Raw genomic sequence first — 60,948 nt, 5'->3', positions numbered from 1 at the left:
TTCCTCTAGTCCTGTCACTTGCCACCAAGAAGAGACTGCCCCCTCCTCACTCCAACCTCCCTGCTGGTAGTTGTAGATAGCAGTGAGGTCTCCCCTCAGCCTCCTCCTCCTCTTCTCCTTAGGGGAAACAAAGCTGTCCTTAGTTCTCCATTTCCATATGCATGGAATTAATATGGTGACTGATGTTCAAAATGAGAATCCATGAGCTGAAGTTCACTGGGCTGTGTTCATGGAAATTAAGAGTAACTCATTAGATATCAAACTACCACATAGCCAATGGTAGCAGACAACAGAATATTGTTTAAAAAAGAATACAGTTTCTGATACAGTCCTTTTTGTCTAAGGACACAAAGGAATCTTTATGCTACACCTGAAGGATCAATTGCCTTATTTGTGCTACTAGCAAACAAAGTAGTAAGGCTATCAAAATCTACTAAATATTTTATCTTGAAGTTTACTTTAGTTATTAAATTTCCTCTGGACTATTTTAAGTCTCAGTGAACTATCACCTTTCCTAATGTGTGCATGGTTTTGCATATTCTGATGCATAAAAGACTGTTTAATAGTGATACAATCCTGTCCTGAATTCAGGATATCTCCAAATTAATCTTGGAGTACTGCTTCTCCTGTAAACCTCAACATCAAGTGAGGTTTGAATATTGCTGACAGTTCTCAGATGTATTTTCTTTTAAACAACTTGCATTAAATACATCAGAAGTGTATACAGGCATTAATCATTTTCTCATCCACCTTCCTCTTGGCCCTTGGATTTAATCTCCAGTGCTTTTTCAGCTTTTACATTCTTGAAAACAGGAGTCACATGGAAAGATTTTAACACTCTAAACAGTCCTCCAGGCTCAGATAAGTACTAAAGATGTGAAAAGAATTTATACTTACAAGATAAAAATAGGTAACTAATTTATTGGTTTTCTTATTCAAGAGGCACTTAAGAAATCCTGAAATTCTACCCACCCAAAGAGTTCAAGTATCAATTGGTAGGGTGACCTTTTCCAATCTGTTTCTTTATTAAGAGGATCATCAATGTTAATTGGATGATATTCAGCAAGGCCAAATGCCAGGTCCTGCACTTGAGTCACAACAACCCCAAGCAATGCTTCAAGCCTGGGGCAATGTGGCTGTTAAGCTGCCTAGCTGAAAGACACCTGGGGATTCTAGTCGACAAGTGGCTGTATATGAGCAAGCAGTGTGCCCAGGTGGCAAAGACAGCCAATGGCAGCCTGGCTGGGATTAGAAAAGCCACGTCCAGCAGGAGTAGGGAGGTGACTGTCCTCTTGTACTTGGCTCTGGTGAGGCCACACCTCGAATACTGTGTTCAGTTTTGGGCACCTCGATGCAAGAAATGTGCAGGTGCTGGAGTAAATGCAGAGGAGGGCAATAAAGCTGGGGAAAGGCCTGGAGAAGAAATCTGATGAGCAGTGACTGAAGGAGCTGGGGCTGTTTAGTCTGAAAAAGAGAAGGCTGAGGGGAGACTTCATCACTGTCTACAGCCACCTGAAAAGATGTTGGTGGAGAGGTTGGTGGGGGTCTCTTCTCACAAGTAATTAGTGATAGAACAAGAGGGAATGGCCTCAAGCTGCAACTGGGTAAGTTTAGACTGAGCATTAGAAAACATTTTTTCCCAGCAAGAGTGGTCAGGCATTGGAATGTGCTGCCCAGGGAGGTGGCTGATTCACCAGCCTTGGACGTGTTTAAAGGTCTTTTGGATGTGGTGCTTAAGGATATGGTTTAAGGTTGAACCTTACAGGGTAGGGACATGGGTTGGACTTGGTGAACCTTGGTGATCCTGAGGGTCTTTTCTAACCTGCACAATTCTGTGGTCAAGTCATGATTTGTGAGCTGATGAGTACTGTGGGAACCAAGGAAGGGAGTCAGCCAAATGTGATCATAGAATAGAATCAGTCAGGGTTGGAAGGGACCACAAGGATCTAGTTCCAACCCCACTGCCATGGGCAGGGACACCCTATCGTAGATCAGGCTGGCCAGAGCCTCATCCAGCTTGGCCTTAAACACTTCCAGCGATGGGGCCTTAACCACTTCCTCCCTGGGCAACCCATTCCAGGCTCTCATCATTCTCATGGTGAACAACTTCCTCCCCATGTCCAGTCTGAACCTACCCATCTCCAACTTCACTCCATTCCCCCCTGTCCTGTCACTCCCTGATAGCCTAAAAAGTCCCTCTTCAGCTTTTTTGTAGGCCCCCTTGAGATGCTGAAAGGCCACAATAAGGTCGCCTCAGATCCTCCTCCAGACTGAACAGCTCCAACTCTTTCAGTCTGTCCTCATGGGAGAGGTGCTGCACATCTTCGTGGCCCTATTAAATGGCCTGCTAAATGATGTACCTCTGGAGCACATGCCCGTGTACTCCTGACACAGTAAGACTGAGGTTACAAACACAGTAAATTTGTATACCTGCATTTGTGTAAGGCTCATATAGAAGTACAGTAAACTGTTATGCTCGCCTTCTTTAACATTTGTACAGAAGCAGAGTAAATTTAGAACAAAGAACTGAAAGTAGTCTGTGCCAAGATAGCAAACAGCCCACTGTTATCCAGTAAGAATGTTAAACACAGCATTTTCCAGTTCTGGGCCCCTCAATTCAAGAAGGATGTTGAGGTGCTGGAACATGTCCAGAGAAGGGCAACAAAGCTGGTGAGGGGCCTGGAGCACAAATCCTATGAGGAGAGGTTGAAGGAGCTGGGCCTGTTTAGCCTGGAGAAGAGGAGGCTCAGGGGTGATCTTATTACTGTCTCTTCTCCCAGGTAACCAGCAATAGAACAAGGGGACACAGTCTCAAGTTGTGCCGGGGTAGGTATAGGTTGGATGTTAGGAGGAAGTTCTTCACAGAGAGAGTGATTTCCCATTGGAATGGGCTGCCCAGGGAGGTGGTGGAGGCACTGTCCCTGGGGGTCTTCAAGAAAAGCCTGGATGAGGCACTTAGTGCCATGGTCTGGTTGACTGGCTAGGGCTGGGTGCTAGGTTGGACTGGATGATCTTGGAGGTCTCTTCCAACCTGGTTGATTCTATGATTTTACCCAATCGCTGTATTCCATAACTGGTAGAGTTACCACCATTTGTAGAATGGCATATAAAAAGACTGCTGCTATAGTAATAAATGGCTTCAATTATTATAATGTTCACATATTCCTGTGTTGCTCTTATTTTGTCCATCACTAACTAATATATACGGTGACAGAGTAGTAAAAAACTGCATGGATTTCTTGTAATTGCATAAGCAAGGATGAGGAGAAGATTTTGGAGCCACTGTCACTTTTGATGCACGGCCTGGCTTTTAGAGTATCACTACAGACTGATCCCAGAAGGGCTGATTCTACAAACTAGTGTGAGTCTAAATCCTCTCTCTCTCTCTCGTTCATCAACAAAGATAAAGATTGCATCGTCTCTCCTTAATCAACACAGACAAAGATTGCCTTTGTTAACTTCCGGGACTCAGACTCGGGGCTTGGCCTAAAGCTCAGGGATGCAAATCAACAGACAACACCTTGGAAACTCCTGGACCTCAGCCTGGCTGCAATGCCCAGGAGGCCTACATCTTATCTCAGCTGCCCTCAAGGGAAAAGGTTTATGTGTATTCAGGGTATGGACAGGTAGAGCCAGGGAGGGGGCGGAAGCCCTCTCCCCGGTGGCGCCGGACCCCTGCAGATGCTTCAGAACACACAGGAAGAGTCCTTGGGGAGCTGCAGCTGGACACTGAGCAGAAAACTGTATAAAAAGGCAGGAGAAATGCCTGCCAAAGTGGCACTCTCACCGGACCACCAGTGGCACTTCCACCGGACCACCAGTGGCACTTCCACCAGACCACCAGTGGCACTCCCACCAGACTACCAGTGGCACCTCTACCGGACCACCGAGGGCAGACCACCATCAGACCACCAGAGCTGCACACCACCCGAAGAAACTCTGACAGACTCCACAGATCACCCCTGGGCCATGCACCCGTCTCTCTCTCTCCCCTCCATCTGCGACTGAGTGCAACAGCTTTTTTCCTTCCCTGCTCCTTCTTCTCTTCTCCATCGTTCTCTTTATCTCTCTCTCTCCCCCTTCTCCCCTCTCTCCCTCTGTTTTGCCCAAACTTATCCTTTAATAAATAGTTTTGTGGTGATATATGGTCCCATTTGCACCTTAATTTCACAACAGGGAAATCCCTAAGAACAGATCTTGCTCCTCTGGACAGAGACACTGCTCATCTCTGTTCTCCGGATCTTGACAACTAGTTAATTCTGTGGACTCAGAAAGCCAAACCCCACCCCCCCCGACACAAAGTCCTGCAATGCAATGTAAACTCTACGTCATCCTTTCAGACACATTTTCATCAGGTCAGCTTTTAATTTGTTTTTAATGATTCATCAAAACCATTGTGTGGAATTCAAGCATACGCAAACATTACACTCTCAAGCTGCTGGAAATTTGCAGTCCTAACATGCCTTATGGTAGCAATTTTCTTGGAAGCAACACTTTGTTACAGCACAGTTGGAACGGCATTTGAAACACTTTTGTCTCTCCCACTGTCAGTCTTTATGAGCATGCCAAAACAAGCTTAATCTTGTTCAACTGCCATTAATTTCTCCCTTCCCAGGAGGAATAATTCCTGGAAATAATTTAAGACTCCATGGCATTGGAAGCTGCTTCTGAGTTTGCCCAGCTCTTAGAGGTTATTACTAACATATGAGGTTTGCCAAGAAGAAACAGGATTTTGTTTCTGTGGTTTTGTGTTTTGGTAAAAGCAGTAAGCTGAGAGAAAAATTACTGATTCCAGCACACAGTGATCCCAATTCATACTTGGTAACTGCAGTGACAAAGGCTTCTGCAAAACTCTTCACTGTATCACTGCTTGTCTAAGTTTAGGTCATTGAAAGACAGTATCTGAAAGTACCAGAAAACCTAACTACAGGAAAAGACTGTCACACTTAAATGTCCAAGAATGTCCAGCAACCAGCAGACAGATCCTTCGCAAGCCACTCCTTTCTCTACAGGATTATCAACAGTTAGACAGGCTGGTTATGTTTCTTTGGAAATATGTGGCTCTCTAGAAGCTGATCTTTTAAACAGTTTACACTGCAGGTTCATAGCCACTCCTAGTAGCTTTAGAATTGTGTAGGAGAGATGGAGTTATACTAAATTGTGAGATGCTAGAACAGCAAGGCAATCTAGCTCAGTAAGTGAAATCTTCATCAGCAGGAGATACCTCTGAAAAGGAGACTAAGAGTTTTACACTCTGCATACAAACCCAAGAGAGATGCAAAATACTGCATTATTATCACTGCGTAACATTCAGTGTTAGAGTTGGTGTTCCTGACTGAAGGCAGGCTCAGTTCTGTGCAGAACCCCCTCTGCAGTGCAGACAGCATGTGTGGTCATAAGAGGCCTCGGGTCCTTGTTTTCACAGAATCACTGACGTCGGAAAAGACCTCTGAGATCATCAAGTCCAGCCTACAACCTAACACCTCAACATCAGCTAAACCATGCCACCAAGTGCCACACTCAATCTTTCCTTAAAGACCTCCAGGGACGGTGACTACACCATATGCCTGGGCTGTCCATTCCAGTGCTTCATCACCCCTTCTGTGAGGCAATGTTTCCTAATATCCAACCAAAACCTTCCCTGGCACAGCTTTAGACCATGCTCTCTTGTCTTGTCCCAAGTTGCCCTGGAGAAGAGCCTGACTCCCACCTGACTACAACTTCCTTTCAGGTAGTTGTAGAGAGGTTCCCTCTAAGTCTCCTCCAGGCTAAACAAGCCCAGCTCCCTCAGCCTTTCTTCACCAGACTTTCCCTCCAACCCTCTCACCAGTCTCACTGCTCTCCTGTGGACCCACTCCAGCATCTCAGTATCTCTCCCGCAGTGAGTGGCCCAGAGCTGCACACAGTACTCAAAGTGAGGCAGCACCAGCACGGGCAGAATCACATCCCTACTCCTGCTGGCCACACTATTCCTGATACAGGCCAAGATGCCATTGGCCTTCTGTGCCACGTGGGCACAGTGCTGGCTCATGCTCAGCTGGCTGTCACCCAGCACTCTCAGATCCCTCTTAACTGGACTGCTCTTCAGCCACTCTTTCCCCAGTCTGTAGTGATGCATGGGGTTATTGTGGCCAAAGCATAGGACCCTGCACTTGGTCCTGCTGAATATCATACCACTGGCATCAGCCCATTAAAACCCAGCCTCTCCAGGTCACTCTGCAGCATCTTCCTATCCTCCAGGAGATCCATACTCCCTCCCAACTTGGTGTCACCCACAAATTCACTATAGGTAGACTTGATCCCCTCATCCAGGTCATCAGTAAAGATGTTGAATAGAAGTGGGCCCAGTACTGATCCCTGGGGCACACCAACCAGATGTCACAGCATTCACAACCACTCTCTATATCTGGTCATCCAGATGGTTTTTAACCCAGCAAAGGGTGCCCCTGTCAAGCCATTGGCTGCCAGCTTTGCTAGGAGGATACCATGGGATAGCCTTCCCCCTCATCCACCAGGCAGGTCACCCTTTCCTAAACCTATGCTGGTTGGGCCTGAATCCCTGGTTTTCTTGTACATGCACATTTTTTGTGCTCTGGAAAGCTCTTCACCAGCCCAGCCTTGAACCAGAAGTCGATCTGCAAAAGCAGAGCATGAATTCTCCTCTCAGTATTGAACAACTGAACTAGTATTTCATCTTCCGACAGCAGACACTATCTCCTCCCCCAGCTGGATGCATCATGCAGAGGATAAATTTCCTTTGCCACCAGTGGCTTAACTGCTTCCCTTCTCTTAAACCAGCTTCTCTACCACTGATTAGAGTTTCTTTCTGCTGCCTTACACACCTCACACTGTTTTTCTTCCCTCGGCCTCACCCTTTTTTTTTTAAACAAGATCCCTTTTGTTCTTCTGAGCATCTCTGGATCCAAATAGGGCACAGAGTTGCCTTTTTTTCCAAATGAGAAAAGATTAGGAAGTAAATTCACAACTACAATCACACCCACAAGTTAGACAGTGGAGTAAAGGAATGATTAAAATACTAGCAACATGCCTAATGTGTTAGGAACCTTCTCTTGGCTTCATGAGGTTTTTCTTTCTTTCATGAGAAATAGAATACAAGAAAAAACTTCTAGCACTAATTGCTGTTGCATTGATGCAGGTGAATTCAAAGTATCAAGTTAGTTACAGATAAAATGTGACTTACTTCCTTTTGAACTTCAAGAGCAGGCAAGCAGCTGCCACCTGACATTCTGATAAAATTTTGGCACCTGTCTTGGCCTTCCTTTAGAACTGCCACGTGAGTCTGCCAATAACCTCACATGTTTACTTAGAAATGAACACGCAAATAGCCACCTGGTCCTCCTACTGATGACCAAGCAACACATCCTTTTTCAAATTTCAACTTGCATACTATTCAAATTTGTTTGGAGGTGTAGGCCCTCTTATAAGTATCAAGGCTGACATTCATAAAGACTTCTCTCCCTTAGCTGTTCTTTGCTGTCCTGCAGAAGTACCAAGGGATGTACAGGTTGAAAACCACTGTTGTATGTAAGGTCTTTGCTCTGTAGTTTGGCAGCCTGTGTATACAGACATACTCTACTACAGCAATCACAGCAGTGATAAACACTACTGCAGATACTCATGCTTCCTCTAAGCACTATGCACTCCTGTGAAGATAGCTACTGTAGATCCTCAGCAAGGAAAGCTACTGTAAATTTGGTCTAACAAGGTCCACCTCAAAGCAGGGCTCGTCAGTTTGGTGTTGTGATAGTTGTACTTCCAGACTCAGCTGAATGGAGAACGTTCGCATTGTATTGCAACTGCACAATGTTTCAGATAAAACAGGCAGATGACAGCCAGAACACTCATGTTAGACACACAATTCAGGGAATTTGGATTGTTTTCTGAAGGCATCTTCTAAGCATACAGAATGCAAGCTTCTGAAAATCCAAGTGTTCTTAAAGATACCTTATTGCAGATCTACAGCAGCTGCTGTGAACATCATCCACTGTCAGCAAACTAAAACCTGCTTTGAATTTGTTTTGGGTTATTTTTGGTTGGTTGTTGTTGTTACAGAAGATCACAGAATCACCTCATTGGGAAAAAAACTAAAGATCATTAAGTCCAGCCATAACCTAACAGCTCCCTTTAGACAACTGTCAGACCATGTCCTTAAGCACCTCATGCAAATGTCTTTTAAACATCTCCAGGGACAGTGACTCCACCATTTCTTTGGACATTCTGCTCCAGTGCCTAATAATACTTTTGGTGCAGAATTTTTTCCTACAGTCCAATCTAAACTCTCCCTGGTGGAAACTGAGTACATCTCCTCTTGTCCTATCAGTTGTCACCTGGGAAAAGATGCCAGCCCTCATCTCACTACAATCCCCTTTAAGGTAGTTAGAGCAATGAGGTCTCCCTCAGCCTCCTCTTCTCCAGGCTGAACAACCCCAACTCCGTCAGCCACTCCTCATACCACTTGTGTTCCAGACCCCTCCACAGCCTTGCTGCCCTTTTCTGGACACACTCCAGCAACTCAATGTCCTTCTTGTAGTGAGGGACCTAAAACTGAAAGCAGTATTTGAGGTAGCAGCACCAAGTACAGATGTACAATCACTTCCCTGGTTTGGTTTAGTTTTTCACATAGAAAGGATGCAGAACTGAAAATAACCTACGGAAGTGCTCTTGTGAAATACAAATTCCATAACCAGACAGTATCACTGCACAAATGAGTAGCAGCACAGTTGCACTGGCTTGTGATTCCTCCAAGAGAATGAACCCACATGACATGCTGATGCTCAAAAACAGAAACTCCAGCTGTGAAGCAACACTGCTCAGCCAAACACAGCAAAGGTAACATTGCCAATGCACAAGAAGAGTAACAGAGCCTCTTGGCTACATTTAATGAAAACCATCAAAACTGTTTGTTGTACATGCAGTGTTAACAAACACACACTACATTCTGCCATCCTTTGGAGGTGATAGACTTCAGCAGATTTTGAGAAATCAGATAAGCTGCAAGCAGACTCATGTTTAAGGTCTGGTGTTCAGAATGTACAGCTATAGCTGGAGGTAACAAACACTTCCACAGCAGAACTTCAGAAATGTTTGTCCAAGACTAAGTGTAACAGGAGAAAAGAAATTTTGGTATCTGAGAGTAAAGGGGAAATGCACTGCTACGTGTGCTGGTGTGAGGCTAACTGGAATATTTTACTGAGAACAATTAAATCCTTAGCTGTGAGAAGAAAAAAAACAAAACAGTACCCTATATCACTCATTCTTCCTCTGAGAAACACAACTAGTCAAAATAAAGGTAAGACACTTACTTCTCACACATTTCTCAGCCAGCTCTCACTTCTGTTCCTTCTCTCTGGTGGTCTGGGTGTGTGGCTGTATCTGCCTTAACTCTTTAATCCGACCTAACCCTTTCTTTCCTCTAACCTCCTCGTCGTCTTTTTTGACATCTCACCTCAGATCTCTCCAGATTTATCACATGAGATATACGGGGACTGAGCTGGTTATTCCTGAAGGGAGAGAAAGAGAGGGAAGGGGGGAGGAGGTTTGGGTCAGGAGCCTCCTGGCATTTTGATTTCTGGGAGGGGTATTGTGATTCTGTATTCTTTTAACTTGTATATAACTGTAAATATTTGTGTATGTTGTAAATATCTACTTGTATAATTGTGCTAAGCTGTAAATACAGCTTCATTCCTTAACTTCCAAATGGCTGAGTCTAATCTGGGTGATTTCTTAAGTGTAGGGGGGTGGGTAACATCCAAACCATCACACTATGAAATAACCCTTAAGAAAGAGCCCTCAGTTTTTACCCTGAAATACAGACCTTTATTCCACAGGTTTTAGTTAGCTTTATGACCACTTCCATAGACATGAAATATCACTCAAGTTAAAGAGTTCACATTTTCAGAACAAGCACTTACCAGGATATATCTTAACCAATGTGCTAAACCTGGTGACTTTGCTCTAAGCATACTTCTTTTTTTCATCCATATAATAAATTACTCTGTATCTTGCAGCTTTCATTATTCTCTTTCCCTCAAATAACTGTGGCACTCATGCTGGATTTTAACAAGTTCACATGCTCAACTCTATCTGATTTTCAAAAAGGATAATTTATCCTTTATCACTGGACAAAAATGAACTTTCCAAAGTATTAATGAATTTTTGTCTCATCGATGCTTTGAAGTTTTGATACCATTCTATAAGCTTTTTTCTCCTTTCAATCTTGTCCTGTAAACTCTTTTTTTTTTCCTTCTCGAGAAGAGCAGGAAGCTCTTTCCAGTTGTTAATAAAGATAAATGGAGCCCCCATGGTTTTTAGTAATTGTAAGGGAGCGCTGTGGAACACTGATGAATTTCCGCAATCTCCCGGTGTCATTACATCTTCCACAACAGGCAGGGATCCATATGAACAAGCTTCATAAATTCTGTAGCATTCTGTATTTATTCCCACTGGGCACAACGTCAAATCACTCTGCAGCAAGGCATCTTGATAGCTTTTGAAACTTTCATTTGTTTCTTGAGGCTGCCACCTAGGAAAGTAAAGGAGTTGAAAGTGAACATTTTTTCCCCACAGGCAGTACAATACTAAAAAGAACAAACAAAAACAAACCAGAAAAGTTTTGATTTCAATTATTTATAAAAATGAAAATGCTGCCAGCCTGAGAATTTTATATTACACACGCAATCAATAGGCTTTTATTTTTTGTCACAACTATTCTTCAAGGGTCTTCTAAAGACTTACTGAAAATGCCACTGTTTAAAAAATAGATTATGACATTTTTTAGATACATTTCTTTTAGGGAATTATTAATACTGAGAAGTGCTAAGAAGCAAACTGAAACACCATTTTAAAGATCCTGCATGACTTGGATGATCCATGTGTCAATTTACTCCGCAGCACAGATCAGAAATAGATGCAAAGGGAGAAACTATGGATTTAAAAAAAAAATCTTTTGGCCTCAAATACTTCAAATCAGTAGATGTTGAGGTGCTGGAACATGTCCAGAGAAGGGCAACAAAGCTGGTGAGGGGCCTGGAGCACAAATCCTATGAGGAGAGGTTGAAGGAGCTGGGCCTGTTTAGCCTGGAGAAGAGGAGGCTCAGGGGTGATCTTATTACTGTCTACAACTACCTGAAGGGGCATTGTAGCCAGGTGGGGGGTGGCCTCTTCTCCCAAGCAACCAGCAACAGAACAAGGGGACACAGTCTCAAGTTGTGCCGGGGTAGGTTTAGGCTGGATGTTAGGAGGAAGTTGTTGGCAGAGAGAGTGATTTGCCATTGGAATGGGCTGCCCAGGGAGGTGGTGGAGGCACCGTCCCTGGGGGTCTTCAAGAAAAGACTGGATGAGGCACTTAGTGCCATGGTCTAGTTGACTGGCTAGGGCTGGGTGATAGGTTGGACTCGATGATCTTGGAGGTCTCTTCCAACCTGGTTGATTCTATGATTCTATGATTCTATGTTTGCTTTTCAAAAGATAGGACGCAAAGAAATCCATTACGCTGAACACATCTGCCTCAAGTGCCTCAAAATGTCCATGAGATAAGAGTGTATGTCATAGACACAATCCATCTCCTAAGATTCTTCACTTGGGCAGCTTAAATCCAGTCTCTGAAATGGAATGCCATGGTATACAGCTGTCTGTTTCTTCTACTTGGACATTAATACACACAAGGTGCAAGACAAATATTTTTAAACCCACCATGATCAAATTTACCTTAAAAGGACAGTCATACAGTCTGTATGTTGTATATGAGATTTTTCTATGCATTAAAAAGTATTCTTTATGTAAAACAGAAGCAAAAGAAAGGCCATGACATTATGCAGACCTACACAAAGAATCTCAGCAATGCTCTCTGCTTTAATCACAACTGGTGATCTTTATTTGTCCTATTTTCCAACACTCAAGAACAGATCGGTAATAATGAACTAGGCAAAAGAAGTGCAAATCAAAATCTTACTGTTCTCTGGCTGCAATCCAGCAAAGTTTGTTAAATCCATCGTGCTTCAGAACTTCCATTAGAGTTTCCCTAGAAGAGTTCATGTAGACTGTTCCTAAGAAATTACACAGATAGGGTCTTGGATCATGCAGCATTGACCAGTTGGGTTCTACAACTGGAAAATTTCTGTAGCTGTAAAAATAATGTATACATTAGACTGTATGTTTTATGTCAAAGAAAAAAAAACAACACCAAAATTTCTACCATTTGATCTTTACTGCAGCAGACTAAAACCATTTATTTGTGGGCAATCCACACCTATAAACACAGGAAGACCCACAGGCAAAGCAGCACAAGTTCCGTCCTAAAAGTTGGTCTTTGGACCAGAGCAATCCTTGCTATCAATACAGACTGGGGGATGAGGTGATAGAAAGCAGCCCTGTGTGAAAGGACTTGGGGTGCTAGTGGACAAGAAGCTGGACATGATCAGACAGTGTGAGCTTGCAGCCTAGAAGACCAACGGCATCCTGGGCTGCATCAAAAGATGTGTGGCCAGCAGGTCCAGTAAGGTGATTCTGCTACTTTGCTCTGCACCTGGAGTACTGCATCCAGCTGTGGAGCCCTCAATATAGGAATGACATGGTTCTGATACAGTGGGTCCAGAGGAGGGCCACAAAAATTATCAGGGGGTTGAAGCACCTCTGCTACCAAGACAGGCTGAGGGAGCTGGAATTGTTCAGCCTGGACGAGGTTCCAGGGAGACCTAAAGGGAACCTTCCAGTACCTAAAAGGGGCCTATGAGAAGGATGGAGAGAGACTGTTTACAAAGGCCTGCAGTGACAGGATGAGGGGCAATGGCTTCAAACTAGAGTAGAGCAGACTGGGATTGGATGTTAGGAACAGGTTCTTTACCTTACCATGAGGGTGGTGGAACACTGGAACAGGTTGCCCAGAGACGTGGTTGGGGCCCCATCACTGAAGATATTCAAGGTGAGGCTCAACAGGGCTCTGGGCAACCTGATCTAGTTGAGGATGTTTCTGCTGACTGCATGGGTTGGACTAAATGACCATTCTATGATTCTTTATTCCACTTGCCATCACCACTCTCCTCAGAGATGTTCCAGAATCATGCTGTCTTCCTCAGAGATAGTATGTGTGCATGTCAAAAAATGTCCTGACAAACATGGCTTTTAAAAAGCTGGACACAACTGCTAGTTTTGACCAAAATGGCCAAGTTAATGGTTAACTATGGAGTTTAAGTCTCAGATTACTTTCATCTCAAGCAATGCTTATCATTTGAAAATATCACTGGTAACTTATCAGAGGAAAATCTCACTCTGATCTGAGTGGACTTCACAAATCTCATCTTTTGGCTACTAAACAGCTGGTTGTACAAGCTACTTAACTTGTCTCAAAAAAAAACCAATGCAAAGCCCTTGGATCCAGTGTAAACTCTATGCCATCCTTTTAGAGCTGTTTTCACTATATTAGGCATTTTTTTCATTTTGACTGATTGCTCAAATCTTATTATCACTTATTGTGGTCAACATGACAGGCAGTGAAACACTACTTCAGATGAAGGGCTGGGACTAACCTTCTTATTACATAAAGCTGATTTTTTTGTGAAAACAGACAAACATGTAAAAAGTTTCTGTTTCTTTGCATTCTCAAATTAAGACAGATATTCCTTCTTATGTTCTTATATTTGATGGGTCACTGTTTTACTTCCCTGATGTTTAATTTTTTGTTACAAAAGCTACACCCTGATCACAACTCTTTCCTGGTTTCGAAGGTAGTCTCTACAGTAATTTCTTCATAGCCATTAATGGTTTTGAAGATGCACCTGACTTCTTCACCCACTCAGATCCAGATGGAACAATCTTTGTCTTGTTTTCCTCCTGATGAATGCTACACTCACTTTCATAAAAACATTTCTTACTCATACCAAGTTTTGTGCAGGTTTCTCCATCTTTGTTTTCCCTCTTCACTTGGAAAACCTGGCACATTGTCATACACTTAACCACAATTTTAACAAATGTTGGTGAACAAGGACTACAAAGTCCCATTCTGACATTATTGCTATAACTGCTGTTGCTTTTCTTCACATCATCCTCATTTTACAGCTTCTTTTCGCTCCTGACCTTCCAATGCCACGAGTCTCCAACACTATCAATAATCCAAATTTCATGTATTCTACTGATGGTAAACAAATTCAGGCTATGTGTATAAAAATTCCATGTAGTTTGTCAACTAGCTCAATACAGGATACTGAATTGAAGTTGAGCGCAAGCTATGGAAATAATCCTGTATACTTTTAATCTTATATAAGCAGATAAAACACTATTATCTGTTAGAGGAGAATAAAAATTCATCTAACTGAACTAAACCTTTACCTACTTCACACAAATAGTATTAAGTGTAATGAAAATGTTTCAGTGAGTAAGCAATTAAGCCATCTTATGTTACTGTCATACTGGAGCATACTAGTTCCAAATGGGAGGCATACAATTTCCTTTTGAGAGCCACAGCAGAGGTTTAACCAGTGCTATTCCCTCTCCTTCCCTAAACAAGCAGTAGTTGGAACTTAAATTACATAAATATCCTTTAAATCCCCATGTCATTGGTACATGTTACATCAGCAGTTATGATAAATCTCAAGAACAAATTTACTGAAGGAAAAATAAGCAAACATAAAACCCTACTAGGCACTGGTTCTCTTTTTTAAAAGCTACCATTCTTTTCTTGTTATCACTTTTACTGCTAAATGCAATTTTCAAGTTTCCAATGCTTGAGCTAGAAGAATCATTAATAGGATGATGTTCTAGAGTTTACTTACTATAACTGTTCTGGGTATCAGCAGTAGCATTCAGATGTACTTTCTGTACACCATGCATAACAATAAACTTTCAATTGTAATTTGTCTCTACAGCACTTACGTAGCTACTCCTAAAGGCCACTGGAAAATATCTTCTTCATTTACCAATGTATAGTCATACGTAACAAAGAGCAGATTTACAAATCCTCCGTTTCTCCTCAGGTATGGTTGAATCCATTGATTGCTGCATTGCTCATTTCCAAGCATCACAACCGCTACGCGACGTATTTTGCGAGTCTGAATTAACTTCTGCGCGTAATGCAACCACTGGGTGGCGAAAGCGATCTTCGCTGCTTCTCTTCCATTCAGAACCAGCACCACGTTTTCAGCTTCAACTGAGAAGTAGCCAGGAACCACCGCTGGACCAGTGATGAAGCTGTGAAAATCAAAACACACACTCTAAATACGCTTAAGACAAATTATTGACTTCAATCCTCTAAAATACCGTAATACTCAGTCAGTACTCTATATCTTTTTTTTTCTTTCAATAACTAAAATGCAATATGCTGCAAACTAACTGCAACCATTCCTTCTGTTAACATCCACAGCTTAAAACAGGAATAAAGTTACCTTTGTCTTTACTCGGGAAAAAGGAGATTCAGACTCAAATAAGGCATAAGTAATTAGTGACAGAACAAGGAATGTCCTCAAGCTGCAACTAGGTAGGTTTAGACTTGATCATAAGGAAAATGTTTTTCACAGGAGTGGTCAGGCATTGGAATGGGCTGCCCAAGGAAGCAGTGCTGTCACCAACCCTGGATGTGTTGAAAGGCTATTTGGAAGTGGTGTTTGAGGGTGAATCTTGTAGAGTAGGGTTATTGGTTGGAATTGGTGACTCCAAGGGTCTTTTCCAACCTGAACATTTCTGTGATTCTATGAAGGCATTTTGTCAATAAAATGTAACTACTACCACATTCAAGCATCAAACTGTGGGCAAATCAATCAATCAATCAATCAATCAACCAATCGACTTTAAAAAAAGGATGTACTTTGAGGCTCACCAAAGGTCAAACTTTTCAATTCCAGTAATAACCAACAAATACCATATTAGAATGAAAGAGAGGCACTTACAAAATCTGGCAGAGTAGATTTAGATTGGATGTTAGAAGGAAGTTCTTTCCCACAAGTGTAGTGGAACACTAGAAGAGGTTGCCCAGAGAGGTAGTTGAGGCCTCATCCCTGGAGATACTCAAGGTGAGGCACAACAGGGCTCTGGGCAACCTGATCTAGTTGAGCATGTCCCTGCTTATTACAGAGGGGGTTGGACCGGATGACCTTTGAAGGTCTCTTCCAGCTCAGACCATTTTATGATTCTATGATAAAATAGGTGTCTCGGCTCTAATTTAAACTTCCCAGAGACACAAATATAGTTAATAGAACCATTAACTATTTATAGGATGCCTTTCCCTCTCCTCCCCTTTTTCAAAGAAGAGGAATTAGATGTAGAGAGGAAAAGGTAAAACATGCTCAAATAAATAGCTTCGCTTTGATTTGGAAGTTAAAACTTCAACAAGAAATAAAAGGTATTTGAGGTAGGGGAGCTACAAAGAGGTACAGGGAAGGGGGAAAACAAGAAAACAAGATACAAATATATATATATTTGTCAGAAGGAGGTGGGGCCACAGTCAAGACCACTCCTCCAGGAGGGTTAACCCTTTACAATACGTATCGCTATGAGGGTCAGTTAACTGGCCTAACATACTACATTTCTCTGTAATTTTGGTTAAGGTTAGACCAAAAAATATTGTGTCATCTGATACCGAGTAGAATTAGTAACATAGAAGGTACCAATCTCTTATGTTGCTTGTGTGACTCAGGTCAAACTTGAAGCTCTTGATGTAAGCTAGTAAGCACAAATATTTCAGGCAGAAAATTACATTTACAGATCTTATAAGATTTCTTTAACAGAGGAATTTCAATTATGTAGCAAAATGATTAAATCACTAATCGAGCACAAGTATCTGATAACAGCCATTTGTAAAGCTCGGTGAAGCTGGTGTTTGCCAGCTCCTGCTCTATTAATTTCTCTGTTGACAGACTACTGATTGAACTCAGAGGATCAGTGACTGCATAGCTTTGGAAAGAGTGATGGGGAAAGCCACCTAGCAATTAAATTTTATTTGAAGAACCAGTTAAATGTTTGGTTTTTAGGTCTGCTGCATTACAGTTCTCCCAGCTACTAGCAAAACTGAATTTCAAACGAGCATGGGTTTTAAAATTCATGGTCAGTCTAATTTAGTTGACTCAGGAAGTGCTAAGACTAACAGCTAGTTTCAGTTCAAATGTGTTTAACGAAGAAAACACAATTCACAGCAAAAGCTGTAAAAACTGTGAAGCTCTCTGAAGCAAACTGGTTTCTTCTCACAGGTAAATAGTGATACAACAAGAGGGAATGGCCTCAAGCTGTGACTGGGTGGGTTTAAATTGGACATTAGGAAACATTTTTTCAGGGCAAGAGTGGTCAGGCATTGGAATGGGCTGCCCAGGGAGGTGGCTGAGTTACCAACCCTGAACATGTTTAAAAGTCGTTTGGATGTGGTGCTTGAGGATATGATTTAAGGATGAACTTTGTAGAGTAGGGATAATGGTTGGACTTGATGATCCTAGGGTTCTTTTCCAGTTGGAATGTTTCTGTGATTCTGTGACGCTAGCCATAGTCCAAACCTGTCTTAAGCTGACATGCTGCTGGCGCAGTGTGAGTTGTGTATTTCTGAGCTGTGATTCATGAGGCTATTTGGAACCAAGAGCAGCCGTGAGGAAAAGGACTTGGTGGATGAAAATCTCAACACGAGCAAGCAGTGTGCACGCACAGCCCAGACAACAACTGTGTCCTGGGCTAAATCAAGTGAAGTGTTTCCAGCAGGGCAAGGGAGGTGATTCTCCCTCTTTGCTCTCATCAGACCCCATCTGGAGGACTGTGTACAGTTCTGGAGCTCTCAACACAAGAAGGACATCAAACTGTTGGAGCAAGTCCAGAGGAGGGCCACAAAGATGATCAGAGGGATGGAGCACCTCTGCTCTGAGGAAAGGCTACAAGAGTTGGGGCTCTTGGGCCTGGAGAAGAGAAGGCTTTGAGAAGACCTTATAGTGGCCTTCCAGTATCTGAAGGGGGCCCACAGGAGGGCTGGGGAGGGACTATTTACAAGGTCTTATAATGACAGGATGAGGAGTAATGGGTTTAAACTGGAAGAGGGAAGATTCAAACTAAATGTTAGGAAGAAGTTCTTTATAGTGAGGGCGGTGAGACATATGAACAGGTTGCCCAGGAAGGTTGTGGATGCTTCCTTCCTGGAGGTGTTCAAGACTATGTTGACTGAGACCTCAAGTGACCTGTTCTAGTGGGAACTGTCCCTGCCTGTGGTGCGGGGTTGGAACTAGATGATTGTTGAGGTTGCTTCCAACCCAAACCATTCTATGTTCTATGGACACCACATGGTGAAGCTATCAGCTTCACAGGTGTAACAGCATGGACAGGTGGGTAAGCAACGATCTGTATGTAGAAAAACACAAAATTTAACAGCATAAAGTTACAGTAGGGGAGAAGAAAAAAGAAACCGTATGGAAATCTCAGACATTAATAACAGTGCTAAGGTTGTATTGTTGTAATATTAATTCCCAGTCAGAACACAAACAGGACTGGGAAACCTAAAGGAGACTGAGCAAGCTGAAGATGTAGACCCTTTCACTACTCACATGAAGCCTAGATCAAGGATGGCATAGAGATACTACATTTTTTGGAATCAATAAATTACTTGCTTCCTTTATGTCACTGCTTTCCCTTACTAGCCTTATGTCATGGAGGATAGCAGAAGCCATCAGCAGGCCTCCCTGTTGTGAAAGTTATAGTGTCTCACATTAATGCCAGGAGCCTCGCAAAACCAAAACAATCCTTCAGCCCCATGAGAAAGTCTCTCCCTAGTTGAGATAAAAGGTAAACAATGGCCACTGTTTTGGTTAGGGGGAACGGCAGTTCTCATGCCCGCTCCACACCTGGTGTGGGCCGAGCTTGGGGTGGTCTTAGAAATCGTTTTGGTAAGAATTCTCCAATTGTATGGATTGATTATAACTTTGTGCCAATCTGTAAGAATAACGTAAAATAGCCTGGACTGGAGGGTTACACCTCTTTTGAACATTATAAAATGGTGTGCCTGCCTGGATCGGGAGCTTGCTGGTACCTGCTCCTACCTGCTCGCTCGCTAGCCTGCCTGTCTGCCTCGCTCCTGTCCCGGTGACCTCTCGTTCCTGATAGGCCCTGCCCGACGAGGGGCCCGCAGAGGCCTGAAACCCGCTTGGGCCCGATCCTGACAAACAAAGGGACACCGCCCAAACTTCGAGTCCTGCTAATCTGAACCACTGAATCGTGAGTAAACCAAAGAAAGAACTCCTCACCTAAAGAGTGAGTAACTTTAAAGACTCAAAAGAACTCTAAAGAAATCACAGACGACTCTCCTTTATTTGCCTTTTTCTGAAATGTTATTCTACAACTTCAAACCCAAAAGAATTCACGTGGGGAATTTAGTTCGGGAGGGGGATCTCTGTGTTTGAGCAATAAATCACTTGAAATCCACAAGTGAGCTCCCCACAACCTCCCAAACTACCTTCCGTGACACCTTACAACCCACATGAAGAGATGCAATTCAGTACTGTGTTTTCCAGACATAATTCTAAAGGTGTTAGTCAAGCAACCATTCCACTAAACTGTATATATATATATATATACTGTATCTTTGCCTTAAAAATGATGTTAAATAGAACTTGAGAGAGAAGTTCTACATCATTCACTAAGGTAAAAATGGTATTAAATAGGACTTTAGAAAGAGGTTCTGTAACACTGTCGTGGAAGGCTAATAGGCCTGAAACATGTCCTGGCTTGTTCCACCCTTCTGCTGGTTGGGGGAGCAAGGGCGGAAGGCAAACAAAGACTTGGGCCATTACGTCCCTTCGCAAAGTGATAAACAGGTACTCACAAGTGTTTAGGTACTTGAAAGTGTCTTGCCCACGTAAGAGTAAGCAAGCCCTGGTTTCACCTAATATGGTCAGTTTTGCAAGTGCCATTCTGATTGGTGAATCTGTGGCCAAAGAAGCCATTACATTTGGGCAAATACAAATTGAGCTAAGTTGCAAGTAGCTGTGCTGTCTCTGCCTTGCTGCTCTGTGTTCTGTTCTGCTCAGACAGCGTGCTCCTGCCTCACTACTCTCAGCTTGGACAATATGTTCTGCTCTGCCTCATGCTTTAGATCAGTTTAGCCCTGATGTTTTGGGCTTGAACTACCTGGAAACTTAAGTGCCTCAAGGCTACCAGGAGAAGACATTAAGTGCCTCACACTGTGCCTCACTGACATCGTGCTGTCTGCAGATGTGCAGGAGATCCTGCCTGCACCTCTGCAAGCCTCCATGCCAAGAGGAACCAGGGCCAGGTCAGAGATTGTCTGCCTCTTTCTCAGCAGCCTTCTAGAGCCTGGGAAGATCTAGAAGCCTCTCAATGGCTATCAAGATGCTGAGGAGCACCAACACTGCTGCAAAGGAGTCAGGGACTATTCTGAAATTCCTATTTGACTGCTGTGAATAACACAGATGTTCCCTAGGGCTCCAAGCTGCCCTTTATTTGTAAGTGGGGCAACACCATTTTGAGGATAAACTTTTCAAATTTTCTGATTCTCCTAGATTAATAAATTGCCCATAAGCATCCTTGTAAAAATTTTCCCAACCAAATTAGAACCCAAATTTCAGTAGTTTGTATATAATTTGTGAGTGGGGCTCTTTGGAAATAAAATAACTACATATTTTATAATTCCTGCCTGGCCAATTGCAACAACTAAATCAATTTCTAAATAAAATGTTTGATGATAGGCTTAAAACGTGCACAGACACAGGCAAAAATCCATTTTAAAAGCAAGGAGCACTTCAAATATAATCTCCCTTTACATATAAAGCTTTGTTTTGCAAATTAAGTATTTAGTCAGATAGCAGGTCTCACAGACTGTTTTTGTTATAAACAGACACAAACTATGGGTTCCAGACAAGCTTATTTATGAATGAATGAGTTAATTCTTTTTTCCTGAACACAACAGGAATCAAAGTACAGGAGATATCTGACAAAATAATGCACCTGTGCATCTCACCATGCTCTTTAATTTTCCAGTGCATCATTTCTTAAAGGTAACACAACTCAGGGCAACATCATGCAGGTATTACCTGAAATATGTTCTTCCTGCCTTTTGGCTTCCTTCTCTCCACTGTGCAGTCACATCAGCTGGCTCGAGGTGCCCTTCAAAGACATGCTGCCAAAGGTAAAGACCTACATAAATCAAGATATGATGGAGAATATGAATGCACAGATCTTGTCAACTTCACATCCCTAGCAATCAGAAAGTATTTCTGTGAAATCAAAAAGTATAATGACTACAGAACTTGGGAAAGAAGTGTCAGAGCTTCTTACATAGTATCGATGTTGCTTCTCAAAATCCATACTATTTGGAATCAGTTACAATGATTTTTTCATGTATCAGGGCATCTAAAGATTCTTGGGTTGTCAAAATATTAGTAGATGGAAATTATACCACAGTAACACTTATGTTAGCATCTCACTCTGGTTCATATGCCGCTTAAAAGCAGCAAGTATGAATCTGCATTTTAAGCACACTCCTCTTAAGCTTTTGTGAAACACCTAATTTTTTTTTTTTTTTGTGATGTGTAACATACCAATGTGTTCTACAATGCTATGTTCCAGCTATCCATTTCCAGATTCTCAATTTCTTTGTGTCGGTTCTTTTCAAGGCTGTTTTTCACATCAGAGAAAGTAGATCAAATAGCAGAGAAAAGCACAGTTACTCTTTGAACTGCCTTACAATACAAGGACACTTACTTGGCTAAACCAGACTATTTGTCACACCTCGGGGTACTGGTAGATAGTAGGCTGAAGATGAGCCAACAGTGTGCCCAAGTGGCCAAGAGAGCCAATGGCATCCTGGCCTGCATCAGGAACAGTGTGGCCAGTAGGACAAGGGAGGTTATTCTTGCCTTGTACTCAGCACTGCTCAGGCCACACCTGGAGTACTGTGTCCAGTTCTGGGCCACTCAATTCAAGAGATGTTCAGGTGCTGGAACGTGTCCAGAGAAAAGCAACAAAGCTGGTGAAGGGCCTGGAACACAAACCCTCTGAGGAGAGGCTGAGGGAGCTGGGTTTGTTTAGCCTAGAGAAGAGGAGGCTCAGGGGTGACCTCATTGCTGTCTACAACTACCTGAAGGGAGGTTGTAGCCAGGTGGGGGGTGGCCTCTTCTCCCAGGCAACCAGCAATAGAACAAGGGGACACAGTCTCAAGTTGTGCTGGGGTAGGTCTAGGCTGGATGTTAGGAGGAAGTTGTTGCCAGAGAGAGTGATTTTCCATTGGAATGGGCTGCCCAGGGAGGTGGCAGAGTCACCGTCCCTTGAGGTCTTCAAGCAAAGCCTGGATGAGGCACTCGGTGCCATGGTCTAGTTGACTGGCTAGGGCTGGGTGCTCGGTTGGACTCGATGATCTTGGAGGTCTCTTCCAAACTGGTTGATTCTATGATTCTATGTATATTACAGGGAGAAATAAAGTGTCTTCTGTACTTCAGAAGTACCACCACTGAATTTTGAAGATCTGTTGTAGAACACAGTTTCCTCTCTACATATATAGGGCAGCCAAGGGCTTTTTAAGCTCATTAATATTGTTGGAAACATAGCATTGTTCTTACTTTACCTTGTTTTTTTACTCTTAGATCACATAATCGATCAGGTTGGGAGAGACCTCCAAGATCATCCAGTCCAATCTATCACCCAGCCCTATCCAAACAACTAGGCCATGGCACTAAGTGTGGAGTAGGAGCTATCACTTCCTCAGTGCTCCTCACCTGCAGCTATCCATGTTATTTAATAACGTACATAACGTATTTTAATTAAAAAGAGAAGTCTGGTAGCAGAAAGATGATGTGATTAATAGTAATTGATTACACCTGCTTACCAATTGCCGCTTTGCCCCAGATCTGTACTCTAAGACTGGTTTGCTCTAGGTGAGTTCTTGCATTTTTTATCATCTTAAGACTAGCTTCGTATCTCTGCTGAGAAGCAACCAGTTCGTTTTTCTCGTCCCCTTCCCACGGATTCCACTCTTCATTTCCCAACGCAACATTATCTAAGAAACCGAAAGCGTTAGTTTATATAAAAGCAACAGACTTACAAGCTCATGAAACCGAGGAAATTATCGGGAACCCTTTATTTCAAGCAGCACTTGACAGCTCTCCCGCTCCCCGTCCGGCACACCGCCCGCCCTGCAGAGCGGCGCCTCACGGACAAATGGCCGCCGCCCGGGAAGGCCTGGCGGCGGGGAGCTGCGGGCTTGGTCCTGGCTCGGCTCTCCCTCAGGGGCTGCTTCTGGGCCCCGCCCGCCGCGGTGCTGCCGAGCACGGACGCTGAGAGAGAACGTGCTGCTCCCGGTCTGGCCCGGGCTTCCCAGGCAGGGGGACGGGAACGGGGGAAGGCGGCGGCGGCGCCGCTCATACGCGCAGCGCGCAGCAAGGCCGCTCTGCAGCAAGCAGCTGACGAAACGCGCCGGCTGCACATCGAACCAGCAGCCCCCGGTCGCAGCCAGCCCAACCCGCCCACAGCAGGGCAGCTCGCAGCTGCTCCGCCGCCGCCGCCGCCGCTCTTACCTCGGGGGCCGCGCCGGTCGCGGTGAGACGGGCGAGGGGCGGACGGGCGGCGGGGCCGCAGGAAGACGGTGTAGGCCGCGTAGAGGGAGAAGAGGCCGTAAGCCACGATCAAGGCGGAGCAGAGCCGCTTGCGAGCGCCCCGCATGCCGCCCGGCGCGGGCGGAGGCCCCCGCGGGGGCTGCCGTGAGGCGGTGGCGGCGAGAGCCGCGCCCGCTAGGGCGGGAGGAGCCTCCTCCCGAGGGCCTGGGCTGCAGCCCCTGCTGAGGAGGCATGGAGCCCTCCGCACTATGTGCTGTGGTGCCGCAGCAGCCCGCCTTCAGCACAGTCATTGCGGGCTCTGGTACCCGGCGAGCGTACGCAGGCATTCGGCCGGCAGCGGCTCGGCGCATGGAGCTGAGTACTCGCGGCCTCGTCCTGCCCCGGCGATGCTGGCGCGGGGTGCCCAGGGGGTGCCGAGACCCCCCGGCAGCCGAGGTTTCCTCTCTGGAGGGCTTCCAGGGACTTCCGAATCGAGGCATGCGGAAGATGGGGTGGGGAGCGCCTGCAAACGCCTCTACTAGCTTGTTTTTAAACACCATGATCCTAACGGTAGCCAAAAGCACTGTGTCGCCGAAGGTGAGAGAGCCTAGAACTGCGCAGGCTGTAACGCAACACAGAACCCTGCAGCCTGCTCTGCATCTGGGTGTGTAGTTTTTTTGATAATATTTTCCCTACCTTTACGAACACTAAATTTTGCACTACTCCTGACCTAAATTTTATTTCACAGAATTAGTCAGGTTGGGAAAGATCTCTAGGATCATTGAGTCCAACCTATCACCTAACCCTTCTAATTAACTAGACCATGGCATTAAGTGCTGCATCCAGTCTCCTTTGAAACACCTCCACGGATGGTGACTCCACCACCTCCCTGGGCAGCCCATTCCAATGCCAATCACTCTGCAAAGAACTTCTAACATTCGGCGTAAACCTGCCCCACAGCAGCTTGAGACTGTCCTCTTATTCTGTCGCTGGGTGCCTGGGAGAAGAGACCAACCCCCACCTGGCTACAACCTCCTTTCAGGTAGTTGTAGAGAGCAGTAAGGGCTCCCCTGAGCTTCCTCTTCTCCAGGCTAACCAACCCCAGCTCCATCAGCTGCTCCTCACAGGGCTGTGCTCCGGCTCCCTCATCAGCCTTGGTGCCCCTCTCTGGCAACATTCAAGCACCTCAACATGTTTCTTAAATTGAGAGCCCCAAAACTGGACACAGTACTCAAGGTGTGGCCTGACCAGTGCTGAGTACAGAGGCAGAATGACTTCCTTGGTCACACTATTTCTGATACAGGCCATGATGTTAAGGCATTTGGGAACACAGCAGCTTCATTGCTTTAGATGATAAAGCTCTCTCTTCTCCCCACATAGATGTAGTTAATTTCTTACAAAAATGACAGAAGAAGCTTGAAAAATGATTCATCTAAAAAGGGTCTGGGTTATAGACCGTTTCACAAGGCATCTTAAAAGTCTGCATTTGAATGTATACATTTCAATATAAAATGCAGAAAGCAAATGTGATTTAAAACAGTAGTGATCATTGCTCAGTGGCTTTCACAAGAGTGGTGATAGTTGTCTTACAACAGAGGTGAATGGCTTTACCAACTGAAGTAGAGCAATACCACTCAAAATCTTAGAAGAACTATATTAGAAGGCAATGTCTGATCATTTGGGAAGAAATTTAAATGCAGAAGTGAAAACATGTGTGAGAAGGAAAGCACATACTCCCTGAGCATAATATCTTAATCTTACATTTCATACCTGTATTAATTAATTGTATGTTTTGTGAGTTGCATTGGCTCATTCCATAGTCAAAACAGGATGGAGCAAGCTATATATCATGTGAAAAAAAAAAGCATATTCATTTTATAGAAAGAGCTTTGGCTTGTGTTCAAAATATCCAGTCAGTCCGGGACAGACTCAGGTAAATGGTTTTCCTATAATGCAAACTCAAATTACATAGAAATCTGTGGTGTTTAAGAGTGTATTTAGTGTTAAGAATGTACTAAGGAGAGGTGGGAGGATGGACTTAATAGAATGTCTATGTTAAGATCCTAGAGTAGCACATTTGTCTAGGGACTGTAAAGGTGAAACTTGTAGGAATTTAAAGTGGGAAGTAGCCACCTTAACTTTGGAGGTCCCTGAATTTGTGTGAAGCCATGCAGCAGGTACCAAACTGAGGAAATGCCTGTACTTATTGAGGGAAGGGGCTACAAACCCCCTCCAAGTACTACTTCCTAGTACTCTGTAACAAGATATGTTGTAGAGTACCGAAGTGGGATATCACAAGAAGGGAGGAGAGCTCAAAAGCTTCACTGATGTAATTCTATGCCCTAGTTGACACTAAGAAGCAGATGTGTTTTACAATGTAGAAGAAGGTGAAAAGCCCAGCATCAGCAGCTAATGAGACTTGGAAAAATCCTGAACCTAGATCTGGTGCATCAGAAAACAGATTCTTTCCTAGTCCTCAGAGAGCTTGCTGCGTGATTTTGCAGCAACTTATCTTGTCTTATGGTGCTCTAACTCAGTCCTTGTGAAATGTTTGTAGCTGAACTGGGAATGTTATGAAACCTAGTTGATGTAAAATAGCTGAAGTTTTCCTTCAATGACAGGTACTCAATAAAGACAGGAAGACTTGTGACAGAAAAAGAATCTACTGCTGTGCTAGTTTGAAGCAGGCTGGAATGTTTTGGTGAGAAGAACTAGATCATAGGCTGTGGAAGGAAAACAATGGTGATGTCTACTTCGCTCACAGTCTTGCTGAGATGTGTAGGAACAAGAACTAAAAACATTAGATAACCACTCTCACACTTGCCTTCACTCTTGCTGGGGCTACTGGCTGAACTGCATCTCTCTAACTCCACCCTCCATTTTGGGCTAACCCACTTTGCTTCTTATCCTTTGGCTGAACCTCTGTTCTTCCTTGGGACTGGGGTAAGCTTGAGAGGGGTAGGGGGAAGGTGAAGGGGTGGTTGAGAGCCCCTCCTGGGGACTCAGGTTTCTGGGAGGGGAGTTGTGTTTCTCTATTACCTTTTACCTTGTATATTTCTGTCTATTTCTGTCTATAATTGTATATACTGTAAATATCTGCTTGTATATTGTGCTAAGCTCTAAATATAAGCTTCATTCATATTTCCAGAGCTGACTGAGTCTTGTCTGGGTGATTTCTAAAGGGGGGGGGGGGGCAGGGAACACCCAAACCATCACAACTGCTCAAAGTCCTTGTTATTAAATAGATTTTTCTCTAGTTAAATATTACAGGAAAACTTTCTCCAGTTAAATATAACAAGTTCTTTATGATGTGAGTGAGATACAGAGGAATGATGTATTATCAGGGTCAATAACTGTCTTTAGAGGGAGAAAAAAAGAACAAAGTGTCAAGTACATTCAGTAAAATGCTTATTCTGTTCAAGAGTTTATCATAAGAAATTAAAATTAACCTGGAGTTTCAAAACTAAGATTACAAGTGTAGCTGAAAGACTAAGTCACAATATATTCTGCTGTGCATCAGGTAATTTGAGGAAGGGGCTCTTAACCCAAGATTTTTGGGGTTTTTTTTCTGTGAAAAGTAATTTTTTTTCTGTACATAGGTGGTGGGTTTAGAGTTAGCACCAGCTTCATTCAAAAATTTAAATAAAGAATTGTATTGGATACAGAAGAATAATAACATATGAGTCTGTATCACTCCATTCATTTGATGTTCAGGATGAAAGTCTGCTGCATGAACAATTCCTTTCTCTTTGCTGTGGGAACCAAAGAAGGGAGTCAGCTAGAGCACATCCCTGTGCATCCTTGACACAGGAAGATTAAGGTTGGAAACACAGTAAATGTATATACCTGCATTTGTGTAACACTTGTATAGAAACATCAGAAACTGGTATGCTTGCCTTGTGTAGCATTTGTACAGAAGCAGAGTAAATTTAGAGCAAAGAACTGAAAGTAGTCTGTGTAAGAGAGCCAACACCTCACTGTTATCCAATAAGAACGTTAAAACCAGTATTTTATCCAATCAGTGTATTCCACAACTTTTAGAGGTACCACCATTTGTAGAGTGGTGTATAAAAAGACTGCTGCTACAGCAATAAACGGCTTTGGCTACTTTGCTCCACATAGCCTTGTGTTGCTGTTTCTGTCTGTCACTAATACAACAGTGACACTTTGCCTCTCTGCATCCTGCTTCTCGCTCTCACTCTTCGCTCCTCCACTCTGACTGACTTCTGCACTAACCATGGCTGAGCAGATAACAGTTGGAGCCTTTCTGGTTTTCCCTTGGGGTGGGAGAAGGTGGTGGTGGTTGTTGCCTTCTGAGCTTTGTCCGGGGGGGATTTCTGTGTTATTTCTCAATTGTAAATAATCATAAATATATGTAAATATATTTTGTACATACACATTGTATTATATTCATTTAGATCTTAGATTGTTGTAAATATATACCTTCAGCTGCTTCCAAGCCTTCTGAGCTAGGCTGGTGATTTTATCTGGGGGCAATTTTTTTTAACCCACCACAACATATTATCATTAAAGTGATACTTATTTTTACTATTCATGACTGCTGCAATAAATTATTCTTTGGTCTCTGATACAACTTCCAGCCAAAGCTGTTGTTAAATGCTGTAGCATTACTTGTCTTATCCTCTGCTTATTGACTGTTGGGTTAGAATTGGTTGACAAATGTCACCGAGGAGTTCTGAAAAACTGTATTGACCAACATGTGGCTTACACAGAGCTGAGCAAGGCTTTAGAGCACAGCTAGGAATGAAAGAAAGCGTTAGTCAGATATCTAATCAAAACATGGAATAAAGACAACTGGCGCCAGAATCCCTGCAGAAAGATTTTGAAGTCTAACTACAGCTCTGTTGCTCCTGTTTCCATCAATTAAGATGTAGAGGTTTCTACTGCCACCTCCAGAATGCAGCAGGTTAGACTTTTTCTTCTAAAAATCCCTTGAGTCCTATTAGGCTGCACCTTACTAGGCTGAAAAGTCTGCAGAAGGCAATTAAGACATGAAGCAAGAGAGAGCCTCTCTGCAGATCACAGCTGGACTTTTGCAGAGGTTCTCCTCTGGATGAGTCTTGTGACAAGGGAGGCAACAGCCCCTGGTGCTTGTTACTGCTCATTTAGTAGAGATACTTCATTCTGTTGGCTCTGGTTTGTGTGAGTGCACCGTGACATCATCCTTCAGGCTGAGTCAGTCTCAGGTCAATTTCGCTTTTGCCTGAAACTAATTACAATGGCTGAACTGTCATCTCAGTGGGGTGATTGCCTGAGACAGAGAAGTGATGGTAAGGAACTACTGATGGTGGTGAAAAATTAAAGGCAGGGACCTTTTTTTTGGATATACTTACATCAGTGAGAGGGTGTCCACCAGCTTCTTAACGTAAAGAAAAGCAGCCTTTTCCTGAGAAACTAATGCAGTGCAAGAGCATCCAAATAAAGTGGGTGTTTTTCAGCCTAACAAAATGACTAAAAACCAACTGTCACATTTAGTTGTTTCTCTCAGATACAAAACATACCTGTCTGAAGATGGGTTTAGATATTAAAAGGTTCTTCTCCTGTGCAGCTTGTATTACATTTAAAGTATCTCCAGGCTGTAGTCTGTAGAGAGATTTGATTTGATTCTAATTCTATCCTATCCTATTCCATTAAAGCATAAACCAATTCACAACACTGTGGCTTCTCCTGTAACACAAAGAAGGTACTTAGAGCTGCTGTTTCCTAGGCTATTTCAAGTCTTTCACATTTTTTGATACCTATGGTCTAGGTTAGACCTTTCCAACAACCCAAATGGCTATCTTCATGCCTATTTCCAACCATACTCCTTGGTTCCATAACTGTCATGCATCCAGTATTTTGTTAAGTTTATATATAACAAAGGAAGGTAGCAAAGTCAGTTCCCTGCTCCTTTAAGATTCTGTGGATGTTCCCACTCAGAAGTTTTATGGTGCATTTGTTCTTCCAATAGGTTGATTACATCCTCTTAAAAACTGTTGCTTTCACAACATTTTACAATCTTCAGTACAATATAAGACATATAAATGTGCTCTCTCTCTCTACATATATATATTTAAACTGAACAACTGTGGCTTTGTGGTTAGATGGGATCACGGAAGGGAATGGGAAAGCCAGGAGACAGCTCAATATGAGCTATGCTATCCAAGCAATCCACACTTTATTGAGAGCATCAGGCTTCAAGTTACAAAGCACATACTTTGCAGTTAGGGTGAGAAAAGTGAGCACATGCAACATGCAACGTGGTACTGTTCACTAGCATTTGCTGCATCTAAATATTCGAATATGCATAATCTTCCCTCCTTGCGGTTACTGCAAAAGCATTTAGTGCACCTAGGTATTAGAATCTGCATATTCCTTCTATTTCCCCCCTACTCTGGACACAGTTCTACAGAAGCAGCTTATCAGAAGGCTCAAGGACAAATTCCTCTGAGCTTCTTCACACACACAGCGCTGTGGTTTACTGCAGTTCCAATACACTCAGACCTCACATCCAAGGCTTGATAGTACAAGCTTCTAGGGGCTAGTGCCCCCTATTTTCCAGCCAGTTCCCAACATGGGATTATAATCACTTGTCCCCCCAGTCTTGCTTTGAGTAGCATAAAGACATATATTTGTATATCACATTCATCTGATGGGTTCCCAGGGAAGGAATTGATTCTTATACGAAATTTCAGATAGCAACCCCTTGTAGCAGCTGGTCATTCTTACATGATGACTTTTGACTTAACATTTCTTTAATGGCATTAGTAATGACAGTTTTGAAGTCTAAGAGAAGGGGAAGAATTAACTATTGCTAACTGGTCAGAATCAGATGGTGCTGGAATCTGATTTCACTCCCACAAAGACCTCTGGGTGGGCAGAGGCCAATGGGATGAGATTTAACAAGGCCAAGTGCAGGGTTCTGCACTTTGGCCACAACAACCCCAAGCAGGCTGGGGACAGAGTGGCTGGAGAGCAGCCAGGAAGAAAGGGACAGACTGTATCAGGAACAGTGTGGCCAGTAGGACAAGGGAGGTTATTCTTCCCCTGTACTCAGCACTGGTCAGGCCACACCTTGAGTACTATGTCCAGTTCTGGGCCCCTCCATTCAAGAGAGATGTTGAGGTGTTGGAACGTGTCCAGAGAAGGGCAACAAAGCTGGTGAGGGGCCTGGAGCACAAACGCTATGAGGAGAGGCTGAGGGAGCCTCCTGGGGTTGTTTAGCCTGGAGAAGAGGAGGCTCAGGGCTGACCTCATTGCTGTCTACAACTACCTGAAGGGAGGTTGCAGCCAGGTGTGGCTTGGCCTCTTCTCCCAGGCAACCAGCAACAGAACAAGGGGACACAGTCTCAAGTTGTGCCGGGGGAAGTCTAGGCTGGATGTTAGGAGGAAGTTTTTGGCAGAGAGAGTGATTGGCATTGGAATGGGCTGCCCAGGGAGGTGGTGGAGGCACTGTCCCTGGAGGTGTTCAAGAAAAGACTGGATGAGGCACTTAGTGCCATGGTCTGGTTGACTGGATAGGGCTGGGTGCTAGGTTGGACTGGATGATCTTGGAGGTCTCTTCCAACCTGGTTGATTCTATGATTCTAAATACAGAGGTTGTATTGATGGCATCATGTCTTACCCAAGACTTCGTTGCCAAAATTGGGATGAGTCAAAGTCTCCTGGAACCTGAACATGAGTTAACAGAATTGTGGTTTTGCTAGTCTCAAGTCTGAGCACAGGACTTTGTTGTAGAGATTTCATTTAATTTTACTCATCCCAGTGTAAGTGTGCCTGGTCTTTGACTGGAATGAAAATAAAATGGATAAAGTTAGGTGTTCCAGGACTCTCCGATCCTTATTTTAAACATTCTCTTTGAGTTATTGTCTTTATATTTAGATCAGAATTGTCTGAACCAGGTCTGATCTGAAACATACCTTCCTTAGGCTTCTTCCAAAATTGCTATTTGACTCATCTGGGTTTTCTCCAAAGGATGCCAATAGCAGAGGCTGGAGACCTTTCCTGGGAAGTGAGCAGCCCCATAAATGCAAATCTGTTTTGCTACTTTTGTTCCATGTCTTCTCATTTGTGTTTGCAGGTTGGAACTATCATTTTGAGTTCCTGATGATGGACAATTTATGAGTAATGTTTTATGTGGTTACACATAAATCCATCATACTATACACTCTTTCCAGGAGATAATCTTTTATCACCAAGTGTGAAAGTGCTACCACTTCATTCAGTAATCATTCTATGATTCTAAAACATGACAAAGAGCACAACATCAAGGAGTGCTATCATACTGCTGTGGTTTAAGGAATGATGTACTATAAAATGCATCTTTTTCCTGATGGATGTGAAAGACAGAAAAGAAATCCACTTTTAAAGACAGTGTTGGTGAATTAAGCTCTGGAGGAAATATCATCATTGAAATGACCTCTCCTGTGTATAAAAGAATATAGTGCCAGATGTAAATATAGATGTATTTGAATGTAGCCAGAACGAAGTGTGATGATGTACTCACCCCTGCTGTTTACTGTGCAGTGAACCTTTCAACAAATGTAATTAGAATAAAAGCTTTGGGAGTATTGGGCATTTAGAGACCTTGGACTAGTTCTGCAGCAGAGGTCAAACTTCACTTCCTTCATCAGGATGTAAAGAAATTGATGGTTTGGTTCACTTTTGAGCACGGAGCATTAAAGCTTTACCTCGATGCCATGTAATTTACAGCAACTTCAAGTTAAGGCAACTGCATTAGAGCTTAAGGGAAATGCTGGTACCCAGTGCTGTCACAGAAATTCTGCTACTCCTAGCCATTATTTCTTTATAGAGCCTGCTCTAGGTGTAGGCAGATCTGAGTTTTGTTGACCCCAGGAAGAGGACAGATTAACAAAGCAATGAACTCTGCATTGGAAGAAGACTGGTTCCTATACCAGGTTCCCAAACCAGACTAGGTTCCAACTCAAATGTGCACTTTGGTCCCCAGTTCTGGTGCTGGGTTTTGTGCACCTTGCCTTTCCACTACTAAATATTTTGGAAAATGGTGTCATCTTGTCAGCTGTTGGGAGGGAAAATGAAAAGCAGAATAGTTGGACACCTTATTTCTTCAGCTCTGGACAGGCTGCTGTCTGCACAGCCTCTCACTGCAGTGGAGCACAGCTTCATGCTGACAGATAGCTGTCCATGCCTCGTTTAATCAGCTGATTAGAAATTATGCTCCTTCACTATGATAATGTTAGGCAGGCACATAGTCAGGGCAATACATTACCTGTCAGTGTTGCTGACATGTTGAGACTTGGCTGCTGCTATGTGACTTGGCAGTAGACTTAAAAATGTGACTTCATCACCTGGGTGTTGGCTTTAGCTGTGTCTAGCTTGGTTCTTTGTCCCAGGCTATCAAATGGATGTTTATATAACATGCAGCTGTAGTGCCATCTATATTCCAGCTGAAGTGCAGAATTTCTCATGGACAAGGGGTATTACATGTTCAGCCTGTTTACACTGCTGTGGTATCATAAAGTACATGGAAACCAATTTTTATACTGCTCTCTTACAAAGTTAGGAAAAGCTTGTTGTAATGCCCACATACAATTACCAACATAAGGTATTTATAGAATCATAGAATCAACCAGGTTGGAAGAGACCTCCAAGATCATCCAGTCCAACCTAGCACCCAGCCCTATCCACTCAACTAGACCATGGCACTAAGTGCCTCATCCAGTCTCTTCTTGAACACCTCCAGGGACGGCAACTCCACCACCTCCCTGAGCAGCCCATTCCAATGCCAATCACTCTCTCTGGCAAGAACTTCCTCCTAACATCCAGCCTATACCTACCCCAGCACAACTTGAGACTGTGTCCCTTTGTTCTGTTGCTGGTTGCCTGGGAGAAGAGACCACCCCCCACCTGGCTACAGCCTCCCTTCAGGTAGTTGTAGACAGCAATGAGGTCCCCCCTGAGCCTCCTCTTCTCCAGGCTAAACAACCCCAGGAGGCTCCCTCAGCCTCTCCTCATAGGGTTTGTGTTCCAGGCCCCTCACCAGCTTTGTTGCCCTTCTCTGGACACGTTCCAGCACCTCAACATCTCTCTTGAATTGAGGAGCTCAGAACTGGACACAAGACTCAAGGTGAGGCCTGACCAGTGCTGAGTACAGGGGAAGAATAACCTCCCTTGTCCTGGCCACACTGTTCCTGATGCAGGCCAGGATGCCATTGGCTCTCTTGGCCACCTGGGCACACTGCTGGCTCATCTTCAGCCTGCTATCTATCAGTACCCCCAGGTCCCTTTCCTCCTGGCCGCTCTCCAGCCACTCTGTCCCCAGCCTGTAGTGCTGCTTGGGGTTGTTGTGGCCAAAGTGTAGAACCCTGCACTTGCCCTTGTTAAATCTCATCCCATTGGCCTCTGCCCACCCATCCAGCCTGTCCAGGTCCCTCTGCAGGGCTCTCCTACCTTCCAACAGATCAACACCTGCTCCTAGCTTGGTGTCATCTGCAAACTTACTGATGCAGGACTCAATCCCCTCATCCAGATCATCAATAAAGATGTTGAACAGGACTGGGCCCAGCACTGATCCTTGGGGCACACCACTAGTAACAGCTGCCAACTGGATGTGGCACCATTCACCACCACTCTCTGGGCTTTGCCATCCAGCCAGTTCTTGACCCAGCACAGAGTGAATCTGTCCAAGCCAGGAGCTGCCAGCTTGGCTAGGACACTAGGTACTGTTCTTCTTTGGGGTAAGCAGCCATACTATTTTAAAAAGATGATGTTACATCATGATACAGTTAACAAATAACTTCCATGACAAAAGAAAGAAGATTTTACACAGAGAAAGAAATAATGATACGTTGTTTAGTTAGAATGGAGAAGATCAAGCAGTAAGATCAGAACATAGAGGTGAAGACTTATAAACTGTAGATCAATAAAAGATGTTTATATGCTTAATAAGGACCAGAAACCCATCAAAGTACCATCCCTGGAGGTGTTGTAGCAAAGCCTGGCTGAGGCACTTAGTGCCATGGTCTAGTTGACTGGCCAGGGCTGGGTGCTAGGTTGGACTGGATGATCTTGGAGGTCTCTTTCAACCTGGTTGATTCTATGATTCTATGAACAGGATGAAACTTCACTATTACAATCTGTCACAGGCTCGGGATGTGTGTGATAACTCCATAACTGCCTGTGATCATAAGACTCCTGCTACTCCCACTGGTGTTTTCTGACAGCATGCTTCACATCCTCTCTCATTTCAGGGTGCAAAAGACTCATGGTCTTCTTTAAAGCCTTCTTTTTAATCTATAGTGATAATGCAGAAGAACATTAGGTGAACCAAACCAAACTTCTCTTTCTCCTTGAGTGTAGTGGTTTCACTCTTCTGTTTGGTAGCTGGGCTAGCTACAAAGAAGTTACAGTCACAGCTCTGTCTGGGTTTCATGTTAGAGGTCAGCCTGAAGGTGGTTTAAGTGAATCTTGTTTATTTCCAACTGCACAAATATTAAGAAGAAAGACAAAAGCAGTTACTGCATCTTATCTGAGAAGCAGCAGCTTTTAGTGGAAGAAAGCTGTTTTTTTCTTTTTCAACACTAACTCATCTGTTCTTTTGCCAGTGTGAGAATTACCTAAGGAAATGCAGCTGTGCCCTTCTTATGTATGCAGTCTAAATAAATTCCTTTGTATCTATTTTATCTTCTCACTTTTGTTTTCCTGCAAGACATGGAAATAATAGAAGCTCTAGGCTTTCTGAATATATCCCAGCAGGAAGTGAGTTAAAACAACTACAGAAGCAGCTCGTTCTGAAAGCTGTGAAAAGTGTGATTTTATGTTTGGAAGCCACCTTTTTATTTTTGAGCATCTGATGTTTCCTGTCGAGCTCTTCCATCCCACTGAAAGATTTTAATTATGTTGCACATTCTTTTAGAGTACTTGGGTGGATAGCAAAATGGAAGATTATTAAAGCTGCTCTTCAGCTTCAGAACCCTGAAACTCTGAATATGTATCTGTGATGAAATTAATTTGCTCTTATTTTCAGAGATTTATGATTCTCTTAGCCACTTACATTACCTGCCATCTACCCTTGCTTCCAAAGTGTCTTACTTTGCCTTCAGGCTTCTGGCTGTGTGCTAGGCTGAGAAATTGAAAGCCTGCTTTTAGCAGGGTAATTTATTCTTTGTTCAGATGGAATTTCAAGATAGGTTATCTTTGCTTATCACCCTTTCTGATATACACTGCCACAAGACAACAAATCAAAGTGACTCCAGTGTTTATATTCTGAGTGGCATCTATTTATGCAATCTCACAGTTCCCTAATGATTAAGTAACTTATGGGGGGAAGTAAAAGTATTTAAATCAGAACAGAATGTTTCTGATTTTATATGGGGGCTCTGCTTGTCTTCTCTGTTGTCAGGTAGAGCATGCTGTAACAATAGGCCAGCTTTGTTCTCCTATTAAAGGTGTTTAGGCTTCCTGGCACAATGAAGGTACTGATTTTTTAACACTGCATCTTTTGTATTGGCCAGAGGTAACAACATCACTTCTCTGCAAGGACCTCATGGGTTCTGCTGTGACACCTGTCACTCTGGCTTCACTGACAAGAAGATCTGATTGAATGAAGTCATCTACCACATTTCCAACAGTTTAAGAATTTTTTGCTACATCTCTGTGACAGCCTCTTTACTGACTTCAGGTATGGATAAATTGCATGCATCCAAATATCAACATTTTCAGTTTTCTAAATATGAAGGTTCTGGTCCTCTGTGAATATTAAGTGTCTGCTCTAGAGTGAGATCCTAACTCACCACCTACTGTCATAAGATGGCAAAATCCAGACCAGCATGCTGGGCAATCTCTGGGAATGTGCTGTCCTCAGAAGAAGAAAGCTCAGGTCAATAATGCCATTCCTCTTTTTACAGGGAATTACACAACCAGCACATAACACCCTTCAGAACAGAACAGGATGAGAGTAAAAGCATTTGTACGCTGATTTCTAAGTCACATCCAGAGGGCAGCAGTCAATGACTCCAAGTCCAGATGGAGATCTGTGACAAGTGCTGGGACCAGTACTGTTTCATACTTTTATCAATGATATAGACAGTAGGATTGAGTGCACCATTAGCAGGTTTGCAGATTACACCAAGCTGAGTGGTAATGTTGATATGTCAGAGGGACAGGATGGCATCCAGAAGGACCTGGACAAGCTGGAGAGGTGGGCCCAGGTGAACCTCATGAGGTTCAACGAGAGCAAGTGCAGAGTTCTGCACCTGGGCAGAAACAATCCTCACTATCAGTAGAGATTGTGGGAGGAGAAAGCAGCCCTGTAGAAAAGGACTTGAGGGTGCTGATGGACAAGAAGTTGGACATGAGCAGACAGTGTAAGCTTGCAGCCCAGAAGGGAAATCACATCCTGGGCTGTGACAAATGATGTGTGGCCAGCAGATCCAGAGAGGCAATTCTGCCACTCCACTCCCCTAGAGTACTGCACCCAGGTCTTGTGCTGTCAACATGAGAAGGGCATAGACCTGATGGAGCAGGTCCAGGGAGGGCCACAAAAATGATCAGGGGGCTGGAGCACCTCTGCTACAAAGACAGGCTGAGGGAGCTGGGGTTGTTCAGCCTGGAGAAGAAGAGGTTCCAAGGAGATCTAATAGCAGCCTTCCAGTACCTGAAGGGGGCCTACAAAAAGAATGGAGACTGTTTATAAAGACCTGTAGTGATTGGATGAGGGGGAATGGTTTTTAAATGAGAGAAGAGTAGAGTTGGGTTGGATGTTAGGAGGAAGTTCTTTGCTGAGAAGGTAGTGAAACACTGGAACAGTTTGCCCAGGGAGGTAGCTGACAGCTCGACAGGGTTCTGGGCACCCTAATCTGATGAAGGATGTCCCACCTCACTGCAGGGCAGCTGGACTAGGTGACCTTTGGAAGTCCCTTCCAACTCAAGCCATTCTATAATTCTATGACTCTACGATTCTATGAAATGAGCTTTTTGTGTCGATGTTGCAGAATTCAGCATATGCTTGCTCTACTAATACTGTATGTTTGGGTGGTCCTATTTATCCCCCTGTATGCATTTGCTGTGTTTTGAAAAGCCTCCAGGTGCAGCTTACTGCACACAAGGGTATTGCCTCTTGACTTAAGAGACCTCATACATTTTGAAATTCCTACATTTGAATACAGATTTCTAACTATTGGTTATAGTGTTTGATTCCAGTTGTGTGCAGAAGTTGCCATGTCTATATTATTGACATTGAGGTGCTTGTGCCAGTTCAGAAAAGACATTTACTGTTTTCTGAGAGATTAATTCAACCAGAGACTGTCTCACTCACAGTGGGAATATCTGTAACCTTTGTTGTCTTCAGCAATGTGCTAGTTTGAAGCAGGCTAGAATGTTTTGGTGAGAAGAACTAGATCATAGGCTGTGAAAGGAAAACAGTGGTGATGTCTACTCCCCTCAGAGTCTTGCTGAAGAAGAAAGGAAAACATTAGATAACACTCTCAACATTTTTGTCTTCATTTTCTGGCTGGGCTTCTGACTGACCTGCAGCTCCCTAACCTCACCTTCCACTCACCTTTGCTTCTTAACCTCTTGGCTGAACCTCCATTCTTCCTTGGGACTGGGGTAAGGTTGAGAAGGGGCAGAGGGAAGGTGCAGGGGTGGTTGAGAGCCCCTCCTGGGGACTCAGGTTTCTGGGAGGGGAGTTGTGTTTCTGTATTACCTTTTACCTTGTCTATTTCTGTCTATAACTGTATCTACTGTAAATATCTGCTTGTACATTGTGCTAGCTGTAAATAAATAGCTTCATTTATATTCCCAGAGCTGGCTGACACTAGTCTGGGTGATTTCTAAAGTGTGGGGGGGTGGGGTACACCCAAACCATCACAAGCAAGTCATTCAGGGGAATCAGATTACATGCTGTCAGGTTCCTGATGTCAGTGCCTCCAGTTTTGGGCCTCTGCAAGAAGATGGTCCAGAGAGAAGACATGAGACCAGCACTGCTGTCATGAGGGAAGCAAATGGATCTGATAAAACATTTAGAGAGACTTTCCAGTGCTTCTTGATTTGGAAGTCCTTGAGACTTCCGAGAATGATGTGTTTGCAAATTTGATAAAGGAGATACTCAGTGGTTGTCAGAAGAAATTAAATGATCAAAACCCAAGAAAATTGGGCAGCAAATACACAAGGTAGGCAATCAAGATAGAAAGCAGAGGGAAAGAGGCTGTTAACCCTGTGACTTGTAACACTTCATGCTTAGGGTGATCAGGAATTTATTCTAACTTGTGTAACACCTTGTTGTTCTCTATACTCAAACATTGTTCAATAAAAGAAGAGGGAAGACCCTGTATCCTAGTCACTGTCTTGATCTTCATGAGTACATATCTGGTCTGTCTGCTAGGGCACCATGGCTTGCATAAGTGAAATCAGTAGTTTTAAGCATTGCTGCAGTTGACTTTTTGCATTTAAATTGTAGCCCTTCTAGCAGAAGTGACTGGGGACTTTCATGGAAGAACCTAGTTTCACTGGACTATCTGATGTTTTCACTCTCAGAACAGCAGGCCACTGCTTCAAGCATCACACACATATGTGGGGCAAGTAAGGAAAACCTAGGAACACTAAGAACATGTTCTCAAATCCTCTGTTCATTGTCACCATGTCACAATGTACCCTGCAACAGACATTAGATAGACCACAGCAACTGACTTGTTTCTGAGGTCATGTGTGAAGCTGGCTCTTCCAAAGTGGCAATACTCCTTAACCTCTCAGCATAAAATGCCCACATTTGTTGCCGTGGTGGCTGCAGCTGCCATCATACCCTGCAAGGAGGCAGGCAGACGAGCATGGGCAGCACGTCACCGAGGATAAACTCCAGTAAGTGGAATTTATGTGTGTCTAACATAGCAAAGTGGAGTTAACAGCTTTTCCTTACACCAGGCATGTGAGTTTATTCCCTTTGTGTCCCATCAAGCTGTGGGCTGGTTTAAATATTTAACCCACCTGTCATGGTAGGCCTGATTTCCCCAAATTTGGGTAAAGCCCTGTGTCCAAAGGGCAATTAATCTCAGCCCACATTGATAAAAGAAATATGCAGCTAAATGCAGTGTGCTCTGCCGTTCTATTCGTGCCTGCTGTTGCCTGCTGCTATTGCACACTGCCTTATTGCTTGCCTGCAGACTCCACTGTTGTGAGTTTACCAGCAACAGGCTCTAAATGCCTCCATGCCACTGGACATCATGCTAAGACTGTACGCTGCAGGATATCCTGCCTGCCTACACCTGAAAGTCTCCTGCCAAGGCAAGAAGTTTTGGAGATACACAGATCATCCAGAAGAGCCAGGAGACAAGGTCAGAGATTGTCTGCCTCCTTTCCCCAGAAGACTGGGAAGAATCAAGTCTCAGTGTCTGACAAGACAGAGTTCCCTGAAAGCATCTGGGTACTGTCTGGGACTGTGGCTAGCCCTGTGAGTTGGGTAAGAATAATTTAGTGAGTAAATACTAAAGCCTCTTTGTAATTCTCCACTGCCTTCTGCCATAAGCAGAAAAGAACCTGAGTCCATTTAGTGGGCAAGTGGATATTGACCACAAGCAGCATTTGACCACAGGAATCTTCTCTTCCAGTTCAATTAACATTTATATATTTTGCTGGTCATTACTAGATCTAGCTATTATCTGTAAAATGTTTCCATGACTGTGTGAAGAACCAATTATTATTATTATTAAAACTAGTGGTTAGGGGTGGTGAGAGTTCTGAATATCAAAATTAATGAACAATATTAATTTTGGAAAAAATAATCTCAGATTAATTAATTTCCTCTTCATAACACCACCTTCTTTTATTATATTCAGAATGCAGCTGGCAGCTGGTCTGGCTGACAGGGCATGGGGGACAAATGCTGGCAGCAGAAAGCATCTATTCATTATAAGACAAGTTAGACAGAGTCTTTGCAGATGAAAGATATGTACACATTTCAAATCACTGTGCTGGTCCTAAGGAGGCTCAGTCTGGAGATATTCCCACAGCAAGAAAATAAAAGCTTCTAAATGGCTTCTTATTTTTCCCTGTGCTGTTGATGAATGTTAGGAGCACAGTCGTAGCCTTCTAGGTGGGGAACAGGCAACATTAGTATTGTTAATTAGATTATCATAATTGAATACTTTAAGTTATGGAAGGCTTGTTTTATTTATAGGTACCTTGTTTAGCCTGTCAGCTGTAGCCTCTATTTTATGGATTTTGAAACAGATACTGAATAAAGAAAGAATACCAACATGATCCCCTGCAATACTATTTTAACCTTTCCACAAATGAGATGAGACAACATTATCTTGCTGAGAGCCTCTAGGTTGAGAAGAAAAGGGTTTTGGTAATAAATAATGAGAATGATATTTATACAGTCATTAAGTATTGACTAAAAGGCAAGTTTCTAGGCATACTGAACATGTAAATATATACATGCATTAACACCCAAATGTCATAATAATTAGATGGCAAATGCCATGGAAATGTTCTTTTGGGGGGGGGGGGGCAGTTTGGCCTGGAGAAGAGGAGGCTCCAGGGAGTCCTAATAGCAGCCTAAAGGGGGACTACAAGAAGGATGATGCAGATGGACTGGTTATGAAGGCCTGCAGTGATGAGGGGCAATGACTTCAAACTAGAAAAGAGCAGATTTAGATTGGATATTAGAGACAGGTTCTTTACTATGAGGGTGGTGGAACACTGGAACAGGTTGCCCAGAGAGGTAGTTGAGGCCCCATCCCTGAAGATATTCAAGGTGAGGCTCAATGAAGCTCTGGGCAACTTGATCTAGTTGAGGATGCCCCTGCTGACTGCAAAGGGGGTTGGTCTAGATGACCTTTGGAGGTCTCTTCCAGCCCAGACTGTTCTATGATTTCATGATTCTGTGATTCTATGCAGACTGCTTCTCTATTGCAAGCAACACAGACCCAAGCCACCCTCCACAACTTTCTGGTCAATACTGCCCACTCAAACGGCTTTTGAAAATCATTAAGCTGGCTGTGGAGGCAGCAGCTCTGCAGGTGAGGTGATGATGACGAAGGACAAGACAACTGTAGCAAATTCAGCCCATGGTTTGTGAGTTTGAGTGTTGATGAAACAGAAGCATCACCAATAACCAGCAGCTGTTCCTCTGGCTGCTTGGCCAGCTGGTCAGCTATGCCACTGCTAAGGGGTGAACCACTGGCAGTGCCTCTGCTCAGAAGTGCTGCCTCTCGTATCCATTAATACCCTTGGAGAAGCCCTACTGTCAAAGGGGAGGATTTTGGACTGAATTTCTATGTTTTCCATCTCCACATGCTCTGTAAATCCCATCTCCTCAAACCCACCACATGCATTAGCATCATCAGAGAAAAAGGGAAATGGTAAATCCTTGCACCACCAGCCCAACACAAGACATTGTGCAGCAGCAGACTTTCAATGCAACCAGTGATTTCAGAGGCACACTAGTAGAAAGACTTAAAAAAGGATCCCCTTCAGGCAGGCCTTTACTAATGGCATGTAGTGATGCAGTGCCTCTTAATTAATCTTGGCTGTGAAGGCGCCAACTGCTGTTTCTTACTGAAAATGGACTTGCCGAGACAGCCTGCCAGCTCCAGACCCCTCATAGTTGCAAATCATTACCATTCCTTCTGCTTTTTCTGGTGGGAAATGTCCTGGGGTAGATGATGGAAAAAATTCTGATTAAAACACAACAACAACAAAAGATTATTTGACCTTTTAAAGACCTTAAATGCTCATAATACAGGCTGGGGACTGAGTGTCTGGAAAGCAGCCAAGAAGAAAGGGACTTGGGAGTACTGATAGATAGTAGGCTGAAGATGAGCCAGCAGTGTGCCCAGGTGGCCAAGAGAGCCAATGGCATCCTGGCCTGCATCAGGAACAGTGTGGCCAGTAGGACAAGGGAGGTTATTCTTCCCCTGTACTCAGCACTGGTCAGGCCACACCGTGAGTGCTGTGTCCAGTTCTGGGTTCCTCAATTCAAGAGAGATGTTGAGGCGCTGGAACGTGTCCAGAGAAGGGCAACAAAGCTGGTGAGGGGCCTGGAACACAAACCCTGTGAGGAGAGGCTGAGGGAGCTGGGGTTGTGCAGCCTGCAGAAGAGGAGGCTCAGGGGGGATCTCATTGCTGTCTACAACTACCTGAAGGGAGGTTGTAGCCAGGTGGGGGTTGGTCTCTTCTCCCAGACAACCAGCGACAGAACAAGGGGACACAGTCTCAAGTTGTGCTGGGGTAAGTATAGGCTGGATGTTAGGAGGAAGTTCTTCACAGAGAGAGTGATTGGCATTGGAATGGGCTGCCCAGGGAGGTGGTAGAGTCACCGTCCCTGGAGGTGTTCAAGAAAAGCCTGGATGAGGCACTTAGTGCCATGGTCTAGTTGACTGGATATGACTGGGTGTTAGGTTGGACTGGATGATCTTGGAGGTCTCTTCCAACCTGGTTGATTCTATGATTCTGTGATTCTAAATGGACACCTAGTGATAATATGTCTATTATTCATCTTCATCTCAGAAGTCGACTGCTGGAAGTTAAACTGTTTTGGGAAACTTTTGAGTTTTTTTTAGTGCATTATCATAATATTTAAGCATTCAGGAGATGTAAGAGGATTATTATATGATGGAAAGATCAAGTTATTGTGTTTGGGGAAAGCAAAGTTTGTACACAGGATGTGTGGCACCATGGTTTATACAAGACACAGAAGGAGGGAAAAGTGTTTCAGAGTGACACTACAGGCAGTAGGTACTTGAAGTCAAGACTGCTTGGAAATGTATCTACTTCAGTTTTATTCCTTGTGTTGGATTTAGTAATGCTACAAAGGCACTAATTCTTAACTGGCAGCTTTGCCTCACCTTGACACATCTGTTGATTCAGCAGTCTGTTGTTTCTGTACTGTGTTGCTTGTTACCCATTAATTATAAGGAAATTAATTACTCCATCTTAGCAAAAGATCTCATTGTGCTATCAGAAGCCTCAGAAAAGTCAAAATGTATCAAATTATATGGGTCCCCATGAGTCAAAACTCACAAGTACAGAGATTTACAGTTAAATGGATAGAAAGTACACATAAAACCTTTTGTCAGTAGGGACCCATAAAGTTAGTCATGCAGAGTGTACTCCCTGCAAGTCTCTCCCTCCCAGGCACCTCTGTGGTATTAAAAACTGATGTGCTATGCAAAGTGGTTAAGGAAGCCTATCTGGTGAGTCAGGCCAGGGAGGTAGAGCAGCCTGGCTGCAGTACGGCCAGGCACAATGATACAGCAGGTGTGACTCAGCCCACTTTGAGAAGCATTGCTGCTCACCTCACTGATGCTTGCAGCAGCATTAAAGTGGGACCTGTCAGCTGGTGATCCTCTGCCAACTCTGCCTGGCTTTCAGCTTGCTGCCTGCACACAGTGCATCTCTGAGTGCTTAGAATACAAAGATTATTTTTTTGATACAAAGCTTTTAGGGCTAGACACCAGTTCAGTTCCCAGGCCTATGTTTCCAGGAGGGATGGTATCCAGATAAATTGTGCTTTTCCATATTTCTGTCTCTGCTTAGCTCCTCCATCTTTCTATGAATGTCCCCTTGGTTGCATACAGATATATGCACACCAAGAAGATCCTTCCTTTGGTTTCTGCACCTGCAAGAGGTCAGTTAGATCTCCACCCATGGACACACACAGGGATGGATAGGAGACCCTGAATGAAAGCAAGAGAGGTCTAGACCAGCAATACGTTGAGAGGGATGGACATGCTGATGTACGAGGGAGGGTGATCCGTGATATCTTAGGACTCTTCCTCCCCTCTGATGATTGTGTAGGAGATCAAGCAAGAAAGCATGTGAAGATAGAGAAGAACAGCAGCTGCCTAGTATGAGCTCATGGTCTGTAGCTCATAGAGCACAATGCTGTGTCTGAATGTTTTCACTCCATTGAGGAGCCAGCTGTTAAATGGCAATGATTCTTTTTCTGTTTGAGAGATAATATAAGAACACAGGAATGGACACATTTAAAATGGAAACTGTTAGGAAAAACACCAAGATTACAAACTCAGATTCTTGATAACTGGGAAATACCAGAAGTGCAGAAAAATTCTCTGCAGCCTCATGGATATGCATTATACTGTAGCATTATTTCCTCAATGTCCATCATTATCTCTTAGGACCTTTACAAGATTGACTGTGGTGGCAGGATGTATTCTAAGGATGAAATAGGACTGTGCAGTGAAGGGGACTGTTATTTATTATTGCTGCCTTTTACATTATTACAGGAACAAAATGTCTGTACTTACCAAAGCAGGGTGTTTCAGTATAGGGAAGACTGATCTCAGAATTCAATCTCTGAATATTGCTCTGTAAAACTCAGTTTAGACACTGAGCTCCTGCAGTTCTCTATTTCAGGAATGATGTGATATAATTTTTCACCCAGAAGCTGTCATTAACTGTTTGATCTTAAATTCTGATTTTCCATGTGAATTGCTGGGGTTTGATTTGTAGATGTACAGAGCTTCCAGAACTATGACTGATGTTGGTAGGAGTTCTGCTTTAAGTATGTGAAGTGCTCAAAAGTGCAAGGTCTTTCAAAAGATCAGGCACAAGCCTTTCAAGTTGTGCATCCACAATTACATTTAATCTCACATTGGTGGTTGTTCCCTAAAATAGCAAGAATTTAACTCTTCTAGCATGAACTTGTCTGCTCTACAGATTAATGTTGGTGCAGCACCCTGACAATAAATGGGTTTGCAACCATGTGAGGCTTTGAATGATGTACTGCAGGTAAGACAGGTGCCCTCCACTCAGCAGTGAAATGAAGCAACATAGTCCCAGATACTAAATTGAGTAATCACAGTTTACTCTGGCCTCCAGTGTAGCACAGGCCATTTCTTCCCTGAATTAGTTTTGTTGTTTAACCATAGCATCTCTTTTTAACAGACAGCAAATCTTTTCAGTATGGACAAACTATGATTATTTTTGCTTAAATTATTGAATTGATTAATATTCATAGCACGAATGCCTGTGATTTGTATTTCTGAATGTCTCTACTTTCAACTTTGAAGGACTCAGTCTTGTTATGTTTGTGCTTTTGAGACTGAAGAGCCCTCAATTATCGAATTTCTATTCCCCCTAGAGGCAATTAGAAACTGTCATCAGGGCACACTTTAGCCTTTTTGTTAAGGGAAACAGACTGCACTTCAGCTTCCCACTAAGAGAGGTTTTCCAGTCTTCTAATCTTTCTCCTCTTTCTTCTCTGTACCAGAGAGATTCAATTTGTTCCTTCTTGAGCTGTGGGCACAGGGACTGTGCACAGCATCTCAGAGGACTTGCTAGTGCCAGGTTGCACAACCTTTCTAACCCTTTTTGGAAGGGGTTTTTCTTATTTATCCCAGGGCTGGTTTGTTTTGTTCCTGTTCTCTTTGCATACTGCACACGGACCTGTTCTCCAGCTGCCCAACATTTCTCCTCTGAAGATGGTGTCTCATTATGTCTGTAATTCCTGAATATTGTTGAATTACAATCATCTGTATTGATTCACCTGCCATTTGCTTGCAGCAGCTTATCAATCCGTTTGTTTTGATGTACCCTCTACATGTGTACATTTTAATCAGTAAAGATTCTCTTGTTTCTTCCAGACCATTAATAAAAGTGGTAAAGGCCAAGAACTGACCTCAGGGTGACGTAAAGAATATCTACCCTTAATGAGGCTTCACTGTTTATGAGAACATTTTGAGACCTGTAAATAGCTTTTAAAAATTCATTTTCTGTGTGCTACATTGATGTTGTTTTAATTATCTAAATGTTGTATAGTGCCAGGTTTGAAGGGTTCTGACTATTCCATATGGCCTTTGTTCTCCTCCTTGGTCTTTGAAGGAGAGCTTGTTTACTGTGCATGGAGCAGAGGCATCCAATGGGGAAAAAGGATGTGAACCTGTAATTAAAGCCTACGCATTGATGGAAGACAAATTAATTCAGGTGCTCGAGACTTCATAGAATCATAGAATCAACCAGGTTGGAAGAGACCTCCAAGATCATCCAGTCCAACCTAGCACCCAGCCCTAACCAATCAACTAGACCATGGCACTAAGTGCCTCATCCAGGCTTTTCTTGAACACCCCCAGGGACGGTGCCTCCACCACCTCCCTGGGCAGCCCATTCCAATGGGAAATCACTCTCTCTGTGAAGAACTTCTTCCTAACATCCAGCCTATACCTACCCTGGCACAACTTGAGACTGTGTCCCCTTGTTCTATTGCTGGTTGCCTGGGAGAAGAGGCCACCCCCCACCTGGCTACAATGCCCCTTCAGGTAGTTGCAGACAGTAATAAGATCACCCCTGAGCCTCCTCTTCTCCAGGCTAAACAGGCCCAGCTCCCTCAACCTCTCCTCATAGGATTTGTGCTCCAGGCCCCTCACCAGCTTTGTTGCCCTTCTCTGGACACGTTCCAGCATCTCAACATCCTTCTTGAATTGAGGGGCCCAGAACTGGACACAGTACTCAAGGTGTGGTCTGACCAGTGCTGAGTACAGGGGCAGAATAACCTCCCTTGTCCTACTGGCCACACTGTTCCTGATGCAGGCCAGGATGCCATTGGCTCTCTTGGCCACCTGGGCACACTGCTGGCTCATCTTCAGCTTACTGTCTATCAGCACCCCCAGGTCCCCCTCCTCCTGGCTGCTCTCCAGCCACTCTGTCCCCAGCCTATAGCACTGCTTGGGGTTGTTGTGGCCAAAGTGCAGAACCCACACACCTAAATTTTTGTATGCTGCATTTTAGGATCTGCTAAAAGGCTTCAGAGAGAGAAATAGGCAGAATGTTCAGAATATTTTGGTATAAATGTATTGGAAATGAATCATGTTATGAATTATTAATATTAATTTTATTATTAAGATTCAAAAATTTGGGGGAAATCCCTGAGATTCTTTGGATTTTTGGTCAACAGGAAGTAGCTGCACAGAACTAAACAGTTTAAACAATCAGAACTTGGAAAATAGGAATGGGAAAACAGGGGAAATTCTAACTCTGCTTATGGAGTCTTAGCATTAACTCCAGCATATGTACTCACGATGCTTTTTGGTCCCTGAGTAAGTCTCCTGTACCAAAGGTGCTTTCAAACTCACGATAATGATCAAGGTAAAATACAAAATATTCCAGGCAGAGGGAAGGAGAACTGAGATGCTGCTGCTGAGCTACTAGGGCAAGCTGTATACAGGTGGCCACCTTGATTCCCACTTAATGAGCCACAAATGAGGAAAGGCAGGAAGGCTCCGTGCAGAAAGGCACAAAGGTGGTTTCTAAATCACCCCTCATTAAATACTTCATTTTGAGAATCAAACTGGCCAATAGGCACTAGCACCATTGTTCTCAACAATGAATTCAAAGCTTCCTGCCTCCTTTGACCACGCAGGCACCTTGAGGGGCAGCACAAGACACCTGACATGTGGTACTAAGCTCCTAGCCCTCAAGGTTTTGCTCATCTGACTCAGCTTCCTGGACCCGCAACAGGAGAAGGTTCACAAGGGCTAAACTGGCCTGGGAGGATTTATGCCCTACCAGGACAACACAGAAAAACAGGTATAGGTGCATCTCTCCAGCTTTAAGTACTTGCAAATGAGATCATCATGAAATTTACCTAATTTACCTAACTGAGAGAGGCAGGCATTTCCAGAACATTGCTCACTCATTCAGATGTAAATGTATAAGATTGACTGCATTTCTTAAATGCTTGTTTCTTGCTGATCACTAGAGAGAGACTGTACAACCAACTCAGGTGTAAATGGTGGTATGAGATAGCCAAAGTTAGATGAGATGAATCTCAAACAAAGCACATGGACTTCCACCATGATTCTTGGGTTTCCATGTTTGTAATGAAGTGTATAACAAATTAAATGCTATGGGAATTAAAAGATCATTATGAGTGTTTTGCTTTACTAAACAGCATTTTATTTGTTAACCAAGAAGCTATCTACTTTAACAACTAGATTGGCTAATTAATAATCATTCACTTTAACTACAGTTAGGAAATTTCTAATAACATCCATTTCAGGCTGTATAGCACCAGAGCCCACGGCAAATAGAGACGTGCCTGTAGATCTCCAGCTCCCCTTGGTTATTTGGGAGCTTAGGCTGAAGAAAAGAATGACCAAGTTGAAAGAAAGTTTAGGAAAGGCCATAGGATAAGAGCTGGATAAGTGCTCTCCTAACTTTCCTAAAATAACTTGTAAGAATTCTTGAGAGAGAGGTAGGGAAAAACCCATAGAACTAAGCCCCTAAGGGGGTGATGTTCATAGAATAAGCCAATGCATTGGGTTGAAAGGGATCTTCAAAGGCCATCTAGTCCAACCCTCCTGCACTAAGTGTGGACATTCCTAACTAGAGCAGGTTGCTCAGAGCCCTATCAAGCCTGATAGGGCATGGATGGGGGATGGGGCCTGCACCACCTCCCTTGGGCAACCTGTTCCAGTGTTCCAACACCTTCATAGTAAAGAACTTCTTCCTAATGTCCAGTCTAAATCTACCTCTGTAGTTTAAAACCACTGTCCTCTGGCCTATTGTTCCATGCCTTCGCAAACAGTTCCTCCCTGGCTTTCCTGTAGGCCCCTTCAAGTGCTAGAAAGGTTTTCCCAAAGTCTTCTTTTCTGCAGGCTGTACAATCCCAACTCTCTCAGCCTGCCTTCACAGAGCACAGAGGTGCTCCATCCCTCTGATCATTTTTGTGGCTCTCTTCTGGACACACTCCAACAGGTCTATGTCCTTCTTGTGTTGAGGGTCCTAGAGCTGGATGCTGTACACCAATCTCAAGAGAGCTGAGTAGAGTGGCAGATTAATCTGATGGCCATGCTTCTTTTGCTGCATCCCAGGATGACATTGGCCTTCTGGGCTGCAAGTGCACATTGTTGGCTTATGTCCAAATGTTGACCACCAGTAATGTTAAAAAGACCTGTGAGTTGCATGTGTATTCTTTCCATAAGCCCTATCACTGATTGAGGGAGTAGACCTTAGAGACAGAGCCCTGATTATGCTACAACCACTCTTCATCTATCTAGCTACAAAAAGTGGACTCAGGATACTCATTCACCCTTGTTGATTAAACATACTGTATTCATTAGGAAGCAAAGGAAATTAATTAGGAGGAGGTACATCAGGCAAAGGTGCAACAAAAATCCCACTAAAACAAGTCCTATATCACAGGCATGTGTTAGGGACAGGCTAACCATTTTCTATCAATGCTGACAAAGCAGATTAAGAGCCACACACTTCCTCACTCTGACTTTCTTTTCCCTTGTCTCTTCTAGTAGATACTCCCCAGATCTTCTCTGGGGTCCTTCTCCAGTGCTGACAAATGCTTGTGTGGAAGCACTGGGATTCCACAGAATCACAGACCGGGAAGGGTTGGAAGTGACCTCTGGAGGTCATCTAGTCCAACTCTTTTCCTAGAGCAAGGTCACCCAGACCAGGCTGCACAAGAATGTGTCCAAGCAGGTTTTGGATGTCTTCAGAGAAGGAAGACTGCACAACCTCTCTGGGTAGTCGATTCCAGTGCTCTGCCACCCTCAAAGTAAAGAAGTTTTTCCTTATGTTTAAAAAGCCTTCTGTGCTCTAGTTTGTGCTTACTGCCCCTTGCTCTGCACACCTACCATATCACTCAGTGCCAGTTTCTTGCCTCACTCTATCTGGGACAATCCCATCCTCCTGCTTCTGCCGTGGAGTGAATCTGCATGGTGGGTTCCACCACGGTAAAGCACTATATTAGATGTGGAATAGGCTGCTTGTAGGCAGTGAGTCTGTTCCTTTAGCAAGTACTAAATATGAACAGGATGTAATTTACACATGTCCCCACTCTTCTATGCACCTATTTGGAATGGGGGGCAAAAATAAAGAGCTTGATCTATACCTCTGTATTTAAGAAAGCCACAGCTGACATATTGAGGAAAAGCAGTCTGGTGTCTGCCTTAAAATCTTCTAGCCACCTGCTCAAGAGCTTCAAAAACCATGGGCTGTTGTCTGCACTGGAGGCTGACAGACATCCTTATCAGTCTCTGTCTCTTGTTCAGCAATCAGTGTTTTACATAATGCAGACATGAAAAGCACACCACTCCTTTCAACCGGAGGATAAAAGAATTCTCACACACCTTCAGGAAACAAAAGCTGATCCTTATGGTACACCCAAGAATTCAGAGAACAATATGTGTTAGAGAGGAAAGGCAAATAATGACAGTCTGGGGACATAATGGAAATGTAATGATTTGTACATGCAGCTTCCCTTAGGACAAACCAGAATACTGTATAGGTTTTCTCCTCTTTTTGAAATGGTTCTATTGAATTTCATTATTTCCAGAGCAGCAGAAAATGTGCATTCTGAAAGTCAATAGTAAATAAAATCAGGAAAATGGAGGCTATAATTCCATGACCTCGTTGCCCTTGGACACCTCATTATACATCCCAGAACTGTGTGCAGAAAAAAAAATGCATACAAAAATATGTGGAAAAAAAAGAAAGAAAAAAAAAGTAATCAAAGAAATAAATATCACAGAAGAATCAGCATAGCATTTTGTGTAGGCTACAAAAATCATTAAGCAGCATACACTGGTGCAATGATTATCAGAATTCAGCCTTAAATGTGTCAGAATGAAGTGAAGGAGGTGAAGTGCAAGAATTTGTGGCACTTAACACACTTGATTTCTACTGTCTGGAGGTGTAGACTACCTGCTCTCCTACAAGTCAAGATTCAGTCTCCAGCTCTTTCTTCAGCTGGCTTCTGTTTTCCTCCCCATATTCAATGGTGTGCTGTTTGTAACATCAGCCATACATTCATATAGTAGTAGCACTGTTTCACTGGGAATGTTGACCAAAAGCTGATACTAATTCCCATCAGCAGGTTTTAAATATAACAGATCTGGGCTTGACTAACATTCATCATGCACAGACTATTGAAAGGGTTGCCTGTTGTACTGCGTTTGTGAGGGAAGGTTTTGGTAGTGAGGTGCTGCAGGGATGGCTTCTGTAAGAAGACACCAGAAGCTGCCGTGGAACACAGACAGTGATGGCCATCTCTATGACAGACCCACTGCTGGCCAAAGCTGAGACCCACTGCTGGCCAAAGCTGAGACCCACAGCCATATCGATAGCATCTCTGCAATAACATCTTTGAGACAGGGTAAAAGATACTGGGCAGCAGCTTTAACCATAGAATCATAGAATCAACCAGGTTGGAAGAGACCTCCAAGATCATCCAGTCTAACCTACCACTGAGTCCTAGCCAGTCACCCAGACCATGGCACTAAGTGCCTCATCCAGGCTTTTCTTGAACACCTCCAGGGATGGTGACTCCACCACCTCCCTGGGCAGCCCATTCCAATGCCAATCACTCTCTCTGTGAAGAACTTCCTAACATCCAGCCTGTACTTCCCTCAGCACAACTTGAGACTGTGTCCCCTTGTTCTATTGATGGTTGCCTGGCAGAAGAGACGAACCCCCATCTGGCTACAACCAGACATGATCCAGGCAATGGGACAGAGATTTTCACCTGCCATTCATGGTGAAGACCATGGTGAAGCAGACTGTCATCCTACAGCCCATGCAGATTAACAGTGGAGCAGATACCCACCTGCAGCCAATGGAGCACCCTGTACTGGTGGAACACCCCACACTGAAGCAGGTAGATATGCTCTGGAGGAAGGTGTAGACAAGGCTCCTGGCAGGAGCTGTGCCCCTGTGGAGAGAGGAGCCCAGGCTGGAGCTGTTAGGACCAGCTGTAGGTAGGACCTACCAGTTGGTAGGACCACTGAGATTTGCTGCTAGGAACTACCACCCAATGAATGACTCAACCTACACTCTATCAGTTTGTTTCTGAAGAACTTTGTCCTGTGAATAGGAACCACACTGGAGGTGTTCTTGAAGGACTGAAGCCTGTGGGAAGGATATGTGTTGAAGTGGCTCATGCAAGATTGTATTCAGTGAGAGGGACCACATGCTGCAGCAGGGGAAGAGTGTGAGGAGGAAGAAGTGGCAGAGACAAAGTGTTATGAACTGACCTCAAATGCCATTTCCTGTCCCCTTGTGCTGCTAAGGGGGGAGAATGAAGAGAAATCAGGAGTCAAGTTGAGCCCAGGAAGAAGGGAGGGGTGTGGGGAAGCTGCTTTTAGATTCATTATAATTTCTCAGTATCCTGAGATTTACTGGCAGTAAACTAAGCTCTCCCAAGTCAAGTCTGTTCTGTTTTGCCCATGACAGTAATTGATTGAGTGATCTGCTTGTCTTTACCTTGACCTGTAGGCTTTTCTTGGTATTTTCTCCCTCTGTCCCGCTGAAGAGGGGGAGTGGGAGCAGCTTGATGGGTACCTAGTGGCCAGCCAAAGTGAATCCACCATGCCTGAAGAGTCTGTCTGCACTCACCTTACTGTTACCATTGTCTGTGCTGGGTGCAGCCTGAATAGTGTGCAAGAGAGCACAATGCCCTGCCCCCATGTTCTCAGCCATAGCCTTGGTGAAGCCATCCCTGCCACACTTTTCAGAGTCATAAAAGGATGGGACCACTAATGATCACCTTCAACAACTGTTAAAGGTGTAAGTCAGAGGAATATGGTAGCCATGTACAGTACTCTTTTGGGTAGTATCTGGAGGATGTGTAGGGGGTGGAGTTAATGAAAATGTTGCCTTTGTAATGTTGGGAAGACTTGCTTCCCAGTGACTCATTTGCCTTTCCTAATCCAGGCAGATCTAAATCTGGTCTGGTTTCAAGATATCATCAAGCTCTCATCTCTGTTTGGCCTTATGCCTAAGTTATTTTAACAAAATCGTGGATTGGGACATTGTTTTTTCAACTATTGATGATATGAAATAGTACTTTGTAACCTGGTTGTGCATAAGCACTATCCTCTAAAAAAAAGAAGAAAAGATAGAAAGGTACATTATCGTGACTCATTCTCATGTGTTTTCCTAATTAAGTGTAAATGATTATGGTGGTTTGAAGGGGTCCAGGTTACTGCCCTTTTTCTTTAAAAAGAGTAAAGTAGAATAGAATCACAGAACCATAGAATCGACCAGGTTGGAAGAGACCTCCAAGATCATCCAGTCCAACCTAGCACCCAGCCCTAGCCAGTCAACTAGACCATGGCACTAAGTGCCTCATCTAGTCTATGCACACCTCCAGGGACAGCAACTCCACCACCTCCCTGGGCAGCCCACTCCAATGCCAATCACTCTCTCTGCCAAAAACTTCCTCCTAACATCCAGCCTAGACTTCCCCCGGCACAACTTGAGACTGTGTCCCCTTGTTCTGTTGCTGGTTGCCTGGGAGAAGAGGCCAAGCCCCACCTGGCTACAGCCTCCCTTCAGGTAGTTGTAGACAGCAATGAGGTCTCCCCTGAGCCTTCTCATCTCCAGGCTAAACAACCTCAGCTCCCTCAGCCTCTCCTCAAAGGGCTGTACTCCAGGCCCCTCATCAACTTTGTCGCCCTCCTCTGGACATATTCCAGTACCTCCACATATCTCTTGAATTGAGGGGCCCAGAACTGGACACAGCACTCAAGGTGTGGCCTGACCAGTGCTGAGTACAGGGGAAGAAGAACCTCCCTTGTCCTGCTGGCCATTCTGTTCCTGATACAGGCCAGGGTGCACAATCTTTGTACTCTTAACCAAAACACTAAGACAATGATGCATCAGAAAACACAGCACGGCCTGACCAAAGGCACCACAGATGATCAAAAAAACCCACTGAAATATTTACTTAATAGTCAGTTTGCTGTGTTGGAAAATGCCTAAAATCCAGATACACTTGACTGCCACCATATTCCTCAGTGCATACTGGGCACTGGGCAGAGTAACTTGTCACATTACAGATGGAGGAAAGATGCTCCATTTGAATCTTTTTGTTCTCCTGTAGTTCATTTACATTGAAATAGCCTTTAAACATCACACCAGCAGTTACATTTTTGTTGTACATTATCTGGGGAAAACAGATCCCTGGCAACTTAGTGCAAACAGCACCTTGTGAGAGAAAATTTAAATCTTTTGTGTCCACAACTGTGTGAAAAAAAAAAAAAGGTGACATTCAAGGAGACTGTGAGAAGGACAAGATAAAATGAAACTTGCATTAAATATCTTTAAGTCATATGTGCCTACCTCCCCATCCTTTGAAAATGTCAGACCCATATGGAGTATTATCTGTTGTGAAGAGGAATAATTCCTGCTAGTGCTGATGTTTTTTTACAGAGATGGGACTAGATGTTTCATCACTGCAAAGAAAGAATTTTTCATTGACTTCAGAGAGACTGGGAAGACCTTAAAATATTGTAGAGGAAGAACTGAAAGGATTTTTTTTCTGTCTGTGTGAATGACAGGTAAGAAGAAAGAAACTCAAGGCTGCTATTTCCTTAACACACTTTGCCTTTTGGACTGATGATCAAGTATTAACTGTAAATAATGACTGCGATGAATGATGACTTTCTGTCGGTGTCTCCTCTAACACTGCCCTGTGGATCATCATTAATAATACATAGCTTGAAACAAGTCCTTCTCCCTTCAATAATTAGAAATAATGGCAAGAATTTTACCTTGAGTCATCTCCACTTTCTTATATACCAGGTTATCTTATTCACTTCACTGCAAATTTTCTCTACTGACTACATTTGCAGATCACCTTAAGGTGTGACCCTTTTTCTACCTTGCAGATTTGCTTTATGTATGTGTACAATATTTTTTTAGCTATGGTATTTGAGAGTAAAGCTGGGTTTCACTTTTCATACAAGGACTGTCATTAGAGTAGTTGACCCAAATTTTATGCTCTGCTGTGATTGTTTCCTTGGATTTGCTCAGCCTTTGCACTGAGGCAGCACTGAGGCAGCCCAGGGAAACACAACAATGCCTACACTGGTAGCCAGCTTTGGGTCTGTGACCTGAACATGATGCTGTTTATCTGTCTATGAGCAGTGTGAGAGACAAATGCATGGATGGATTCTTCCAATCTTTTCATTTGATTGACAGGAAACCCCAAAGAAAATGCATTTCAACATTATTTGGTGAGTGTTAGTGAGAGTATACCCATGCTAGAGGTCATTATTTTCAGCATACCTGAGCAGAATTACAGGAGCTGCAGAGATAAAGCCTACAGACGAAGATTATGGGAGTCTGGAATCTTGTATGTCCTGGAGTAGCCATTTTGCTCAACACAGTTGGGTTGATGTCTCCAGTGATGTTGTCCTAGAAAAAGGAAAAACATAGTGAAGCACCTCTTTGAAATGTTTTTTGTAGAATTATAGAATGGTTTGGACTGGGACTTTAAAAGTTAGCTACAGCAACTAGCCAAAGGCTAAGGTGCCACAGAAGTCCCTTCCATCCGATTTCTGTTTCAATGACAGCAGGAATATCCTATGCAGTCAAAGGGATTTGTTTAATTTGAAGGAAGCTCATTTGAAGCCACACAGAGCAGCACTCGTTATAATAAAATGCTGGTAACGTTTTTAGTGCTTCAGAAATAAAGAGTAGCATCGTTTTTCACACAATGAATCAGTTAGGAAGAAGTTCTTCACCATAAGGGTGGTGAGACACTGGAAGAGACTGTTCTAAGAGGTGGTAGAAGCCCCATCCCTGAAGTTTTTAAGGCCAGGCTGGATGTGGCTCTGGGCATCCTGATCTAGTGTGAGATGTCCCTGCCCATGGCAGGTGGGTTAGACCTAGATGATGCTTGAGTTCCTTCCAACCTGGACAGACAGTTCTGTGCTTCTGTGATATACCAATGTCTTCACTCAGGTAGTTTGTACATGAAGCATTTCCTGATGCCATGCAGTATCTTTCTAAAACCAGCAGATGGAGGCCTGCAGCCAAAGGCTACAGCCTTCTCTACACTCAGAAGAAACAGCTATTTGCTTTAACTGTGTTTGAGGATCACAGGATCACAGGACGTTAGGGGTTGGAAGGGACCTCTGGAGATCATCAAGTACAACCTCCCTGCCAGAGCAGGACCATAGAATCTAGCGCAGGTCACACAGGAACACATCCAGATGGGTCTTGAAAGTCTCCAGAGAAGGAGATTCCACAAGCTCTGCGAGGAGCCTCTTCCAGTGTTCTGTCACCCTAACAGTCAAGAAGTTCTTCCTCACAATGAGGTGGAACTTCCTGTGCTCTAGCTGCCCCTTGTCTTATCACAGGGCACAAGTAAGCAGAGGCTGTCCCTTCCTTCTTGACATTGAGCCCTCATCTACTTCCAGACATGTATTAGATGCCCTCTCAGTCTTCTCTGCAGACTAAACAGCCCCAGGTTTCTCAGCTGTTCCTCATCAGGCAGTGCTCCAGTCCCTTCATCATCCTTGCAGCCCTCCATTGGACTCTCTCCAGTAGATCCCTGTCCCTCTTGAACTGGGGAGCCTAAAACTGGATGCAATATTCCGGGGTGGAGGCAGAGTAGAAGGGGTAGGAGAACCCTCAATCTACTGGACACATTCTTAATGCACTCCAGGATCACCCAGCACCAAGGGACTTGCACGGAGAGGCTCAGAGTGGTTTTCTTGTCACTCCCAAGGCTTCAGAGGCTCTGAACCTGGGCACCAGCTGTTCAAGACTCTGCCATTCACATGGTATTTATATTTGGCCATGCTATGGCAGTTTAATCCATTAGCAGGGCAATCAGGCTAGGAGGATCTGGCTGCGAGCATCTGGCATGGCCTGAAAGCCCTCTGTGTACTCAGCACTGGATATACCCAGCTTGTCAAAGTCTGGAAAACTTGCCACTTCCCTTTTTGCTTTGCTAGTCAGTTATTAACAAGGACAGTGCTTAGCAACTTAATTCAGCCGCTTTAGCCGTGAACTTCCTGGCATACCAGTGTCTGAGTCCCATTTGTTTCCTCTACTCTTTGATTTCCATGCAAGTGATGCACTTCGATAGGAGTCTGCTGCCTAAATGATAGGACAAGCAGGGATGTTTTCTAATGGCACACACACATGTATATATATACACACACACACACACAAACTGTGAATCCAAGATAACTACTTAGTTCAGTGAATGTATACAGGCAAAAGAATATCAACCTGTGCATCTTGCCAAACCATTTGCTCTCTGGACTACATGCACATGCACAAAAAACACAGAGCAAGGAAAACCATTCAGTGAAGTTATTTTCATTTGTTTTAGCAACACAAAAGGCTAGGTGCTAGCTGACTCTCATGCCAGTTCAGACAAGTGTAGGGCTGCCAGAGCTGCACAGAACAGCATTTACCATGCCAGTGACCCTCAGCTAATTCTGTGGGGGTGATTTCAGGGCAGAAGAGGGAAAGGACAGCTCCAGTGTCAAGCTTCAAACCAGTCAAGAAGATTCCAGTTAGCAGTTTATTCTGCTTGAGTAAGGTCTTCAGCTTCACGACAGTTTAAGTACACTTTGAAGATTATGCTGCTACTGATGTTCTATTAATTAATTACTCAGTCATACTAATTCCCTAGATGGCAGCCTCCACTGTGGTAAAACCAGGAAAACAGTGAAAAGTGCATTAAAAAATGGAAGCTTGCAAGACCTGTAGCAGAGGACTCCTGAACTTGGTGGCAATAAGCACTATTTGAAGCTCTTCTGTCATAGTAAGAAATGCACATCACTGGCCTACCTACACCAAGGGTTCTGGCTCCTGCAATGCTCATCAGCACAGCACAAAACAAGGATGTGTGGTGCACAGACTCTTGCTGAAAACACTTACAATACAGCAAAATGTTCTGTTCTGTTTGCTGGTGCCCATACTTGTGTATGGAAAGCATCAGATGGCACCAAGTGGCTGCACTTCTCTGCACACTGCTTTCCCCCTTCTGCAACCTGTGAAGAAACGTGGCATGGGGAAAAGAAGAAGGATGCTCTTCATCTGCCATTATTAATGAATGTATCAATTTCTTGCCTCTATCTTAGTGAGAAGTGTTTTAGAAACGAGTCGTTGTCAGATTTGCACATTTTAATTCACCTGTTTTGATAATTTTAGTTAAATTCACAGCCTGTAAAGGGCACTTCCCCTGCAGACCTGCTGTGCAAAACACCCTATTTGAAGTGATGCTTCAAATGAATTTGGGAGTGGGGAACAGTCTCAGAAAACAATACTTAAAAGCAGTTGGCACAACAGCCTTCACATACCAATCTGTACTACCTGGCTGTAGAATAATTAACTCACTAATCAGCTTGTGACTGCATATGCCAGACTGACATCCCGAGATGACAAGGTGTTTGCAGTGCTCCCCAGATGACGGTTAGGAGCCAGTTTATCCTCCTCTTCCCTGTTTACTTTGGCCGTTGCAGGTACCAGACAGAAGGATACAAGTGCTCCCACAAATAGCCCTAATATGTGTAAACTGTAAAGATTTATTGCAGGTAGAGGTTGGGAGCATCTTTCAAAAGGAACATTTATCACACGTTTAGTGGGGTTGGGGTTGTGAGGGGAAGTCATATTTTTTATTAACTCATCTTGTACAGTTGGATAAAAGGAGATGAACTTTTGACACACCAGCTCTTTTTCACTTGGATGTTGCTAAGTTCTGATGTGGCCTTAAGTTAAAAATAAGAACACCTCTTCTAAAAATAGATAGGGTATGAAATATGTTCTCTACCAAAGAACATAACCTCACACTCCACCGCTGCACATACTGAATGGGAATGTTAAAAGTGAGGGGATGCTTTTCTCTGTTGGTTTGCTGGGTTTGTGTTAGATGTTTTAAAGCTGCCTTGTCAAATGTGGGCAGTTTCTGTTAAAAATAATTGGCCCATAAATGCATCTTAACAGCATATGGATTTCTTTGTAGAGCAACAGGAAGGATTCACTAAAACTGACTGTTTTGCAACAGAATAATTGAAACTTTTCTTTTGAAAAAGATGATCACAGCATCACCCAAGACAAGTAATTACAATTTAGTTAGCTGGTACCATGATCAAATGCTTTTTTTGTTGCTATTTATAAAGTGCCTCTAACCCTTATTTGAGTGTTATCAGGGAGGACAAGAAGAAAGACTTGCCACCCACCTTGCAATCCTCACATCTTCCAAACCAACACAAATTTCCCTTTGACTGTGTTGCTGTCTTTTCAGCAAAAGCACATTGAATTTAAGAGAATGGCTTTGGGCTGAGAGTTGTGGATTTAATGCATTCAGCTGCACTGAACTCTGTTTAAACAAACACAGGCACAGAGTAATAACACCATGCTGTGAGGTGTCCTGCATTATCCCAGACTTACTGAGCACAAACTTCTACTTTTACTAGGTGGTCCCTGGATATTCACGAACAGCTCCTTTACTTATCTTAGTTTAGGGAGCAAGACAGATGGTCTTTATGCCTTCCATGAGGAGTAAAGGAAACACTCACACACAGTATTGGCAAGTTGAAATGCAAGTGCTATTCACAACTACAGACTACTGAGGGGAGACCTCATCACTCTCTACAACTACTTGAAAGGATGTTCATAGAATCAGTCAGGGCTGGAAGATTATCTAGTTCCAGCCCCCCTGTCATAGGCAGGGACACCCTACCCTAGATCAGGCTGCCCACAGCCTCATCCAGTCTGGCCTTAAACACCTCCAGGGATGGGGCCTCAACCACCTCCCTGGGCAACCCATTCCAGACTCTGACCACTCTCATGCTGAAGATCTTCCGTCTCACGTCCAGTCTGAAGCTTGCCTTCCTTTTTTTTTTTTAAGGCATACCTCAATCAAAATAAGAGGGTGAAGAACTGAACACCATTTGTTCAATGCAGAATTAAATAAACATGCTATATTACTAAGCTCAAAAGTCAGAGATACAGAGCCATGTTCTGGTACAAGTGTCATCTATCTTCTCAATAGCAGAAGAGGAGATTAAAGCTGGACTAAAGAGTCAGGTATAGAGTCATGTTTTACAGGAATTTTTTAATCCTGGAAGTCAAAAAAGCCTGAAGTCTGTAAATCAAGACCTGTACACAAAATTTGAGAGTCTGAAACAGCAGAAAAGTGACTGTTTAATGGGTTAATTTTATTTGCTTGAGTTTAATGGGTTAATTTTATTTGCTTGAGTTTATGAGGTAATGGTGTACAATATGGTAATATTCACAAAATCAGAGAATCACAGAATTTCTTAGATTGGAAAAGACCTTCAAGATCATCGAGCCAAATCATTAGTTTCACACCGACAAGTCCTTGACTAAACTGAATCCCTCAGCACAACATCTGATCACTATGAATTGCTATGGTTGGAAGGGATCACCCAGGCCAACCTTCATCCCAGCATCCTTAATCACTAGACTATAGCCTCAAGCACCACATCCACTCTTTTTTTAAACACCTCCAGGGATGGCAACTCCACCACCTCCCTGGGCAGCCTGTTCCAGTGCCTGACTTCCTCCCAGCATCCAACCTAAACCTCTCCTGATGCAACTTGGGGCCATCTCCTCTAGTCCTATCCTTAGTAATTTGAAAGAAGAGACCAGCTCCAGCCTCACTACAGCCTCCTTTTAGGTAGTTGTAATTCACAAATTATCACATTCAAAT

General features: G+C 43.7%; 1 protein-coding gene across 1 annotated transcript; it reads right to left on the bottom strand.

The window, feature by feature from the left end:
- Positions 1 to 8,871: 8,871 nt before the first annotated feature.
- Positions 8,872 to 23,799, bottom strand: RXYLT1 (ribitol xylosyltransferase 1). Its single transcript, XM_064142248.1, has 6 exons — positions 23,499 to 23,799; positions 22,811 to 22,981; positions 21,021 to 21,123; positions 14,887 to 15,201; positions 11,972 to 12,142; positions 8,872 to 10,543 (listed from the first exon to the last, which is right to left on the bottom strand). The coding sequence occupies exons 1-6, from the start codon at positions 23,641 to 23,643 to the stop codon at positions 10,126 to 10,128; spliced, it is 1,323 nt and encodes a 440-aa protein (XP_063998318.1). The 5' UTR covers positions 23,644 to 23,799; the 3' UTR covers positions 8,872 to 10,125.
- Positions 23,800 to 60,948: the final 37,149 nt, after the last annotated feature.

Source organism: Pogoniulus pusillus, chromosome 4 (genome assembly GCF_015220805.1).
Source record: "Pogoniulus pusillus isolate bPogPus1 chromosome 4, bPogPus1.pri, whole genome shotgun sequence".
NCBI classification, from domain to species: Eukaryota; Metazoa; Chordata; class Aves; order Piciformes; family Lybiidae; genus Pogoniulus; species Pogoniulus pusillus.
The sequence above is the reverse complement of the archived record's forward strand: the minus strand, read 5'-3'. Positions and strand labels throughout refer to the sequence as shown.

Bases quoted from the DNA above. Each gene is read 5' to 3' on its own strand.
- RXYLT1 (XM_064142248.1), bottom strand. From the start codon at position 23,643: ATGCGGGGCGCTCGCAAGCGGCTCTGCTCCGCCTTGATCGTGGCTTAC. The intron at 15,202-21,020 runs GTAATACCTGCA...TGATTTTCACAG, and splicing joins GCAGGAAGAACATATTTCAG to CTTCATCACTGGTCCAGCGG. The intron at 12,143-14,886 runs GTAAGTGCTGTA...TTATTTTTACAG, and splicing joins TGGCCTTTAGGAGTAGCTAC to CTACAGAAATTTTCCAGTTG.